The sequence below is a fragment of the Castor canadensis genome, chromosome 18 (genome assembly GCF_047511655.1).
Source record: "Castor canadensis chromosome 18, mCasCan1.hap1v2, whole genome shotgun sequence".
Taxonomy (NCBI): Eukaryota; Metazoa; Chordata; class Mammalia; order Rodentia; family Castoridae; genus Castor; species Castor canadensis.
This window is the reverse complement of record NC_133403.1, coordinates 16,561,675-16,633,763: the sequence shown is the minus strand read 5'-3', so window position 1 is coordinate 16,633,763 and position 72,089 is coordinate 16,561,675. Positions and strand designations below refer to the sequence as shown.

Genomic DNA, 72,089 nt, shown 5'->3' with positions numbered 1-72,089 from the left:
AGTGAGGAGCCAACAATAAGACTCAGTATCTTGTGGAGCCAAAGGAGCAAGACCTTTCCCAAGAGCCAGAAAAATGTAAGTCTGTCAGTGTGCATATCCTGCTAAAAAAGCAGCAGGTGTGGGACTCTAACCTGTTTGATTTCAGCATTGCTGGCTCTGAAAAGCCGAAGAGCTGGGATTCCTGAGCCCTTGCACCACCCCTGCACAGTGTACTTGAGACCTGGAGTCAGTGGGTATCATACTCAATTCTGTGTTTTCATGTTGCTTATACAGTCTAATCTTGATCTTGCACTTTCTTCAACCAGGTACCCAATTTCTCTCTCTCATTTCCCATGTTAGGAGAGGGAATTCATATTTGATGTAAGAGCCAACATTGTAATTTTAAGTAGTTATTTTACATAATTTTCTGTGTCAGTGGATTGAGGAAACTTGCCTTAAGATGAATTGTATCTTGAAGTTAGTCCATATATGATTTAGAAATCCATAGTATGGATTTTTTTAATCCTAATTTTTTCTTTATTCGATATATTCATTATACAGGGGGGATTCATAGTGACTATGCTGATTAGCCTTATATTGTACATTATTTACATTGCCCCCATCATCACTCCCTCTCATCCCACTCCACACCCCAATTGAAGCAATTGCAAGAGGTTTTGTTAGTTCTCTTTCATATAGGTATATGAAGTGTATCAACCATATATCATCAAATCAATCTCCTTCCTTCATCCAGCACCCTACCACTAGCACCTACCCCTCCACATCAGCCATACAAACTGTGCCTATTTTACGGTCCTGGTTTTCATACTTAATATTTGAGTTGATGTTCAAAAGGATGTCTATATGTATGCACACTGTAGGTGTGCTTTACTTTGGCCTGTTCAATCCATTCGAATACTCTCCCTTAGAACTTTACCCCCACTCTCATTTTTCAGCAGCTTCCAATACACATCTTTATTCCTCTACCTTCACATCTTATGCTTTACAATATTACTGATGTTCTATTATTTTCTTTTCCTTTCTCTCTTTCCTCAAATTAAACTGTTACAAAAATGTTCTACAACTGCATTTGTATATGATCATGTTTGTTTTGTATATATATTGATCTTTTGGACTTATCTCCTGTGTATGAGAGAAAACATGTGTCTTTTTTCTTTCTGATCCTGGCTAACTTCACCTAACATGATGAGATCCAATTGCATCCATTTACCTTCACATCCCATATCATCATTCCTTGTGGCTAAGTAATACTCCAGTGTTTATATATACAAAATATTGCATGATCCATTCATCAGTTGTAGGGCATCATGTTTGTTTCCAGAGCAGTGCTGCAATGAACATGAGTGTACAGGTGTTTTTGCTATATCCTGTTTTATGTTTTTTTTTGGTTATGTGCCCAAGAGCTGTATCACAGCATTGTATGACAGTTCTGTCTCTAGTTCTTTGAGGAATCTGCATAGTGTTTTCCGTAGTGGTTGTGCTAGTTTGCATTCCCACTGCAGTGTAAAAGCATTCCTCTTTCTCCATATCCTTGCCAGCATTTGTTGTTGTTAGTTCATGGCCATTCTAACTTGATTGAGAGGAAATGTAATTGTTATTTTGATTTTCACCTCTTTTATAACCAGGGAACTTGAACACTTCTTCATGTATTTGCTGGTCATTTGTACCTCTTCCTTTGAGAATTCCTTGTGTAAGTCATGTGCTCATTTCTTCACTGGGGTGTTGATTCTTTCAGGGCTGAGTTTTTGAGTTTTTGTAGATTCTGGATATTAATTCCTTTTTGTATGAGTATCTGGCATATTCTCCCATTCTGTAGGCTGTCACCTGAGTCTGGTGGCTGTTTTCTTCTTTTTTTTATTCATATGTGCATACAATGCTTGGGTTATTTCTCCCTCTGCCACCACCCCATCCCTTACCACCCAACCCCCCGCCTCTCCCCCAACCCCCTCAATACCTGAAAGAAATTATTTTGCATTTATCCGTAATTTTGTTGAATAGAGAGTATAAGCAATAATAGGAAGGAAAAAGGGTTTTTGCTAGTTGAGATAAGGATAGCTATACAGGGAGTTGACTCACATTAATTTCCTGTGCATGTGTGTTACCTTCTAGGTTAATTCTTCTTGATCTAACCTTTTCTGTAGTGCCTTGTTCCCTTTTCCTGTTGGCCTCAGTTGCTTTTAAGGTATCTGCTTTAGTTTCTCTGCATTGAGGGAAACAAATGCTGTCTAGTGTTTTAGGTGTCTTACCTATCTTCATATCTCCCTTGTGTGCTCTCGCTTTAATCTTGTGATCAAATTCCAATCAGCTTGTTGTGTTTGCCCTTGATCTAATGTCTGCATATGAGGGAGAACATATGATTTTTGGTCTTTTGGGCCAGGCTAAACTCACTCAGAATGATGTTCTCCAATTCCATACCTTTACCAGCGAATGATAATATTTTATTCTTCTTCATGGCTGCATAAAATTCCATTGTGTATGGATACCACATTTTCTTGATCCATTCGTTAGTAGTGGGGCATCTTGGCTGTTTCCATAACTTGCCTATTGTGAGTAGTGCTGCAATAAACATGGGTGTGCAGGTGCCTCTGGAGTAACCTGTTTCACAATCTTTTGGGTATATCCCCAAGAGTGGTATTGCTGGATCTTATGGTAGATCAATGTTTAGCTTTTTAAGTAGCCTCCAAACTTTTTTCCAGAGTGGTTGTACTAGTTTACATTTCCACCAGCAGTGTAAGAGGGTTCCTTTTTCTCCATATCCTTGACAACACCTGTTGTTGTTGGTGTTGCTAATGATGGCTATTCTAACAGGGGTGAGGTGGAATCTTACTGTGGTTTTAATTTGCATTTCCTTTATTGCTAGAGATGATGAGCATTTTTTCATGTGTTTTTTGGCCACTTGAATTTCTTCTTTTGAGAAAGTTCTGTTTAGTTCACATGCCCATTTCTTTATTGGTTCATTAGTTTTGAGAGAATTTAGTTTTATAAGTTCCCTATATATTCTAGTTATCAGTCCTTTGTCTGATGTGTAGCTGGCAAATATTTTCTCCCATTCTCTGGGTGTTCTCTTCAGTTCAGAATTTCTTTTGTTGAGCAGAAGCTTTTTAGATTTATAAAGTCCCTTTTATCTATGCTCTCTCTTAGTTGCTGTGCTGCTGGGGTTCCATGGAGAAAGTTCTTACCTATACCCACTAATTCCAGAGTAATTCCTACTCTTTCCTGTACCAAATTAAGAGTTTGTGGTCTGATATTAAGATCCTCGATCCATTTTGAGTTAATATTGGCAGATGGTGATAAACATGGATCTATTTTCAGTTTTTTGCAGACTGCTAACAAATTTTCCTAGCAGTTTTTGTTGAAGAGGCTGACTTTTCTCCATCGTATATTTTTAGAGCTTTTGTCAAAGCAAGTTGGTTATAGTTGTGTGGATTCATGTCTGGGTCCTCTATTCTGTTCCACTGGTCTTCATGTCTGTTTTTGTACCAGTACCATGCTGTTTTTATTGCTACTGCTTCATAGTACAGTTTGAAGTCAGGTATTGTGATACCTCCAGCATGTTCTTTTTACTGAGTATTGACTTGGCTATTCGTGGCCTCTTGTGTTTCCAAATAAATTTAACAGTAGATTTTTCAATCTCTTTAATGAATGTCATTGGAATTTTGATGGGAATTGCATTAAACATGTAGATTACTTTTGGGAGTATAGACATTTTTACTATGTTACACCTAGGTATTTGATTTTTTTGAAGCTATTGTAGAAGGAATTATTTCCATATATTCTTTTTCAGTTTGTTCATTATTAGTGTATAGAAATGCTAATGATTTTTCTATGTTGGTTTTATATCCTGCTACCTTGCTATAGCTATTGATGGTGTCTAGGAGCTTCTGAGTAGAGTTTGTTGGGTATTTAAAGTATAGGATCATGTTGTCTGAAAATAGGGATATTTTGACACATTCTTTACCTATTTGTATTCCTTTCATTCCTTCTTCTTGCCTAATTGCTCTGGCTAGGAAATCCAGTACTATGTTGAATAGGAGTGGAGATAGTGTGCATCTTTGTCTAGTTCCTGATTTTAGAGGGAATGGTTTCAGTTTTTCTCAATTAAGTATAATGCTGGCTGTAGGTTTGTCATATATAGCTTTTATAAAGTTGAGGTACTTTCCTTATATTCCTAGTTTTCTTAGAGCTTTTATCATGAAGTGGTGTTGGATTTCATCAAAGGCTTTTTCTGCATCTATTGAGATGATCAAGTGGTTTTTGTCTTTGCTTCCGTTAATGTGGGTTATTACGTTTATTGATTTTCATATGATGAACCACCCCTGCATTTCTGGGATGAAGCCTACTTGGTCGTGGTGAATGATCTTTTTGATGTGTTGTTGAATTTTGCTTGCCATTATTTTGTTGAGGATTTTTTAATCAATGTTCATTAAGGAGATTGGCCTATAGTTCTTTTTGGAAGTGTCTTTGCCTGGTTTTGGGATACGTGTAATACTGGCTTCATAAAATGTGTTAGGAAGTTTTCCTCCCCTTTCTATTTCATGGAACACTTTTCGGAGGGTCGGTTTTTAGTTCTTCTTTAAAGGTCTGATAGAATTCAGCAGAGAATCCATCAGGTCCTGGACTTTTCTGTTTTGGGAGACTCTTGATTGCTGCTTCAATTTCATTTTGTGTTATAGATCTATTCAGGTGATTAATATCCTCTTGGTTCAGTTTTGGATGATCATATGTATCTTGAAATCTGTCCATTTCTTTAAGATTTTCAAATGTATTTGAATATAGGTTCTCTATGTAGTTTCTGATGATTTTCTGGTCTTTTTCTTTGATGTTGTCTATTTTTGTCCTCAGCTCATTTGTCTCTTAATTAATCTTGTTCTTTGTTTCACATTGGTGTTTATACAGTGCTTCTATAGTTTCCTTTATTTCTTCTTTTGCTTTTTAAGATTCTCTATTTTTGTTGTCTTGGAGTTTCTTGAGTGTCTCCTGTACATTTTGGTTGACCATATCCAGTATCATCTCTGTAAAATTCTCATTGAGTGTCTGTAATATTTCTTCTTTCCGATTATTCTTGTGGGCTTCATTGTGTTCTTTGGCATAGTTTATCTTCATTTTTTTGGAGTCTGTATCTGAGTATCTGTTTTCTTCATTTCCCTCTGGTCTCTGTACCAATTTTTTGCTATGGGGAAACTGGTTTCCCTGTTTTATCTGTCTTCCCATCATTGCCATTGGTGTTGTTATTGTCCGTATACTGTGTGTAATTAAGTATTTTCTGGCTTGTAATAATAGCACTGGTGATATTTAGAATGGAAGGGTGAGAGGAGATGGAAAGCAAAGAAGTTAAAGGAAAAGGGAAAAAACAAATAAACAAGTAGGAAAAAACAAAACAAAGAAACAAACAAAAAAATTTTCAATGATATAAACAGGGAGAAACTGTGTACTAATCAACCATAAGCTGAAAAGGCATTAGAGAGACAGAGAGAGGATTGAAAATAAAAAATAAAATGAATAAAATAAAATGAAAATAAAAAATAAAAATAAATAAATGAAAAAAAATATATATAGAAAAAAATGTCCAAGTTCAAATGCAATAAAGTTTCAGTCTTAATAATTTTTGTGTTTGTCCCTCAGCCTCCAATCCTGGACATGGTGCCTCAGAAGTAATTCTGTGGTTGTCTTATTAAAGGGTACAAAGCCTGGAAAAACCAAAATAAAACAAGACTGCACAAAACAGAATAAAACCCCACAAAGTGTCACAAGTTCAAATGCAATATAGTTTCAGTAAGTTTTTCAGCATGCAGGTGTAGTTCGATTGTTGTCTCATCAAAGGTAGGGAGAGAGAAAAGAACAATAACAACAAAAAAGACTCTGGAGACAGTTCTGTGAATGGCTACCTGTGGCTGTGGCTTGCCTGCCCACTGCTGTCAGCTTGCTGTTGCTGGAGGCTTTATTTATGCAGATCTCAGGGGTGAGCTTATCACTCACCTGGCCCCACAGGCTTTGTTTACTCAGAGTTCTCCTGTGTGAGAGCCACTGCTACAAGCTTTCCCCTTTCCAAGCACACTGGGGGAGGTGATATTGCACCTGCTTTCTCAGGCCAGCGTGTTTATTTACAGCTCACATGGGAAGGGGCCTTCTCCCCTCTCCTGTGGAGTTTTCCTCCCACTGCTGCTTTTACAATATTTCCTGCTCCTGATTGCTGGGCATGTGCTGCTACTCCTGCCTTCTCCAGCCTGGCTTGTTTCTTTACAACTCACGTAGGAAGTGGGCCTTCTCCCCTCTCCTGTGGAGTTTTCCTCCCACCACCACTTTTACAAGCTTTCCCACTCCTGTTGTTGGGTGTGTGCCACTGCTCCTGCCTTCTCCAGCCTGGCTTGTTTATTTACAGTTCTGTGAGGGATTCCCTTCCCTCCCTCTGCAGCACTCAGGCAGTCCCACCTTCTTTGCTATGTGTCTTTTTTGTTGTTATTGGTTATTATTCAGTTTCTCTTTTTTTCCCCTGTGTGGGGGTCAGTCTGTCCAGGGGGCTATGCTGATCTGGCCCAGGGTTGTCTGTGGGAGTTCCACATGCCACTTAGCTCACCTTGTGTTGTGCATCTTCCCAGGCTGTCTGGGCACTACCGTCTGGTGGCAGTGCAGGATCCCTCCTGGTTTCTCCATTTAATGTGAAGTGGTGATGCTCTGTGCAGGCTGGAGTTTGGAGGAGTCAAAGTTTTACCTCTTCTCGATGGTTTTTCCTATAAGGTGTGTCTCCAGTGTCTCTCCGAGATTTTACTTTAGGAGGTATGCTTTCTGCTTCCTCCCTCTAGCCACTATCTTAGAATCAGTTGTTTTCTTTGATGTGCAGGAATTCTTCAGTTTGATGCAGTCCCATTTGTTCATTGTTTTTCTTAGATGCTGAGTCTATTGAGTTCTTTTGAGGAAGTTTTTCCCTACACCTATCTGTTCCAGTGTATGTTCTGCTGCTTCTTGCAGTTGTTTCAAAATTTCAGGCCTTATATTAAGGTCTTTGATCTGCTTTTAGTTCATTTTGGTATGGGTTGAAAGACAGGGATATAGTCTCAGTGTTCTCCATGTGAATATCCAGTTTTCCCAGCAGCATTTGTTGAAGAGCTGTCTTATCTCCATCATGTGTTTTGTGCTCCTTTGCTATAGATGGATGGGTTTATGTCTGGATCATCAATTGTGATCCATTGGTATTCCTATCAGTTTTTGTGCCCAATACCATGCTGTTTTTATTGTTATGGCTCATAGTATAGTATGAAGTCAGGTATTGTGATGCCTCCAACATTGGACTTTTTTCTCAGAATTGCTTTGGCTATTCAAGGTCTTTTGTGTTTACATATGCATTTCATGATTGAATTTCCTATTTTTCTGCAAAATATCATTAAAATTTTTATAGTGATTGTACTGAACATGTAGATTGCTTTTGGTAGTATGGCCTTTCCCACAATGTTGATTCTACCAATACACAAGTGTGGAAGGTCTTTCCATCTTTTGATGTCCTCTTCAATTTCTTTCTTCAGTGGTTTATTGTTTTTATGAAATAGGTCTTTGATTTCTTTTGTTAAATTTATTCCTAGGTACTGTATTGTTTTTGAAGCTATGGTAAATGAGGTTTTTTCTCTGATTTCTTTTTCAGTCTATGAATTTTTGGTGTATGGAAAAGCTGCTGTATGTTAATTTTGTATCCTGCTACTTTGCCAAAAGAGTTTATGATTTCTACTAGATTTTTTGGTACAGCTTTTGGGGTCTCTTAGAAGAGGATCACACCATCTGCAAATAGGGATAGTTTTTCTTCTTCCTTCCCTATGTGGATTCATTTTATTTCTTCCTTGTGTCTTATTGAACTGCCTAGGAATTTCAAAACTGTATTAAATAGGAGCGGAGAAAGCAGACTGCCCTGACTTGCTCCTCACTTAAAGAGGAACCATTTCAGTTGTTCTCCATTTAGTATGCTGTTGGCTCTACTTTTATCATATATAGCCTTTATTATGTTGAGGAGCCTTCCTTCACCTCCTAGATTCTTCAGAGCTTTTATCATGAAAGGATGGTAGATTATTAATTTTTGTTTTGTTTTGTTTTAGGGTTGGTGTTAGGGCTAGGTCTATGGATACAGTTATTAATGTTAGGGTTAGGGATAAGACTAGGGCTAGGACTAGGTTTAGGGTGAGGGTTAGGTTTAGAGCTAGGGCTATGTTTAGGGTTATGGTTAGGATTAGGATTACATTGAGGATTTGGGAAGGATTAGTGTAAGAGTTACAGTTATGGTTTCTGTTTGAGTTAGGGTTAGGGCTAGGGCTATGGCTAGGGTTAGGTATGGCATTAGGGCTATATTTAGGACTAAGGTAGGGTTAAAGTAAGTGTTGGGGTTAGGGATATGTTTAGGGTCGGGTAGGTTTAATGTAAGGGTTAGCGTTTTTGTTATGATTAGGTTATGACTCAGGCTAGCTCTAGGGCTGGGGGTATGTTTACAGTTAGAGTTAGGGTTAGGGTATTGGTTATATTTAGGGAATGGGAGGGTTAAGATAAGGGTTAGAGTTAGGGTTTGGGTTAAGGTTATGGTTAGGATTGGGGTTGGTCTAGGGCTAGGGCTAGATTTAGTTAGGATTAGGGTAGAGCTGAGGCTAGAGTTAGGAGTAGGGCTAGAGCTAGAAGTATGGCTAGAGTTACTGCTATGATTAGGGTTAGAGTTATGTTTAGGTTTAGATTAGGTTAGTGTTATCTTTAGGGTTAGGGTAATGATTACAGATAGGATTTTGGTTAAGGTTAGGTTAGGGTTAAGCTTAGGGTTAGGGATTTTCCTAGGGCTATGGCTTGGGCTAAGACTAGGGCTTCCATTAGGGTTAGAGTGAGGGCTTTGTCTAGAGCTAGGGTTAAGGCTAGGACTAGGGATTGGATAAGCTTTGCACTTTGGCTATCGCTATTTGTAGGATTAAGGTTATAGTTATGTCTAGAGTTAATATAGTGTTAGTGTGCAGTTTAGAGTCAGGGCCAGGGCTTGGGCTCAGACTAGGTTTAGTGTTAGGGTGGGGTTAGGGGTAGGGTTTGAGTTAGGGCTATTGCAGGGAAAGACAAATGAAACATGACCTCACTCACATTGCAGAGGATAAAATATGAATCACATAGAATGAGAGAGTGGAGCAGTGCTTACTAGAGCAGGGAAAGGGTGAGAGAGAGCAGGGAGTGAGGGGATGATTGTGTAATAAGAGTAAGCAGAAATCTGCTCTAGTTTTTTTTGAAGAATCATAGAGTACATAGAGTACATGCTTTCTACATAGCATGTAGAAAGATATTATATAATTCAAAATAACAAGAGCAGAATAATTTGTAGGTTTCCTACCAAAGACATCTGAAAATGTTTGAGTATATAGATGTGAAACTTACCTGGATTTTACTACCACACATCAGATATGTGCATCTAACTACTATGCTCTTTTCATAGTCATCATATGTGAATTAAAAAACTTGAAGACAACAGATCTACCTAAGTGTCTGCTATAGGTCTCACCATTCCAAGAAATGTAATAATAAACCTCATTCATATGAAAGCTCAACACAATAAATTCAATGCATTTTATCCAGGTTAAAAAAAATGCATCCATACTTTATCTCAAGAAATTGTCAACATAAAAATGGGTCCACAATTAGAGATAAGTGCACAATAATTTCTGCGTGGTAGTGAGGGGACAGAGGGGGAGAGGGAGGAGATGGTAGGAAGGGAGGAGGCAGAGGGAAGGGGGGAGAAATCACCCAAACATTGTATGCACATATGAATAAAAGAAAAAAATTTAAAAAAAGAATGGGACCAAGAGAGAAAGGAAAATTTGAGGGGATGAGCCAATTTCGGTTATAACACATACATACATGGCAATGTCACAATGAAATTCCCTGTATATCTTATCTTATTAAAAACAAAAAAAATTTTTAAAGCTGGAGAATTGGCAGGTAAGCCAGGTCCTGTTTTGGGGCTTGAAACAGTCAAAGGGGGAAAGATTTAGGGAAGGTGTGTTGGAGGGTGAATATAGTAGAAATATTATGTACTCATGTATGAAATTGGAAAAATAAGATCTGTTGAAACTATTCTAGGAATGGGGGTAAGACCATATAGGAGGATGAAGGAAGGGGTGAATTAAACTATGATGTATTAACTTGGGTAAATGTCACAATTTACACCATAACAAGAATAATGAAAGAGATAAAAAAGATGAACCAGGAAAAAAATAAATCAAATTTATATAATTACATGTAGAATTCTAAACTGAAGTATTAGGGAAGAATCTCAGTTTAACAAAAGTGACATTATTGTGCTCACTAAATAAATTGTACAGTGTGTCAATATTAATAAGGTATTTGAATGCTCATTAGACAGACACAACAAAGGAGAGAATTTCATTTATTATACTGGGGAAAAAAGATAAATTGAAATGAAAGTCAACATCATTTGCATAAGTTTCTAATATTTAAAATATGTAGAGGCAATGTAAAGTTGCTTCTTTCTTTCTTTTGGCAAAGGTGCCACATTCTTTCCATGCTCAAGTTCCCACTCTCCCCATACCAAAAATCAACTGCACAAGGAGTGAGCCCCTTTACCCTAACATCCTCCACATGTGTATGTGAAAGAGAGAGACAGACAGACAGACAGAAAGAGAGAATGTATTTTTATATGATGTTGTATAAACATATGTAGAAGAATGTGTAAGAATGTGTGACAGTGTTTGTGTGAGTGTGTATAAGATGTGCATGAGAAGGTGTGTATAAATGTGTTTATGAGTGTGAGTGGGTGGTATCTGTGTGTGTGTATGTGAGAAAGTATGTGCTTCTGCGTGATGTATGAATGTATTTAGAAGAATGTATGAGTGAGAATGCATGTATTTGTGTGTGCATGCATGCAAAATGGAGTGTTTGAATATGTGTGTGAGTGAGTGTATATGAGTGTGTTTGTGATAGCATTGTGTGTGTGTGAATATGTGAGAGAGAGAAGGAGAAAATGTGCTTGTGTGTGAGGTTGTATGAATATATGTAGGAGGGAGTGTGAGTGAAAATGTGTGAGAGCATGCATATGTGAGTGAATGTGTGTAAGTGTGATATGTGTCTATCTGTGTATATGTAAGAAGTGTGTGTGCCTGAATGGTTGTTTGTCTAATGGTGCATGTAAGAGTGTATGTGTGTAAGAGTGTGTGTTTGTGAGTATGTGTATGAAGGTGTGTGTTTGAGAGTTTGTGTAACACAACTCACATTGATCACAATTTTGAAATATACATTTCTATGGTTTTTCATAAATTTTTGGATTTATTCCAGAGTTTCTCAGCCGAGCCCTATTCATGTCTGGGTTCACACAATTCCTTGTTGTTGTTCTCTGTGGAATGTTTGACAGCATCAATGTTCTCCAAAAAACTAGATGACAATACTGATATACATTCATAATCATGATAAAGAAACTGCTCCTGCTCTTGGGGCTACATCTGTGCTCTCTCTGTGCCTATTGCTCCCTGTTCCTGAGCACCCCTAAAGTCAGGTTTGTGTCTGGGCTTACACTGAAATCCTCTCACTGTGTTCAGCACAGTAATACATGGCCTTGTCCTCTGTGGTCACAAAGCTCAGCTCCAAGGAGTACTGGTTCTTGGATGAGTCTCTGGAGATGGAGATGTGGCTCTTGAGGGATGGGCTGTAGTAAGTGTTACCATCATATTCTACTTGCCCCAACCATTCCACGCCCTTCCTTGGAGGCTGCTGGAACCAAGTCCAGTAGCAACCACTGTTAATGGAGTAACTTGAGACAGCACAGGTGAGGGCAGGGTCCGTGAAGCATTTATCAGGCTAGGTCCTGACACCGGCAGCTGCACCTGGGAGATGATATTTGGGGACAGAGTAAAATGGTAAGTCATGAGATCAAATGTAGCATCACTATGTCATTCTTCACAATACCTGAGACACTCACATCTGGGAGCTGCCAGCAGGAGAAAAAAAGATCCACATGTGCTCCGTGTTCTTATGGATAATGTCTGTGACTCCAAGAGAATATACCCACATTTAGAAGAGCCTGAATTTAAGTAAATGTGCAGCTTCATCTGATGATGTAATTGGGTATTTGCATGACACATGTATCCTGCATAAGAGGGATGGCCAAATCCCTGTCATCTGGCTCCTCTGGGAGGAGGCTGCTGGCTGATCTCTCAGGGAGGCTAGCCCTTTACTGTCAGTTTCATCATCCACAGGGTCTTGATTTGCCAGGAAATAAATGTGCTGAATATGCTGATCCTGGATAGATATGTGCACTCACCACACATATACTCAGTCACACAGAGACACACAGACACCACTGCAGACCATTCCGAATTCCTAGATTTGTAGAATTTATTCAACTTGAAAACAGTTTCACTTGTCAGCCTCTTGTCTGTCTTTCTAACACAAATTCTGAAATGTCAAACAAATAATAATTTTTTTCCTATTGTGTTAGTCATAAAATAATCTATACAACATTTTTCCACATCCCCCATCTTAATATAAAAATCCCACCAAGCAAAGCCCACAACATGTGACTCTCCCTTTACAAGCCCTCATTCCCTCGCAAGGGTGTACTGTCCTCTGTGATGAAATTGTCCCATACTTTCTCATTTTGTGTAATCTCTAATTTTTTTGCCAGTGACAGGAACCTGGGAACTTTCTGTGCTCTGCTCCCTCTCTCTGAGATTTTCTATCCTTCAGCACTGGCAGGAGAAGTCAGACCCACAAATGCACAGAAACCAAAGAGAAAACAGACAAATGAGATTGTATCATGTTACTGACTTTATTCACCATACAAGGAGGGATTACAAAGTGAGGACCACCCACAGATTGTGAGGAAATTATTGAAAAACATTCACCCCATTAGGACTTTCTGGCCAAATATATCAAGAACTCCCAACTATTTAAGAGCAAGGAAACCAAATTGAATAAATTAAAAATCTATTTAACAGCTTTAAATGGATATTTCACATTCACATGAGTAATCCACACATGAAGAATCTTCAAATTCTCTAATCATGATGGAATTTCAATTTAAAATCACAAAGATATTTCAAAATACATTACATCCATGTTTGTGAAGTTAGAATGAAACTCTCCTAGTTTGGATAGGGTGGGTAGGGTAAAGAAGAGTAATAGAGGGGTTAATCTCATTATAATACAAGATATTCACAGATGAAATACTCCTTTTAACAATTAATATGCAAGTGGAAATGTATGGGGGCTGAGTACTAGGAAAAGGCAAGGGTGAATGTTGAGGTAAAAGTAGGGCCAATATAATTGAGACAGTTTATATTGTTGCATGAAAAGAGAGCAGTGAACATGTGGCAATCATTTTAAGTTGAGAGAGGAGAGGAGAGAATGATGATGTGGATGAACCTAACCATGATACATTGTACCACAATATATGCTAATACAATGTTTACAAAAGAAAAAAATACTATTGCTATAGCTCCCATACATCCACTAGTGAGCACATGTCCAAGGGACAGAAATCAAACTTGTCAAAGTCATGTCTGCACACACATGTACAATAACGGCACAGTTATTTATAGGAGTCAAGTAAGGAAGTAAGGAAATTAACATAACTTCCTTGAAACAAGGAATGGATAATGATAATATGGTGCTTTTGCAAAACAGGATAATTTTCATCCTAAAATGAAGGAAATACTGTCACTTTTGACAATGTGGATGAACCAGATGGTATAATCTTACATGGAATAATCTGGGCCAAGAAAGATAAGACTGCATGGTCTTACTTATATGTGAATATAAAAAGGTGGAATTCATAAAAGTAGAGAGTGGAATGGTGATTTGGAGAGGCTATGTGGGTCATAAAAGGGAGATACTAGGATCACAGTACAGTGTTTCATTTTGACAGAGACACACATTTAAAAAACCTAAGTGCTGATACAATTTGGAAATGGTGTAGTGTATATTTGAAATTAGCTAACACAAAATATATTTGGCATTCTTTTCATAAACATAATAAGGTAGTTAATGTGAAGAACATGTTAATTAGCCTAAAATTATTAAACAATGTATGAAAATATAAACATATTTTTATCTTACCTCATAAATATATATATTGTTCAGCAAGTAAGCATTTTAAAAAATTAAATCATCAACTTACACAAAGCTGTGATAAGAAAATTCACTGCTGACCCTGATTTCCCCTACTGTGATTGTAATTCAAGATGAGACATAAATGCAATCTCCTCCCTTGGAGGCCAGAAATGGTATGTATGCATGAAATTTAAGCCCTCAGGGTGTGAATCACCTACACAGAGTGACCATGGAAAGATGGATACATGAAATGGATCTTAGGAAATGTGTGGGCATAGTATATTGATGACCTTATTTACATTGAACCACCTATAGTACTTAGAGATAAGAGAAAAGGGGGAGGAAGTGAGCACAGTGCTGATCCATGGTCCTCATAGTCTGAGGACAGATTTCATTTGAATTCACTTGTTCAAAGGTAAGTCATATGATGGAGGGAAGTTCTTTGGTATACCCAAGAAAGAGAGAGTAGGAAGCATGCAGGCCTCCAGGAATCTCATTCTTATTTTCCTTCTATAAATCTCAATTATCAGTGTGGAAGCTGAATGACCCATCTAATGACACAGTTCCCATAGCTTCTTTCAGAGCCTCACCCAGAACATGGCCCAGCAGTGATAACAATGATTTATATTTCCATGCTTGTCCTCCAATCTCCCTCATGGGCCACTTCTGAGTTGTATTCTCTGCTTACCTGGTGCCCTCCTTATCCATGCAGGAGCAATTAATAGAGATGGGGAAACCCTGAACATCAAGGACCATATGTGTAACTGGACCAGGATGCTCAACAACAAAGGGAGTCCAGGCACCTGAGGGGTAGAAGTTTGTAGGTCTGTTGATGCCCACCTGAGAAAGATGTTCTTCTGTCTGAAAAAAGTGGACAGGTAGAATTAATATTTGTTTGAGCTGCTCTGGTGTTGAGGGGTAATTTTCCTGATTATATGTAACACCTGTTACCCACAGAATTGTACTACACTTCCTGGCTGTCTCAGCAGAATTATTCATTTACATTTCTAGGAGATTGAAGTACAAATTGGTTTACATTGTCACCCAGGCATCTCCATGGATTTTTGAGGGACACATTTCCATCTACACTATTAATTGAGGACTGATGAGGCCCTTTGTGTTATTTTTTTACATCAAGGAGAAAAAAAGGTCATCTGGGATTAGGTGAAGAAATTTTTTTAGTGACAGTTCCCAAGGAATCCTTAAATAGAAAAAAATCACTTCCTCCTTTATTGCCACAGTGATAATGTGAGAGAACAGATGGCAGAACAGAAAATGAAACACCTCTGGTGGTATATGAGATGTTGGAGAGAATAGAAAACCACTTAGCCTAACAAGGATTCCTTGACTGTTCTTGACAGCCCCTCCTTCTGGACTGAAATCCAGAGCTGGGTGAGCCTTGATTGTCTTCTGCAGGACATGCATCCTCTCCTCTGCAGTGAGATTTGTGTCAGGGCTCCCTTGAAAGTTCCCTCATTGTATATCTCACACAGTAAAGTATGGCTTTTATATCCATGGTCACTGAGCTCAACTGCAGGGAGAACTGGTTCTCATACATGTCTCTGGAAATGGAGATGGAGCTCTTGAGGGATGTGCTGTAGTCAGTGCTTCCAGAAGTACATATGTGCCCATCCACTCTAGACTCTTTCCTAAGTGCTGGTAGATCGGCTTCCAACAGTTATCACTTGTCATATAGACAATACAGGTGAGGGACATGGTCTCTGAATGCTTCACCAGGTTTGGTGCTGAATTCTGCAGGTGCAATTGTGACAGGAGACCTGGACACAAAGAGAATCACAATCAGTCACACACCAGAAACCCCATGTCCAGGTCTGTTTCCTGGGAAACGTGAGACACTCACAATATGGATTTGCCACTGTGGAAAACATCAGGACTCCTGTTAGGAGGAAACATCAGCTTCTAAGTCAGGACTGGGCTTTCAACTTGAGCCCTTAAAATAAATTTATTTATATGGTATAAGAGCTTTCATATTCCATACAACAGTCCATTGCATTTGGGTGGGAGGAGGAATGGAAACATATGGTTCACAGAACTTGCTCTTGGAGATTTCATCAGCCTAGCTGTAAACACCCACAGATGCAGGCACCTCCTAGAGCCCAGTCTTAGTGCCTTCAGACCCCACTCACCAATTTTCCAATAATTGTGAGAGAGAGCGTGGAGGATATCGTGTTCTAAGTGCCTGTCTTCAGAGCTCTTGGTGCACCTGACAGCAAACATCTGCATTTGTCAGACACCTACTGGAAGCCAATCTCACTGCAGGCCACAGTTGAGTGCTCTGTTTCACAGTGATGCATAGATGATGGGACTTGCACTTGCCACAGCTGGCGTGGTCACCAACTACCTCAGCCTTCACTGCTGGAACTCCTTGCTATTTAAAGATCTCACTTGGCTAATGTCAGAATTTTTCTTTCCATTAGCACCTCTCATGGCCATCTCACATGCAGACACTGAAACAAGGTGTTCCTGATGTTCTGTCCACCTTTCAAGTTTCCTAATGTTCTTCCACTCTTTAATGTTTGTTATCCTGAATCTTCTCCCAGTGAAACAGAGGGTTTCAAGTCTGCTATCTTTCCCCACATCTAGTGCAGCTGTTTTTGAAAACTTCATTGAAGTTTCCTTCAAAATTAAAAACAGATCAATCATATGATCCAGCCATGCCATTTGTAAGTAAAAATACAAAAAACGTGTAGTCTGTATGAAAGAACACATAAAATCACTTGCTTATTCAAGTATTATTCATAATCCACCATGTACTAATAGTGGGTAGATAGACCAAAATTGTGTAATATGTAGACAATGAAACATTATTTAGTCAAAAAAGAATGGTACTTTTGTAATGATTATATAATTAAAGGACTAGATCATAGCTGAAATATGCCATGTTTACAAAGAGAAACACCACATTATCTCCCTGCTGCACAGGAGATAATATTGGATCTCATTGAAAGGGAGAAAGGGACAGTGGTCACTAGAGACTGGAAAAGTTGGAGGTTGGGGTGGAGTGAGGAGGAATGGTTACCAAATACAGTTAGAAGGAAACATTTCTAGTGATCTATAGTACAGTGGGGAAACATAGTTTAAAACATTATTTTGCATACTTCAAAATAACAGTAGATGAGTGTAAGCATTCCTCCAATTGAAAATAAATGATAGATGCTTAATTGATGGATGTTATTTTTCACATTTTACCTTTATACTTTCTGTGTATCAAATATTGTACTCTGTGTGTTCAAAGTTAATGTTTAAAATACCTAATGAAAATGTAGATACAAAAATGTGATGAGCATGCATGGGATTTGTGTTCAAAATCTACAACAAAAATAAAATAAATATCATTGGGGAATAGCATTTGCCTAGTAAAAGTGAAGGTTTGTGTTCCACATTTAGTGCTACAAAAAATTTAATAGTAAAATAAATTAATTTTAATTAATTAATTTGCAAACTTGTTTGTCTGTTAGAAATATTCCTATATTCTAAGGAATGTTTGTAATCTAAGCCCAGTTATTTTTAAAATCTAACCTAATACTACAGAATGTTATTTACTCAGGTAATATAAAATATATTCAAAATTCAAAATTTAACAGTCTAATTTATATGAGAATGTGATTGTATTATAATCACTAAAAGTCCATTAGTAATCAAATAAATCTGTCTGCAAATGAGTAATGACACATATGATCGCAAACAATTCAAAGCATCCATTGATGATCAGGAATGAGGTTAACAATTCTGCCAGCACAAATTCTTAAGTGATTTTCAGTGACAGAGGGGAAATCAAAAATGATCTTGCAAGGAAACATTCACCTTCATTGTCACTGTTTACCAGTAATAATTCATTACAAGATTTAAAAATTTTAATAAAGGTTTTGAAACTTGGATACATAAAGGAATGGTCAAAGTATTGTTATATATAGCAGGTGGATACACAGAGAATAAAGTTAAAAGAAAGATGATACCATTTATTATTATAACATCACTTAATATTAGTGAGACCCAATCTCAAAGCTGGGCATGGTGTTGTGTGCCAGTGGTCTCAGCTCCATTGGAGTTGTAGGTAGGAGGATCACAATGCAAAACCCAAACCCCAGCAGGGAGGAGTGAGGAGAAATAGTTTCCAAACACCACGAGGAAGAAATAGTTCTAGTATTCATGGTGGACCCACTATGATTACAATAGGTTTCATATTTCAAAATAGGGGAAGAACTGTAGGTAGGCTTCCAGAAAAAACAACTGATAAATATTTGAAGATATGGATATGCTACATTTCTAATTTTAGCATTACACATTGTGTGCATGCATAAAATAATGGACACTATCTGTTAAATATTTTGTGTCAATTTAAAAAATTAAATGATGAGGCTGCAGGGTTAGCTCCCTGGCACAGCACATGAAAGACATTAACAGCACTGTGACATAGTGCTTGCCTAACATAAATGAGACTTTCTGTAAAAAAACCATAATACTAAAAAATGTTTAAATAATGTAAATTAATGAATTTACTTAAATTGAATACTTGTGCAACTACATAGATATTCCCAAGTTTTAAGTAATGTGTTAATGTTATCACAATTATGTTTACAATATAATTACAATATAACCAAGTACTCCTAATTCAGGAAATGTAAAATATATTCAGTGTTCAAACTTGAAAAATCTAATATCATTAGGAAAAGAAGTTTCCTCAAATATTAATATAAAACTATTTTCAAATGAAAATGAAATCACTCATGACAAGTGATTCAGGCAAACATGGATCATCATGAAAGAAAGTAACATCTGCTAGCACAAATTCTGAAGATTTTCAATTAGGCAAAGGAAAAAATAGTCTAGAAAGAAAACCTTCAACCTGACATCAGTGGCTGACACCTGTAATACTAGCTATTCAGGAGTATTGCAGTTTGATGCCAATCTGGGCAAATAAATAGTTTAGAAGACCATATCTTGAAAAATCTCTTCACTGAAAAAAAGCTGGTGGACTGGCTCAAGATGTAGGCACTGAAATCAAGCCCCAGAAACACACACAAAAAAAGAATGCCCTCAATCCTTGTTTGTTTTATCTCTATTTACCAATAATGAAGTATTACAGGACCTACAGTTATTAAAAAGAATTTGGAAACCACGAAGATTAAACAAGTGGCAAAATGTTGGTATTTGTAGTAGGAGGACAAAGAGGAAATAAACATAAAAGTGAAATGTTACCACTTATAATGATGATATCACATTTTAACAAACAAGGCAGGAATGGAGGCATGCTCCAGTTTTGTAACCTCCACTGGAAAAATGAGGAGGAGGAGCACAGTGCAAGACTCACAGATAGCAATAAGATGAGACTGTATCTGAAAAAATATATCTAAAGAAAGAGAATCTCGATGTGTGGATGAACGGGCAGAACTGCAAAGGAAGAAAATGGCTCTGAGTTCAAAAAACACTACCACCAGAAAAGAAAAGAGAGAAGAGACAGATTAATGTTTTCTGAGACAGGAGAGATCCTCACGGTATTGTCTGGTAGATGACTGTGTAGGAGCCAGTGCATCAAAAGAAAAGTTCATCTATGAGTCTGTATCAGCCATTGGGACTGATGCTTTGCTAGCTGTGAGTTAAGTGCCCCATGCTGGTCCTGAGTACCCCTGCATGGAGGTTTGTGTCAGGAATTGCACTGAAGTCCTGTCAGTGTATTTCTTGCACAGTAACACACAGCTGTGTCCTCTGTAGTCACAGAGTTCAGCAGCACAAAGTACTTGTTCTTGGATATGTCTCTGGAGATGGATCTGTGGATCTTGAGGGACAGGCTGTACTAAGTGCTTCCATCATAACATATCTCCCCATCCACACTAGGCCTTTTCCTTGGGGCTGCCAGATCCACCCCAAGCAGAAAACACTTGTGATGGACAATCCAGAGAGCACAAGTATGGGACAGGGTCTATGTGAGATTCAGCAGGCCAGGTCGTGACTCCAGCAGCTGTATTTGTCAGAGGACACCTGGTGACAAGAGGAATCATCTGTTATTCATCTGTAATCTCAACTTCCCAATAGCCCCACATTTGATATTGCAGACACTCATATTGGGGACCCATCACCAGGCACAGGAGAAGACCCAAAAAGTCTCATCTTCTAGACTAGTCCTGCTTTCCCCAGAGACCTCAGCCCTATGTGAGGAGAGAACTCTGAGCTCCCACAGCCTAAGAGGGTGATATCATCTAGAGACTAAATAATAATTTGCATGTGGAGAGTCCTCTTCTTATACATGTAGCAAGACTGAAGTCAACTGGCCTCTGGTTCTGCTATGCCCAGTAAGGGATCTCAGTTCCAAAGTCAAGTCATGTTTAAATTTGTGATAGAAGGGTATCTGGTTTTAGAGTGATGATGGAAACTGGAACATTATGATATCATCTTTCTAGGACAGAGCTGCTGTCCTCAAAGCCCCTTCACCCATCTTCTCTCCAACCGAAATCCCCTGTCTACTCAGGCTCTGCCTCTCTTCCATCAAAACTCTTTTTTTTAACTCTATCTTCCCTCTACAGTTATTAGGCCATAGGTAGCATGGGAGATTGTTGGATTGTCACAATCACTCCTCTTACATGAGGTAAAGGACTCAGTAGTGCTCTGAGAAATCCTGTGACCAAAGGCACACATATGACAGGACCATCCACACTGGTTAAAATACTGTGTTTGACTCAGGCATGGTGACACACTCCTATAATTCCTGGTGCTCAGGAGCCAGTCAGAAAAATCACTATTTTATGCCTGCATGGGCTAAAGTATTGATAATGCATTTCAAAAATTAAATGATGATGTTTGGTCATCACCTCCCATGCTAGAGAAACCTAGTGGTATTGTGTCCACACATTGTCACTTGCTGTGACTGCAGGAGCCATTGGTGGACACCAGGATGCAAAGAAATCTGGACATGAAGTACAGGCCAATTTTCTGTAAAGTGAATGATTCTCCCACTTGAAAACAGTGACAGAATGTACTCTTTGGAGAGAATCCAAAATTGTGACTGGGACACCGACACAGACAGCATATGCTATGAGAACCAGGGAACTTGCTGAGATGCAGAAGACACACTTGGCTGAGGTAAAGCACCAGGGATTGCTGAAACTTCAGCACCCTGAACCTCTAGTATGTGGAAGGATTCACCATGTCATGATACACTGAAAGAACAGGTGGGATGCCACCCTCCTGCCAGCCCTATAGGCCTCTACAGTCCCACAAAACCACTGCCTTTCAGCCTACCAGGGCCCCAGCCACAGGCTAGCCAGGCCACTGCTTGCCAGTTCACCAGGCTGATGCCCCACAGGCCCATTTGTACATCACCCTGATGGATGGCTCTTGTGCTACCACATGCCAGCTCCAAACCTACATAGGAAACACAGACAAACAGGACAGGATACTAATGGAGTAACACCAGAACTACTAAGACTTAAATACCACTGTTCTTGAGCAAGGGATTTTTTTGTCTTCTTTTTCTTTTTTCATTTCTTTAAAGTGTTTTATTGCTCACTGTTTGATTATCTACGATCTCTCCCTGTTTGTGAATTTTACTGTTGTAAGTTAGCTAATACTGAATTACACATAGAACAGAAACAGAAACAGTAACAAGTAGAATGATGGGAAGATGAAAAAGGGATGGGAACCATTCTCTCCAAAAAATGAATTAGCACAGGATTCAGAGGGAACTGAAAAAAATGGATAGCCAGATCCAGACTCCAACAAAACAAAGATAAACTATAACAAGGAACCCAATGAGGCCCACAAGAACACCTAAAAGAAGAAATTCTGTAAGTAATCAATGAGAATTTCACAGAGATGTTATGAGACATGGTCAACCAAAATATAGAGGAGGCACTCAAGAAATTCCAAGACAACAAAAATAAAGAATATGAGAAAACACAAAAAACAAAGAAATGCAATCATAGGATCCCTAAAAAAAATCAAAGTGAAAAATAGAACACCATAAATAGAAAGATAAATGAATTAAGGATGAAAATTGTGCCAACTATACATCAGACAAAGGACTGATAACCAGAATATATAGGGAACTTAAAAAACTAAATTCTCCCAAAACTAATGAACCAATAAAGAAATGGGCAAGTGAACTAAACAGAACTTTCTCAAAAGAAGAAATTCAAATGGCCAAAAAACACATGAAAAAATGCTCACCATCTCTAGCAATAAAGGAAAGGCAAACTAAAACCATGCTAAGATTCCACCTCACCCCTGTTAGAACAGCCATCATCAGCAACACCACCACCAACAGGTGTTGGCGAGGATGTGGGGAAAAAGGAACCCTCTTACACTGTTGGTGGGAATTTAAACTAGTACAACCACTCTGGAAAAAAAATTTGGAGGCTACTTAAAAAGCTAGACATTGATCTACCATTTGATCCAGCAATACCACTCTTGGGGATATACCCAAAGGACTGTGACACAGGTTACTCCAGAGGCACCTGCACACCCATGTTTATTGCGGCACTATTCACAATAGCCAAGTTATGGAAACAGCCAAGATGCCCCACCACTGACAAATGGATTAAGAAAATGTGGTATCTATACACAATGGAATTTTAGGCAGCCATGAAGAAGAACGAAATGTTATCATTTGCTGGTAAATGGATGGAATTGGAGAACATCATTCTGAGTGAGGTTAGCCTGGCCCAAAAGACCAAAAATCGTATGTTCTCCCTCATATGTGGACATTAGATCAAGGGCAAACACAACAATGGGATTGGACTTGAACACATGATAAAAGTGAGAGCACACAAGGGAGGGGTAAGGATAGGTAAGACACCTAAAACACTAGCTAACATTTGTTGCCCTTAACGCAGAGAAACTAAAGCAGATACCTTAAAAGCAACTGAGGCCAATAGGAAAAGGGGACCAGGACCTAGAGAAAAGGTTAGATCAAAAAGAATTAACCTAGAAGGTAACACACATGCACAGGAAATCAATGTGAGTCAATGCCCTGTATAGCTATCCTTATCTCATCCAGCAAAAACCCTTGTTCCTTCCTATTATTGCTTATACTCTTTCTACAACAAAATTAGAAATAAGGGCAAAATAGTTCCTGCTGGGTATTGAGGGGGTGGGGAGGAGAGGGAGGGGGCAGAGTGGGTGGTAAGGGAGGGGATGGGGGCAGGGGGGAGAAATGACCGAAGCCTTGTATGCACATATGAATAATAAAATTTAAAAAAAAAAGGATGAAAATTGACAATAAAGAGGAAGTGTCACAGGATATGGAAAACGTCAGAAAAAATAATGAAACAGTAATACAAAATAAAATGGAAGACCACTCCAGAAGACTAGAATAAGCAGAAGACAGAATCTCAGAACTTGAAGATGAACTGGTAAATAAAGGAAAAACTGAGGAATTATTAGTCAGACAACTCCAGTTCTGTGAAAGGAATATGCAAGAAAACAGGGACCCCATCAAAAGACCAAACCTGAGGATCATGGGCATTGAAGAAGTAGAAGAGGTACAAGCAAAGAAATTAGTAATATATTCAACAGGATAATAACCGAAAATTTCCCAAATCTAAAGAAAATTTTGCCCATTCAGATACAGGAAGCCTCCAGGACATCAAGCAGACTTGGACAAAGTAGAACTACCCCACGAGATATTATCATTCAAACAACAAGCACAGAGAATGGAGAAAGAATATTGAAGGTTGTAAAAGAGAAAAAACAAATAATGAACAAAGGTAAAAACCATTAAAATGGCCCCTGAAAACAGGCAGGGATTGCAATACTTTTTTCAGACAAAGTAGACCTCAAACTTACATTGATCAAGTGAGATAAAGAAAGACACTCAATACCAATAAAAGGGAAAAAGCACCAAAATGAAACACCATTATCCATCCTGTATGCACCCAATGGCAACGCACCCAATTTCATCAAACATATTCTGAAGGACTTAAAAACATATATAGAATACAACACAGTTTTTGTTGGAGATTTTAATACTCTTCCATCACCAATAGATAGGTCATCCAAACAAAAAATGAATAAAGAAATTCTACACCTATTTCACACCATACCTCAAATTGATCTAGCTAATGTGTACAGCATATTTCAATGATTTTCTGCAGAATAGTCATTCTTCTCAGTAGCCCATGGAGCCTTCTCCAAAATTGACCATATTTTAGGTCACAAAGCAAGCTACAACAGACATAACAAAATAGAAATAATTCCACGCATATTATCTGATCACAGTGCATTAAAACTAGAAATCAACAACAGTAAAAACAGGCCACAAAGTATGAGAATTTATTAGAAAGAGCAAAGAAATTAATACACTATGACACCACTAGTATTACACAAACACACAAAAACCAAACACGCCTATATTCAAAGGTTGCTGAAAGTTACATCACAAGAGCTGAAATCCTGGCATTACCCTACTGTGTGGACACTTTCATGACTTAAAAAAGCATGAAACTTAGAAAAACACATGATGTGATACCATTTCCATCAATGTTCTTGGAAAGAAGACATACTAATACTACCACCTTTATGCCAATGAGGAGGGAAACCCTAATCCACCAGAATCTATGACTGAAGTAATCACTGGAATTGAAATCATTTCTAGCAGGCTAATGATGCACATGGACACGTGTATCATGATACCTGCACATACACTGGGCATATCCAATGAATGTTGAACATTTCCTCCTCGGACAATAGATTACGGCTGATCTTCGGAATAGCAACGTTGAGCCAAACCTGAAATTAGGAACTTCCAGGAAGCATTGCTGCCTTGCATTATTTGGAACAGAGTACCTAACAGACACTGATACAGGAAGTAGTTTACAAACCATCCACGCACCCCCCCACACACAAACACACCCACAGCAGGACTATGTCCCATGAATATTAAGGATTCTGGAGTAAGTGAATTTCTGGGCTTTCATCTAAGTAAAGTACCATTCAGCAGCACCCAAACTTCATGAATACCAGGAAATACTGGTGAATCAGGGTAACTTCTTCAAACATTTGTCACCACAGTGTAATGTACCCTGCAGGCCAGAGAAGAAGTGATATGAGATAAACAGTTGCCTTGTCCTCCCTGTAACCTCTTTCCTCCCTTTCCATTCAGCTGCAGCACACTGTGAGATGGGGTGTTCAGTGAAAGCCCCGGAAATCAAGGCCACCTGTGTACCACATGAGGTTCAGGGTGGCCTGTTCAGCTTGGTGAGACCCAGGACCAAAGGGCACAAAGGCCTGTGGACACTCCAAACTGTGGGGCATAGTAGCTTAGGCTAGCAGGTCAAGAATTGAATGCCATAAGCCTGATGTGCTAAGGTTACCCATGTGCTCCTGCTGTACTTGTGCTGTTTCCCTAGGCTCCACTTAACTGAGAAGTCTTCCACACAAGACAGGGGCACATTCCTACAGTTCTTCTGGCTTGGCTGGCTGGGAAGACAGCGACAGGCCAGACAAGAGCTGCCTGAGAAATCTTCAAGTTCCAGGGGCGGTGAACCCACTGTGACATCACAACCAAGTCTTTCGTGATTGGTCAGACTGCATAAGCACTCTTTCTAAGGCCCCACCCCTCCCATCTCCACCAACTCCTGTGGCAGTTCCTAGGCAAGATCTTCTGATCTGAGGATTGCTTTTCTCCTCCCGGTTCCCTCGTCAGGTTGTTCAAGGTTCAAGTGGGATGACATTTCTGTCCTGTTCCAAAGAACTCCCAATCTGGAACCCACATTTTGGAGAACAGGAATTGTTTCTGGCAGTGAGTACAAAGACATAACAAGGCCTTTGCAGTTCCATCAGTCAAGAAAACTCTCTTTACATGGGATGAGGCAACTTTCCTTCCAGCACTACAGCTCCCATCATGTGGGAGGATGTTCCCTTTTGTGATGCAAATTATAGCACACTGGGAACAAGGTGGTTGTGTTTCCAGGCTTCTGTGTTCCGAATTTCATCAAAACAGGCAATCACATAGACTGGCTGCCAAGAGCCTCAAAGTGACCACAAGAATTCACTTCATGTCAACAAAGACATTGATTCACTTTGATCTGAGAAATACACCGGTACAAACAGGATATACTCAATGATTGCTTGGTATTCCCTTCTCAGTGAAATTGTTACCATCTCTTCAGTGAATGGCACATTTCAGGAACACCTGAAATTAGGAAATATCATGAAGCACTCGGGAAGGGCATTCATTTCTGCAAAGATTTTCTCAGGGACAAAACAGTACAGCTTTCATTTGTGTAACTGAACACATTTAGTTAGACCAACACAAGGCTCTTGGTCAAAGTGACTTCTACAAAGTCACTACAAATTGGTGATGGCAAATTGAACTAGAAATATCACTCACACACAAACACACCCACCCCCCCCACACACAAAGTGATGATATCCTAATTGTTATCTAGTAAATGAATTTCTTAACTTCTATCTACTGAATAACCAAGTAGAACAAGATCAGAAGTCACTGAACACCAAGACATCCTGGAGCACTCCATCCATTCCCACAGCATTAATGAGAGATTTTGATTCAAGGAGTCATATGCATGCCTAAACAGTGCATAAGTCCATGAGTGTGAAATACTGTGCAGTATGAGAATCCTTAGAAAGAGCAAAGTAATTAATACACTATGGCACTATGAGTATTACACACACACACAAACATAAAACCTTCCTCTATTCAATGCATGTGGAAAGTTATCCCACAAGAGCTGAAATACCAGAGTTACCCTACTGTGCAGACTTTTTTTATGACTTCAAAGAGCATCAAACTTAGAAAAACACATGCACCAGTGTTTTTGGAAACAAGACATACTACCACCTTTTTGCCAATGAGGAAGGAAACCCTAATACACCAGAGTCTATGCCTAAAGTGATCACTGGAATTGAAATCATTTCTAGCAAGCCAATGATGCACATTGACACATGTATGATGATACCCACACATACACTAGGCATATTCAATGAATGCTTGGTATTCCCTTCTCAGTGAAATTGTTACCAACACCTCAGTGAACGGCACTTTTCAGGAACACCAGAAACTGGAGAATACCTTGAAGCACTTACTAAAGACATTCATTTCTGCACAGATTCACTGAGGAACAAAACTCTACACCTTTCCTTCATTGAACTGAACACATACAGTTGGGGCAACTACGTCTGTTTCTCAAAGTGACTTCAGGGATTCAACCTAATTTCTGCAAAACAGTGAATAGCAAATTGAATAAGAAATATCACACTCACACACAAACATAAACACACAGACACACACACAAAGTAATAATATCCTGATTGTATCTACTAAATGAACTTCTTAACTTCTATCTTCTATATAGCAACGTTGAAAAACACCAGAAGTCACTGAACACCAGGCCACCCTGGTGCATTCCATCAATTCCTACAGTGTTAAAGAGAGATTTTGATTCAAGGAGTCTTATGCATGCCTAAACAGTTGTTATACTCAATGAGTGTGAAATAGTGTGTAGTATGGGAATTTATTAGAAAGAGCAAAGAAATTAATGCACTATGATATTATGGGTATCACACACACACACACACACACACACACACACACACACACATACACAAATAGGAAACCTGCCTATGTTTCATGCATGTGAAAGTTAATGGCAATAGCTGAAATCTGGCGTTGCCCTACTGTGGGAAACTTTCAAAACTTAAAAAAGCATCAAACTTAGAAAAACCCATGAGGTGACATCTTTTCCACCAATGTTCTTGAAAAGAAAATATATGAGCTCCTTTATGCCAATGAAGAAGTAAACACTAATCCACCAGAGTCTGTGCCTGAAGCCATCACTGGAATTGAAATCATTTCTAGCAAGCCAGTGATGCACACTGACATATGTGTCAAGATACCCGGACATTCTTTGGGCATGTTCAATAAATGCTGAATATTTCCTCACCTGACAATTTGTCACATCTGATCTTCTAATGGCAATGTTAAGCTAAACCCGAAATAGTGACTTCCAGGAAGCACTGCTGACCAGCTTTATTTGGAACAGAGTATCTAACAGGAACAGATTCTGGAAATATTTTACAACCACACAAACGCCCAACAAACAAACACATCCTCCAGTAGCTAAGTTGAATGAATATTAAGTATTCTGGTGCAAGTGAGTTTCTGGGCTTTCATCTAAGTAAAGTAATTTTCAACAGCACCAATACTTAATGAACATCAGGAAACATGGGTGACTCAGGTAATTACTTAAAACATTCATTGCCATGGTTTAAGGAACCCTGCTGACCAGAGAACAAGTAATGTCAAAGCAAGAGATGACTCAGCTTAAAAGTAACCTCATTCCTCCCTTGCCAGTCCTCTAGTACCACACCGTGAGATCAGGTTTTAAGGGAGATCCCCTGAAATCAAGGCAGCCTGTGTACCCCAGTGAGATCCAGGGTGGCCTATTCATCTTGGTGAGATCTCGGTGAGATCCAGGCCCAAAGGGCACAAAGGCTGTGGACATTCCAAATCATGGTCATGCTAGCTTAGGATACCAGTGAAGAATGGAATGCCACAATGCATATGTGCTCAAGTCACCCATGTGCTTCTGCTCCAGCCCCACTTCCCTAGGCCCCACTTAACTGAGAATTCTTCCACACAAGACAGGGGCACCTTTCTCCAGCTTCTTCCTGCTTGGCTGGCTGGTCTGCCATAGCAACAGGCCAGGCAGGAGCTGCCTCAGCATTCTCAAATATCCAGGGCCGGTGATCCCATTGTGACATCACCACCAAGTCTTTCCTAATTGTTCAGAATATGTTATCATTCCTTCTAAGGCCCCTACCCAGGAGCCAGCCATTTTTGTGTCAGTCTCCTGGCAATTTCTTCTAATCTGAGGATCGCTCTTCTCCTCCAGTTTCCTCATTAGCTTGTTCTAGGTTCAGCTGGGATGACATTTCTGTCCTGTTCCATAGAACTGCCAATCTGGAACCCGCATTTTGGAGGACAGGAATTGTTCCTAGTGGTGACTTCAAAAACACCTCAAGATCATTTCAGCTCCATCAGCCAGGAAAACTCCCTTAACCTTGGATGAGGCAATGTCTCTCCCAGAACTACATTTCCCAGCATGTGGGATGATATTTCCTTATGTGGATGCAAAATACAGCACACTGGGAACCAGGGGATTGTTACTCCAGGCTTTTGTGTTGCTGACTTCATAAAAACACACAAACCCACACACTGGTTGGCAAGAGTCTCAAAGTGACCAGAAGAATTCAATTCATGTCACCAAAGAAATTAACTCACTTTGATCTGAGAAGTACACCAGCACAGACAGCATACACTCAATGATTGCTTGGTATTCCCATCTCAGTGAAATTGTTACCAACTCTTGTGTGATCGGCAGTTTTCAGGAACACCAGACACTGGGGAGTACCTCGAGGCACTCGGGAAGGACATTCATTTCTGCAAAGATTCTCTGCGGGACAAAACAGTACACCTTTCCTTCATGAAAGTGAACACATACAGTTGGGAAAACCCAAGGCCGTGCCTCAAAGTGACTTTGGGGTTTCAACATAATTTCTAGAAATCAGTGAATGGCAAATTGAACAAGAAACATCACACACACACACACATACACATATACACACACACACAAAGTGATGATATCTTGATTATTATCTAGAATTGAATTTCCTAACATCTATGTACTGAATGGCAATGTTTAAAAACACCAGAAGTCAATGAACACCAGGACACCCTTGTGCATTCCATCAATTCCCACAGTATTAAGGAGATGTTTTGACTCAAGGAGTCTTATGCATGCCTAAACTCAATGAGTGTGAAATACTTTGTACTATGGAAATTTATTAGAAAGAGCAAAGAAATTAATACACTATCACTCTATGGGTATCGTACACACACACAGACACACACACACTCACAAATAGGAAACCTGCCTATGTTTCATGCATTCTGAAAGTTAACCATAATAGCTGAAATCCAGACATTACCCTACTGTGCAGAAACTTTCAAAACTTAAAAAAGCATCAAACTTAGAAAAATACGTGTAGTGGCACTGTTTCCACCAATATTCTTGGAAAGACGAAATTGGACCACCTTTATGCCAATGAAGATGTAAACTCTAATCCACCAGAGTCTGGCCCTGAAGCCAACAGTGTAGTTGAAACCATTTCTAGCGAGCCAGTAATGCACATTGACACATGTATCAAGATACCCAGACATTCACTGGGCATGTTCAATGAATGCTGAATATTTCCTCACCAGACAATTTGTCACAGCTGATTTTGGAATTGCAATGTTGAGCCTATCCCAAAATTAGTGACTTCCAGGAAGAATTGCTGACTAGCATTACTTGGAACAGAGTATCTAACAGATACAGACACAGGAAATATTTTACAATCACACAAATGCCCACAAACACAAACACACCTGCAGACTAGCTAAGTTCCAGGAATATTAAGTATTCTGGTGCAAGTGAGTTTCTGGGCTTTAATCTGAGTAAAGTAATTTTCAGCAGCACCAATACTTTATAAACACCAGGAAACAAGGGTGCCTCAGAGTAATTTCTTCAAACATTCATTGCCATGGTTTAATGAACCCTGCTGGCCAGAGAACAAGTGATGTCAGATCAACGGGTGACTGGGCCTACATGTAACCTCATTCCTCCCTTGCCAGTCCTCTAGTACCACTCCGTGAGATCAGGTTTTAAGCATGAGCCCCTGCAATCAAGGCAGCCTGTGTACCAGAGTGAGATCCAGAGCGGCCTTTTCTGTTCATTGAGATCTAAGCCCAAAGGGCAAAAAGCCTGTGGACATTCCAAATTGTGGGGCATGCTAGCTTAGGATAGCAGTGAAAAATGGAATCCCCCAATTCTTACTTGCTCAGGTCACCCTTGTGCTTCTGTTGTCCCAGCCCCGTTTCCCTAGGCCCCACATAACTGAGAAGTCTTCCACAAAAGACAGGGGCACCTTCCTCCAGCTTCTTCCTTCTTGGCTGGCTGGGCTGCCATAGAACAGGCCAGGCAGGAGCTGCTTCAGGACTCTCCAATATCCAGTGGTGGTGAGCCCACTGTGACATCACCACCAAGTCTTTCCTGATTGTTCAGACTGGGTAAGAATTCCCTCTAAGTCCCAACACCTTCAGCAGCCAGCAGCATGTGTACCAGTCTCCTAACAAGACCTTGTGATCACAAGATTGATTGCCCTTCTCCTCCAGTTTCCCTCCTCAGCTTGTTCTAGGTTCAACTGGGGTGACATTTTTGTCCTGTTCCATACGTCTCCCAATCTATAACCCAAATTTTGAAGGACAGGAAATGTTTCTAATGGTGACTACAAAAACACCTCAAGGCCTTTGCAGTGCCATCATTCAGGAAAACTCAATTAACCTTTGATGAGGCAATTTCCCTCCCAGAATTACATCTTCCGTCATGTGGGATGATAATCCCTTATGTGGATGCAAAATATATCACACTGGGATCCAGAGGGTTATTATTTCAGGGTTTTTTGTTCCTCACTTCATCAAAACACACACTGGTTGGCAAGAGCCTCAAAATAATCAGAAGTATTCACTTCATGCCGCCAAAGAAATTAACTCACTTTGATCCGAGAAGTACACCGGCACACACAGAGTATACACAATGATTGCTTGGTATTCCCTTCTTAGTGAAATTGTTACAAACTCTCCAGTGAATGGCAGCTTTCAGGAACACCAGAAACTGTGGAATACCATGAAACACTCGGGGAGGACATTTATTTCTGCTAAGATTCTCTGTGGGACAAAACAGTACACCTTTCCTTCATGGAACTGAGCACATACAGTTGGGGCAACTTAAGGATGTTCCTCAAAGCGACTTAGGGGTTTCAACATAATTTCTACAAATCAGTGAAGGGCAAATTGAACAAGACATATCACACACAAACACACACACACACACACAAAGTGATGACATCCTGATTGTTATAGTAAATGAATTTTTAACTTCTATCTACTGAATAGCAACATTGAAAAAAACCAGAAGTCAGTGAGCACCAGGACACCCTGGTGCATTCCATCAATTCCCACAGTGTTAAAGAAAGATTTTGATTGAAGGAGTCTTGAAAGCCAAAAAGGGAATTGGTGAACAGATGAAAGTTAGGAAAGTAGCAAGCATGATTAATTCAGTAATCCATCGAGACCTGAAGCTGAGCAATGGTAAAAGAGTTTTGTCCTAGACTCAATCTGGAAAAGAAAACCAATAGTAATGTAGATATCAATAAATAACTCTGAATCATAACCCTAAATGGAAATGAAGTGAACCCTCTAATCAAAAGACATGTATTGGCTCAAAACCAAAGACATACAAAACTAATAGGAAAGATAGGAAGATACCTACAGCCTTAGAAATTGAAATTGGAAGCCAGGTGTGGTGGCTCATGACTGTGCACTCAAGAGGCAGAGTTCAGGAGGATGGTGGTCAAGGGCATCCCAGGACAAAAAGAAACAAGACCCTATCACAACAAATAAGACAAGGGTGGTGTTGCACACACATAATTCTAGCTAAACTGGATGTGTAGGTAGGAGAATTTTGGTTCAAGGCAGATTTTAGCTGTATCTAAACCTCAGCTCTGACCATTACAAATATCTGTGGAAATTTCCAAATGTCCTCTGAAGGCAATAGTCATGGCTAGTAAAGAATTATTACCTCTGGTCTGTTGGGATGGCTAAAGTGGTAGAAACCCTGCCTAGCAAGCATGAGGCCTGAATTCAAACACCATAACCGTAAAAGTATCTAACAAAATCAAAGTAACATAACTGTGTCCCAAAACTAAATTCAATAAATTAAAAGTAGAGTATATAGTTCAGTATTGGAGCACTTGACTAGCACACAAGAGGCACTGGGCTCAATCCTAGCATCACAAACAAAAACAAAAGTGAACAGAGAAATAAAAAAGGAAAAAGGTTTGAGTCAAAAATATTATGTTCTCTGGATGTAGAGGAAATAAAATATGAATCAATTGCATAAAAATACGTGAAAAAAATCCCAAATTCTGTACACTAAGTTATATGCTTCTAAATAACCATATGCCAAAAAAAGAACATATCAAGAAGGAAATTAGAATGAATTTCAAAGACAGTGAAAATGGACAGGATTTTGAAGTTAACGAAGTAATTAGGGAAATTATCACTGATTAAAAGCTGACATGCATTCTGAAAAACATTGAAGAAAATCTTTGTAATCTTGACTTTGGCCAAATTTAAGTACAATGCTAAACTCATGATATATAAAAGTAAAAAGATAATAAAATTAACTTCATCAAAGTTGAAAATTTCTTTTAAAGACACTGTGAAGAGGATGAAAGGACATTTTGTTTACATATTTGAAAATGTAAAGTAGAGCAACTACTTCAGAAAACAGTTTGGAATATTCCGAAAGTTAAATATATAGCCACTATGATAGACATCACACTTCCCTATATTTATTCAAGGAAAATGAATACATATGTCCACTTCAAGAGTTGTATGCAAATATTGATGGAAGCTTTATTTGCAATAGACAACTGTAGGAAATAATTCAATAGAGAAACAGGAATTTTTTTAATTATCTATACTATTGTTATGTATTGGATAAAAAACATCCTGAAAGGATCATGTGCTGAAGGCCTTGTTTCCAGCTGGGGGCACTATTTAGAGTTAATTGTACAATGAGGCTGTAATTTCATCCAGTGTTGAATTTGTAACCAAATGGACTATTAGGAAGTGAGGTCAACACAAAGAAAATAAGTCAGTGGGGAGCACTTTTGAAGGGACTCTTTCTCCCTGCATTCTGGCGGCCAAGAGGTGACCAGTTTTCCTCCATAATGCCATTTCACTGTAATGTTTCTCTTTTCCATGGGCTTAAATGCAATGGGGTCTGCCTACAATGGACTGAAACCATTGAAAAAATGAGCTAAATTAACCTTTCTCCTTTAACTTCTTTTTCTTAGATATTCTGTCACAGCAACAAAAAGCTTTCTAACATACCTACACAATAGCATAATAATCAGTAATGAAAGACATAAGCTATTGGTACACAAAGTATTGATAAAGAATCACAAAGAATGAGCTATTAATTCACACAACAGTATCAATGAATCTCAAAGTCATTTTGCAAAGTGAAAGAAGGCAGACAAGAGAAATGTATATTGTGTGGTTCTATTTATATCACCTTCTCAATAATTCAAAGCTAAAATGACAGAAATTGGATTAGGCTTGCATGGCAATCCACTGGAATAAAGGAGTAGGAGGAAGAAATGAAAGGAAACAGCAGAAATTTTCCAGGTGATGGAAGTGTTTATTAGCTGGACTGTGTTGAGGATACTACTGTTGTATATCTATGTCAAAATTAACAAATTAGGTGCTTATATGTATAAATTTATTGTATGTTAATTATTCCTAAATAAAGTTAATTAAAATATAATTACGAATATGAACAACAATTTTTTCCAAAACATCTATTTCTACTTTTAGAAGTAGAACACATTACTCTAGTGGAACACATGCTTTGGAGGTAGATGATATGTTATTCAAATCCTGCGTTCCTTAAGCCTCAGGAGAAAAGTCTTAAGTGAATTGGAGAGTGAAAACACTCAGGGTCACAAAGACTAACTTCCTTAATATATAGAAAAGTGACAACTTATGAGCCACAAGAGAGCAGTTTTTCGTGAAATGTTCCAGAATGAATGGGTAAAATTCTATATGAAGTTTTATTTGTTTCAAGTCTACTTGGAAACTGTAGAAGATTTTTAATTAAAAAAAGTGAAATGTGATTTATCAAAATGTTTCAAAGCATGTTTAATGTTAAAATTCTAAGAACATGTTACACTAATAGCATGCACCTTGAGGCAAATTGGAGATCAAGAATATATTGGAAAGCCAAGCCAGATTATTCAGCCACAAATCATAAGCAGGGAAGCCTGGAGAAACTTCTTAGAACTCACATAGAAATGGTTTGAACTTGGAAATTTTAGGGCCTTAACTGAACACCACAGTGGAAAATGCTTTCTTCTTAACCAAACCAGAACTGAAAACACCAAACAAACTATTTTAGTAAATGCTTATCATTTTACATGTATAAGTATACAAAGGAATTTTCTTACAACAGACCTCTTCCCCCTTCAATACCTTGTGCAGAAGCGTCATTTGTTACACTTACAGCTAATTTTTATATTAATAAAGAGTTGAGAAGTAGAAAGACATAGGTGGAAGCATTAAAAGTCAATCTTTATAATGATGATCTCAGGGCAGTATGAGATATTTGGAGGAGTTTGAAGAAAGGATGCCAATTCCTGAAATGCTCTGGAGTAGAAATCTCTGAACTGAAGCACAAGGAAATTTGCTAAGGTTAAGGTGCTAACCTGGGTTCCTTGTAAGATTCTGCATACCTGTAGTTTAAAAGTGAGGCTCTTGTAATATTCTTTTTGCATGCTTGGATTACACATCTTTAAATGCTACTTCTTGTCAGGCCTGAACCCCATGAACTGCAGATTCAATGATATTGTAGTTAAGTCTGAATTAATCTACTAAAAAATGTTCATGTTGGCTCTAACTCATTCAAAGTCCTCCTACACAAAGTCTCACTTGTCCAAAACTAGCATTTATCTTTTCACTTGGGCACATGATGGTTTTCTGTCTGTCCTGTGAACAGAAGAATTCTGGAAAGAGTAAAAGCTATGCTTCCTTCCATCTTATAAATTTCATTTCAGAAAGCACAACTTTGTTATCAGCTCTGAACATAAGACTTGGCATATTTCTCTGAAATGTTAGCTCATAAGAAATTGATGACCACATTACAGTTGATGTTTCCATGTTTAAAAGATAGGAGCAAACAGCATAGAAAAGGATAGGAGAGAAACTGTGATAGTACGTGGTTTTCAGGTTTTCCTATTAAAATTATCACATCAGGAAAGTGTACAATGAAAGAAACACTTTTATCCATGGAAATGCAAATACAGTCAACTGCGAACTTTCTTGCATGGATATAAGATGTGCAATATTTCATACTGAGGCATAGTGGAAAAACTCAAAGAACTTTTTTATTCATTTACTATTTTTCTTTCTTTCACATTTTTCATGTTTTCATCTCTCTCTCTCTCCTTCTCTCCCTCTCTGTCTGTCTATCTCTCTCTAAATCCATTAGAGTTCCATCTCCAGGAAGAGAAAAGACACTAGGAATCAATTACTTATACAAAATGAAGAATATTCTTTCTGAAAGACCCATTATATAGAGGGAAAATATTTATATGCATTAGACTGAATTCAAATTTTTTACCTCATTCTGTTAGCATGCATCAATTTCAGTCCTTCAATATTTGGGAGAAATGAAGTCAGGCATTTCTGTGGTTCATAAAACATCAATCCCTATCCAAAGAATAAAATGTAAGTATTTGTTAATATGATAATCAATATACTATGGAATGTTTGCTTATATCTCTAAAATCTCATTATTTTCTTAGTAATATATAGTAAAGGAATAAGCTTGACCCACATTTCTCCACTTAATGAATTGCAAGTTATGTTAAAAATAGTAAGAATTTGATCCTGGATCCACATAACAACAATATTTCTTCTCATCTTTTTTTTTCATTTTTCTTAAATGCATGGAACTGATTTCAGTAGTAGCAAATTTATTTTGAGCCTTGGAAGCTGAATGCATTCAATTGACTATGGCACAGATACCAAAAATATGCTTCTCCAGTTTACTTACATCAAAAGTCATATTTGTTATTCTCTTACTTCGACATTCAGAAATTTTTAAAAATTCTTTTATACTATTTTTGAAATAGCACACATTAATAAAATGAGAAGTTTTATTGTGGGAATTCTATACATGTATACAGTGTACATGGAACAAGTTCACCCTCTGCATTATATTTCCATTTGCCCCTCTCTCCTTTCCCCATTTTTCAAACAGTGCTTTGTGGGTTTCATAATACTGTCTAATGTATATACACATAGCATACTTCAATTCTCTTAACCCCTCGGCATCCTTTCCTCTCCCCCACATCTGCATGTTGATTTTTCCAGAGTAACCCACTTTCATATTCATGATCCATGGCTATTAATATTATATCATCATCATATTACAACTAGGTTCCACAAATGGGTGAGAAACTGCAAAATATTGGCTCTTTGAGTTTGGCTTGTCTTAATCAACATGATGATCACCAATTCCATCTCTCGTCCCACAAATCCACAATTTTTCTTTATGACTAATTAAAAAAATATGGAACACTTCATGAATTTGCATGTCATCCTGGTGCAGGAGTCATGCTATTTCTACATCATTCTAATTTTAGCATCTGTGCAGCTGAAGTGAGTGCATTTTCTAAAATTTTGCCTGTTTCCGGACTTTCTTTTGTAACATTGTGCTAAATTTAATACATCATTTTTGAATGAATGAGGTGATAGATCACAATTTCTGGGAATGCTAGACGTTATATTACCCTGATTGCTGCTTGATACTGCCCACAGAGATGTCCATAATTATGTGCTACTTCATTCATTGACTTTATTCACCAAAGGAAACAGTGCTCCACTTTACTCTTGTTAGAGGATGTTCACCAAGCAGTTTTCTATAACTTTTGTGATCTATCACCTCATTCATTGAAAAATTATGTATTAAATTTAGTGCTGAGAAAGTTGAACCTTATATGATCCTGAGTGTCCACACATTCCAGAGTACACTAGACATGTGGCCCATTAGATCACCTGTCATTGCTATGATGAATGTTGCAAGAGCTGAGTAGATGATGGAGACAGGAAACTGAAATCTTTGCTCTCTATTTTGTTGTGTACATGACTATGAAAGAATTCTTGTATCAGTTCATGGCTTCTCTCAAAGACTTCAAGGCAAAACTATGAAGAAAGCAGACTCTAGAGCCTATGATCCAATTCCAATCTCAATTCTAACATGAACTTTGAGATCAATGGAAATGGAAATGATTTATCTATGCCTTGGTTCCCTTGAGTGTAAGAAGCTAATAATATTAATTAATTAATATTAATGGGTTTGTATGGTTTAAACAATTTGAAATATTTAAACCTCTTCTACCAGTTTAGCTCTGACACATGAAGAAGTCATCACACTAATCCTTAAAAGAAAAACCTGAAAAGTATAATGAGTAAACTTCATTTTTGGTGGGATTCAGGATTGATCTCAGGCCTTCACAGGTGCAAAGCATATGTTCTATCACTTGAGCACATGCTTTGCTCTGGTTATTTTGGAGTTGAAGTCCGGGAAAATATTTGTCTGGACTGGCCTTGAACTCTGATCCTCTTGATTCCAGGCTCTCAAGGAGCTATGTTGTTGCTAAGATTAAGACATGAACGAATTTCATGTGCTTGATTTCAGAAAAATTTCTTCAACACCTATGACAACTGACATTTCTCCACCCCAAATATTGGGCAAACAGAGGAGTGTGGAGCCACAAATCAGAAGCCCATAAATAGATCCGAAGCAGCTTGTGCACTAACTGGTTGAAATACTCAAACTTTTAATTTTTAAATGATATATTTTTATATTTATTTATTTATTTACATATGATGAAATATAACTGGAATATAATTGTGGACTAGCATGGGAATGAGAAACTTCTGGGCTACAGTCTAGTGCGGCCCAGAGTTCCTTTCATTTCACCTCCCAGAACCATGATCATAGTATCCAAAATCACCTCATATTTCTGACAGGAATACAGGAGAGGAAAGCATTTGAAATAAATGCCCAGTGCTTGTCACAGCTAATGGAAAGAATGACTTGATTAGAGCCCTAACTGACCTTTTTTTAGGGCATTTCCTCAGTGACAGGCTCTAGAGTCCTAACTTACCATCCATGTCAAAACTATGTAAAGGTCACAGATAAGAGACAAGAGCCACTCCAAGGATGCTAGTTTTATCCTAGGATTAGAGAACACTTCCTCTCACCTCTATTATGTCACACAAGTAGGGGTCCTATGTAGTAACAATGGATGACAGCAGAAAGAGCTCCAAGAAAGCACAAACTGTAAAAGGACCTCAACATTGTAAAGTCTATACATGACAAACCTACAGCCAACATCAAAATTAATGGTGAAAAACTGAAACCATTACCTCTAAAATCAGGAATGAGACAAGGTTGCCCGCTATACCTACTCATATTCAACATAGTACTGAAATTCCTAGCCAGAGCAATTAGGTGAGAAAAAGAAATAAATGGAATACAAATAGGTAAAGAAACTGTCAAAATATCCCTATTTGTAGACAATATGATCCTATAGCTTAAAGACTCAAAAAAACTCCACCCAAAAATTTCTAGACACCATCAACAGCTTCAGTAAGGTGACAGGATACAAAATCAACTTACAAAAGTCATTAGCTTCTTTTCTATAATTCAATAACAAACTAACTGAGAAAGAATATATGGAAACAATTTCATTCACAATAACCTCAAAAAAACTCAAATACCTATGAGTAAATTTAACAAAGGATGTGAATGACCTCTCAAGGATATTAAAACCCCCTGAAGAAAGAGATGGAGGAAGACTACAGAACATGGAGGGATCTCCCATGCTCTTGAAATGGTAGAATCAGTATAATAAAAATGGCTATACTATCAAAAGCAATCTACATGATAGATGAATTTGCCATCAAAATCCTAATGATATTCATCACAGAGATTGAAAAATCTACCCTAATGTTCATTTGGAAACATAAGAGACCACAAATAGCCAAGGCAACACTCAGCAAAAAGAGCAATGCTGGAGGTATCAAATATCCAACTTTAAAATATATTACAAAGCAATAGCAATAAAAACAGCATGGTGCTGGCACAAAAACAGACATGAAGACCAGTGGAGCAGAATAGAGGACTTATATATGAATCCACACAGCTATGCCCACTTTATTTTTGACAAAGTTGCCAAAAATATATGATGGAGAAAAGACAGTCTCCAACAATTGTTGCTTGGAAAAGTGGTTATCCATCTGCAAAAAATGAAACAAGAACCATTTTTATCACTCTGTACTAGTATCAACAGAAAATGGATCAAGGACCTTAATATCAGACCAGAAACTCTGAAGTTAGTACAGGAAAGAGCAGGGAGTACTCTGGAAGTAATAGGTATAGGAAAGGACTTGTTCAATAGAACCCCAGCAGCTCAACAACTAAGAGAAAGGATGGACAAATGGGACTTCATAAAATTGAAAATCTTCTTCACAACAACAGACATGGCTTCTAAACTGAAGACACCACCAACAGAATGGGAGAATATATTTGTCAGCTATACATCAGACAAAAGGCTGATAACCAGAATATACAGGGAACTGTCAAAACTAAAGTCTCCTAAAATCAATGAACCAATAAAGAAATGGGCAACTGAACTAAACAGAACTTTCTCAAAAGAAAGTTCTAGCCATAAAGGAAATGCAAATCAAACCACACTAAGATTCCCCTCACCCCTGTTAAAATACATATCATCAAAGTGAAGGGCAAGGATGTGGGGAAAAAGGAACTTTCACACACTGCTGGAGGGAATGTAAGCTAGTGCAACCTCTCTGGAAAACATATGGAGGCTTCTTAAAAATCTAAACATAGATCTGACACATGATCCAGCAATCCCCTGTGGCTATACCCAAAGGAATGCAACACAGGTTACTCCAGAGGCACCTGCACACCCATGTATATAGCAGCACTATTCACAATAGCCAACTTATGGAAACAGCCAAGATGTCCCAATACTGATGAATGGATTCAGAAAATGTGGTATTTATACAAAATGGAATGTTACTCAGCCATGAAGAAGAATGAAATCTTATCATTCACAAATAAATGGATGGAACTGGAGAATATCATTCTGAGTGAGGTTAGCCAGGCTTAGAAGACCAAAAGTCCTATATTCTCCTTCAATGTGGACTTTAGATCTAGGGGAAATACAGTAATGTTGTAGGGCTTGGGTAACATGCTAGGGGGTGAGCACCTAATGGAGGTATGGGGATAGGTATGAAACCCAAAACATGGAAGTGTTTGATGTCCCCACTGCAGAGGAACAGCTAGTATAATTTTTACCTTTTTATTTTATCATTTTTGTATTTGTTTACATGTTTATACATTGTTTGTGCCACTCCCCCTATTTCCATGCAGAACTTGTTCCACCCTCTTCATCTCTATTTCTTTGTGTGATAGATACCAAATACTGATGCTTTCCTGTGCTACAGGCTAAAAATGTCAAGCATGTTTTAGGTGTTTCCTACATGCTAAGTAATAGTTATTTTTGAACATTAATTCTTTTAATTATGACAACCACTGTAAGAGATTGGTGTAATTGTTTATTTTAAGAAACAAGAAAACTAACTTACAGAAAGTTAAAATAAATTCCTTAGGCTTATACTTAGAAGTTGTCATATTTTATTTAAATTAGAAATGCAATTATTAAAAATTACTTTTACATATAGCAAAAATTAGAATATGAACCTGTGATGTTGGTGAGATCTATTTTAATCACAGCCATGCCATCAATTATTGTGACCTAACTGAATTAATTTACTGATGTACACAAAAAATCCATGGCAAAAACAAAGATATTTTATGTTTACTTAAAATATTTCAGGAAAATGAGATGATTTTAATTTTGTCATCAAATAAATATGAATAATATGAATATTTGTTCTAACTAATTCATCAACGAAAAATTATGATTGCTTTAAATACAATAAAACAAGCCATGTTTTGGTGCCTTAAAATTTGTATATATTCTTGAAATTAAATAAACATGCACTTCAGTTAAAAAAAATTCAGTACTGAGAAGATGACCTTCAAAGTAGCTCACTGAGATTCTTAGAAACCATATTGCCTATTGAAGACAGTCCACCAGGCATGCACTTACACAGGAGATTTTCACCAGTGTAATTTTCACCTGTATTTTCCTCATGCCTTTGGTGTCATTTGTACCCAGAAATCATGCTTTCCTGATATCACACTGGAGTTGATTGTTGCCTTAATACTCTGCATGACTTTGGAAATGTTCTACTAAAAGAGATTGGGAATATAAAATAATTATATTTTGTATGTCAGCAAGACCTAGTTCCTATATATTGTCATTAAATTCCTCATGGAGAGTAAATAATTTTTGCATCATCTTTATTTGTTTCTTGTCATTAGCAAATAATAGAAAACATTTGACACTTTGTGCTATTGTCTAGACATTACCTAAGCAGACCTACCAGTTGGATAGGTGAATTTCCTGGTTCCCATGGTGCCTCAAGTGGTGGTATTAGAGAACTTTCTACTACTATGTCATAAGAATTTCCAGGATGGCTTCTTCACTCACATACTGGGCACATGTGTAGAGGTGACTGGAATTGGGAAGGTTAGTTGAGCATCTTTCTTTCTGTTCGTGACTTCTCAACATGGGAAGCTTGGATTTCCTCATATGTATAATAGACTCCAGATACTCAGACATCTTACATCATAATTATTACCAACTAAGGGACTATTGTAAAATACAGTATTTAGAAAACCTCAGTTTCTCAAGTTCTTGGCCTGGAAACATCCTTAAAGATCACTTTTAGTATATTCTATTTGTCAAAGACTTCAGAGAACCTCCTCATATTTAAGGGAATATGGATCTCTCAGAAGTATGATTATCAGAGAATTTGCAGCTAAATTTAATAGATCATCTTTAACCTATGCTCTGGCCCTACCATTTCAAATAAGTTCCAATAGTCTGTATCCACTGATGTGATTCGCAGGTCCACTCATGTCCCCAAATCATCTTACCATATTAGAACTAAACTTACTACTTTGCCACTTGCTAGTGAATGGCTCTGTCAGGTACTAAAAACTTGGAGGTCATATTTGACCTCTTTCACACACTCTTTGTGCAATGTGTCAACTATTTCTAATTATTTAACCTCATACATAACAATACATTCTATTTTTAATCTATGGCATGCACTCTAGAGCTGAGGTTTCATGAGAACAATTTATCATTTGTATATAAAAATAATTGTAAAAAATTACAGTAATTCTCTGAGAACAGCCTATTTTTTCTTTACAAATCCAAAGTCAGGAAGGATCTACATAGCCCTCTCTCCACTTTAAGTACAAGATGCATAATTTTAATTATGGTTTTACAAACCATAAGTATAAAGACTGTAGGGTTCCATAAAAGAATAAAATGCCATTTATACCTTGGACAAAAATATTATACCTTGTAATACAGTTTTATTTTAGACTAGGCTTCTATCTATCAAGAGGATAGATTAAATTGCACATCAATTTTAAACTTTCTTCGTTCTCTCAAATACAATTCTCACCAGTCCAATGTTTTATCTCTTTTCTAGGCTTTTGTCTACCATAGATAAGCTGCCTTCTAACTCCTCAAAGCAGGAATTTCTGAACTGTTACTAGACTGTGATAAGATATCACGTCACAAATTGGAACTGCCTACATTTGAAAGAATTTACTTGTGTACTTGATTGTACACAAGCACATGCATGTGTAAATATTTCTACACATTTCTCCTATAATGAAATCTGATTTCTCATTTGTTTATATTTATGGAATGCTACAATTTCATCACAAAAATAAAAATTCCTTTTAAGCTATTATATCAGAAATTCATATGATATTGGCATTATATTTACTATTTTACCATTTTACCAAATGGAAAATCTTCATCTCAATCTTAAACTTTCACAAGGTCACAAAGCAAAGGGTGATATTGCATGATCTTTAGATTGGGACTCTTGTCACCATATAACACAGAGTTCCATAGTCTCATGGAAGCACTGTTTGTGTCTCTGTCATAGCATATCTCATAATTTGCCATGTAATTAAGTTATTTTATACATGCTTACCTTTCTCACTGTATTTTACAGTTTGAATTCCAGGATTTGTGGCTTAATAGGTTTTTAACTTTACAAAAGCTATAAACCTCACAATTTCTCTTTTTTCAGGTCTGTAAAATTTTGGGGCTGAACTAGAAGGACCCTATGGTCCTTTAGATTCAAATATTTTGTGATTTCTATGACAAAGACTTCTTTGGAATAATATGGATATTTATCTGGTGTAATCTACAGTGCACAGCTAAGTGCATTTTACTGAGCTGGTAGTCTTAGAAATGTTTACTGAGTGAAGTGGGCTGGTTTTAAAATCTCATAATAATTAGAATTTAAAGATAGAAATCTATTTATAAGTAATTTGAGTCATTTACTTATCCACTAATTATTGACTAACCTCAGTGTATTAAGGACATTATTGTAAAAGGAAAATCATAGTCCCTGTCTTTCAAGACTTGCTTTCAAAACAGTAATTCTAATTATTTAACCTCATAAATAACAACATTTGCTATTTTTAATCTATACCATGCATTTTAGAGTGGAGATTTCATGAGAATAATCTATCAATTGGATATAAAAATAATTGTGAAAAATTGCAATACTTCTCTGAGAATAGCCTGTTTCTTCTTTACAAATCCAAAGTGAGGAAGGATCTACATACTCCTCTCCTCCACTTTAAGTGCAAGATATCTAATTTTATATTACATACAGCAATTTACACAAACTTTATAGAAAAATGATGGAAAGTCGATGTCACCATCATTATTTTAACTTAAAATATGAGAAAATGAAGGTCCAGAAAGGACAACTGATTTGCCTAAGGTTTCAGAGAAAGTAAGCAGCAGAGTGTGAACTGGAACTCTCACTCTCTGATGTAAGTACAGTTTAGTGTGATGATCCTTAATACCTTAATGATCATAGACTATACAGCTGGCAAAAATGAGACCAGTGGGCTGAGGACTGAGCCTTGGAAATAACCATAAGTATGGCAATAGAGAAGACAATATGGTACAGTTGGGGAAGTAGGAACATAGCAGTCTAACCAGAACAGGAAGAATGGGATGGTAAGAACTCCAATTAACAGAGAGTCAAAGAAAATGAGGACAAAAATCAGGCATTAAAAGGTGGACAAAGATTGTTAGTTAGTTCTCTATACTTTGACAGAGGCAGATCTCTCAGAATTTCACCATATTAACTGGATTAGTTTGAGCATACACAACTTTTAAGAGGAAAAGGAACTCTAGGGACAAGAACAGTTCATAATACTATATTCTAATAACCATTTTTCAAATAATTAGAAAAAGATGAACCAGTACTACATTCTCTCTACACTTGTTTTATGCTCAGCAATATTATATAAAACATATCACAGAATAATACTTTTCCTTTGGAGGCACTTGAAAATAGAAGAGATTCTTCATTGAGTAGAATGATGGAGAATGTGCTGTGTACTGGAAGAAGGTAAAGATGATTCTTTTTTAGTGTTGAATACTGGTATTCTTTGATTTGATGCTGATAATAAAATTCAGCTGAAAGTAATGCATAATAGGTAAAGAACATGAGAAACACTTGATATGGTCCCTTATTATCCATCTAAATCTATATATTTGGAACCATAAAGTCCCCCTAAGAATGAAATATATGTGTTAAATCACTGTTTTGAAGTATCTCATCACTAAATACCATCATACCCTTTTATATTGCCCATTCCTTGCTTCCACTGAAACTAAGATTTAATAGTAGGATATATAATAAGAAAACTATCATCAGTATAAATTATTTCTAGATGTCTAGCTCACTTTCTCCCATACCTGAACGTTTGTAAATTGCCATTAGCTTAAACCCACTTCAAGAATCACAGTAAAGAAATGCTACATGTTAGCTCTAAAAATGAATAAACAGTTCATCAGAACTTAAAAGAAATTTACAGTAATCTTAAAAAGAATCAAGAGGGGGGTCTAAATAAGAAAGAATCATCAGACCTAAAAGGAATTTAAACATACTATTTACTCTCTTTTTTCAACTCATTTTGGTTTGATCTTTTTCATTCTTGCTCTAGGTTTGAAACAACTCAGAGTTGATGTGCTCCAGGGAAATGTTTACCTTTCTGTGTGTTGACTTGGAGAAGAAACAAAGCTAGAAATTAGAAGAAGTAAAATTGTTGCTTCCAATCATATCTGTACATATGGGTATATGTACAAGAAATATTTTTAAATGATTAAAAACTTCTTTTCCACACTCGAGTTATAGGCTTACTACAAGAATAACCTTAGGTCAATCTTGGTCCACATGTAGAAACTATTCCAGGAATGGGGGGGAAGAGGATAAAGAGTGATGGAGGGGATGAATTCAACTATGATATATTGTAAGAACTTTTGTAAATGTGCCAATGTACCTCTCATACAATAAAAAATAATAAAAATATAATTAGAACAAAAACAAATTTAGAACAAAACCAGGATGATCAACAGTGAATGTTGTTACATTTCAATTTATGCATACAGGGTTTTTTGACAATAAGGCTAGGAAAAAAAGGACCTAAGTTTTTGTCACTGAGGACCTAACTCTTTGTCACTGTCAACTTAGTTTTATATGTTTTTATTGTGCTGGGGATACATTGTGGCATTTACAAAAGTTCTTACATTGTTTCAAATATAGCATATTTAAATTCACCCCTCTATCAAAGTAGATATCATTGTACTGCACAAGAACATTATAAAAACATTCGAGTGTTCTAAACATAATAAAAAATATGAGAAAAGAGATGAGGGTGAATAACACTGCTAACAACTATTTAGACCCAATGACATTGGAAAATATGTCTTATATAAAGGAGGAGAATTGTAATTCCAATGAGCTGATGTTAGAACAGCCAAGATTGCATAACTATCATTTTGTCTGATCCAAGAACATGCAATGAATTGTGAACTCAGACTGTCTTTTACCTTTTAATACCATGGTACCTCACATTACCAGAAAATTATTCATTCTTATGAGATTATCGTTATAAAATGTGTGGTTTATTTGTGTTTAGTTGAGAAATAATAACTTTTAAAATTTTTTACTCTTCTTCTCTGGTTCTTTTCTTTGCTTTCCAGAAAGTAACTTTTTGCCAAGGAGTAAAATAAGAAATATGATAGCTGTCTGACTTACTATACTTTGCCTTATTTTTTCATATTGCATGCATGAAGCAAAGTCAAAGTGACATTTAAAGCATGCTGATGTATACTTTTTCTGCCATACATTGTGCATTATCTAGACTTTACATTGTACACTATTTAGGTCATTTCCTTGATATGAACATTTTCCTGAATTTCAAGAATAAAAAGAAATTTTACTTTACTATGGGACTCAATATTTCACATTTAATAATGCCTAGTGAGGGCAAAGTTGTTATTTCTCCACTAACAGATAATACATAATGAAATCCAACAAAGATAAAAATTAGAATTCAAGTGTCATTTCATTAATGAAATTCTGAGGCTGGGCAGGAAGTAGGCTAAAATTACTACTACAGTTTATCATTGGCCAAGACCACTAATTCTTACATCTGATATAGACTGGTACAAAAATGACATTAAAATAATTTTACAGTTTTCTTTCATTTAAAATGTGCTCATTAAGGGGAGAAATTCACAACAATTATTCTTTATTCCTATTCAGCTGTTTTATTATAATCATGTACTTTGTCTTACTTTGAACCTGGAGCCTTAAAAACATTTTGTCTTAATATTATATTGCTCTGTAACAATTACAAAAGTGAAAAAGTTTACCTCCATTACTGAATACTCATAAAAACTTATTATTAAAGTCCTATGAGTCTGGCTATCTTCATTAAGTGCAATAATATAATGGAGTTTTATCTTTATCATCTAGCTAAATGAAAAACAGAAGTTTTCCCTATTGTACATATTTTAATGAACTGGTACAGAAAACAAAGGAGTATCTTTTCTAAGGCCTGGAAAACATGTAGTGATAAGAGTTATTTTATTAAAGAATTATCCTTGTTCTCTAAATACCAAATCCACACAAATGAGTAAACTACAGTGTCACTGAAATCTAATAGGCTGCTTGCATTGTGTACTCTGAAAGGATAAAGTAGATATCTGCAGGATTAGCACAGGAAAGGCCACTTCCACAAACTCATTACACTGACAATTATTAACTAAAGAACCATGAGCAAGTTTATCACTGCCCATTAACATTTGCCCTATTTAAAAGGCAAGGGGTTTTGAAACCATTTTCCCTATGTTTATTGTTTTTTCCATGACATTCCTCTCTTCCACGATGTATTTCAATGCATGCTGCTGACAACTAAGATGCTTTTACTGTATTTAATATGTAGCAAAAAATGCACTTGAAATATAATCATTTTAAACTTTTTATTTTATTATTTTTTTATCCTGCAGCAGTAATGAAATTAGATCAAGAGTAAACCTCAAACTGGGTATATTTTTGTTTTTTATTTTTATAGTTTTATTATTCATATGTGCATACAAGGCTTGGGTCATTTCTCCCCGCTGCTTCCACCCCCTCCCTTACCCCCCACTCTGTCCCCTCCCTCTCCCCCCCACCTTTTTAACTCTTTAAAGAAAGTTGATTGTTTTAAGGTCTTGTATGGTTGATCACTCAAGTAATACTAGTGCCTCAAGGAATTTTATTAGGAAAGAGGTGGCATTCTTCATATAAAACACACTCCTCACCACCTAATGTATATGTTTTACTTGCTTGTTGTGTTGTGTTTCTCCAGATGAATTTTCTGTCTTTACAACTCTGTACATTTTTAGTCACTTGCACACAATTTTTGCCTACATATATATTTCATAAGATAGCTGCAAATTACTTTTAAATTACCTTGAATAGGGAAATTTGTTTTTTTAAGCTCTTTGTTTTAGTGTCTATTCTTTGACCCTATTAGTATTAATGTTCATTTTAGTGCATTGCTGTTTTGAAATAGTTCTATATTGAGTATTTTTATTTTAGTGTCTCTTTCAAAGTAAACCCTGATGTTCCATCTGTAACAGAGACACAAAAGATGGGCTTTATTTAATTCTGCAGGTAAAAGAAAATCTTATGCTGTAAAGCAAGGATAGGGATATCTGGTATATTCATCTCAGAAGAGTCTTGACAACAAAATAAGTTTATGTTTTTTAAAAAACATGAACCCCACATGTATATTAATTATACTATCAATGTATAAAGAATATTATATGCATCCTCTTAAATCTGCTAGTTTTATGTTGATCATGGTCACTCACCTTTATTTTCCAAAGACATTAAATTTTCCGTGTACATAAAAGAAAAATACATGGACTAATCAATTTTGAATTCTTCACTTTGTCCCTATATGAATCCTAAATAACCAAGCATCTAACAGAAATAGTAACTGAACAGTCATTGAAATTTCCCATAAGGTAAATATGTAGTTCTGTTTTACCTGTTAACATATAACATTTATATATAAATGTTTTAAATTTTAAATATTATCAGTTTTTCCTTGAATAATACTTTTAAAACCTTTCTTTGCTTTCTGTCTGACAAGGGATTAATAGCTAGAATATACAAAGAGCTAAAAAATCTGAACTCAAATAGAACCAAGTACCAACCAGCAACCCAATTAATAAACGGGAAATTAACAGACAATTCTGATAAAAATGTATTGATAAACAGCAAATATGTGAAGAAATGTTCAATATCCCTGGCCTAAAAGAAAATGCAAATCAAACAACATAGAGATTCCATCTTACTTTAATCAGAATAGCTAGCATCAACAATTATAACAAGAAATGCTAGGGAGGTTGTTGAAAAAAATTAACCCTTATACACTGTTGGTGGGAATATAAACTGAATGCAACCGCTACAGAAAGCAGTATGGAGGTTTCTTAAACTAAAAATAGAGCTACCATATGACCCATGGATACCACTCTTGAGAAGAGATGTTAAGTCAGAATGTAATGGAAAGTTTTGCCGGCCCACATAATAGCAAAGTCTTGGAATCAGCCTATATGCCCTTCAGTCAATGAAAAGATAAAGTAAATTTGATATATTTACACAATGGAGAATTATTCAGCAATAATGAAGAATGAAATATGGCATTTGTAGGAAAATGGGTAGAACTGGATGTAAGCGTGTTAAGCAAAGCAAACCATGTTCAGAAGGACAAACATCGCATATTCTCTCATATGCTGAATCTAAACCTAAAATATATAGAGAGATATACATGCATACATACATAACTTGATTATAATAGAGGGAATATCTGGGGGGGATGAGGAGGAAAGGAGAAAAAGACAGCACAAGATGAGACAGGGAAAAATGTGAAAATACATCTTGGATATGAATGAAGGTGGTGCAAGGCAACCCACTGAAAGATGTTGAAAAGTGAGGAGGGGAGGGGAGATGGAGAAAAGAGAATAGAGGGAATTAATCTGACCAATGCCCAACAATTGCATGCATGAAACACTACAGGGCAACCCCTTTGTACTAGTAATACACACTAACAAAAAACAGAATATATTGGCCTTAACTTGACCTGTTTAACAAATAACATTTAAATGTAATATCTAGATTTGAGCAGTTAAAATAATATCTAGTTATTTCCCAGAATCATAGTCTTAAAATTAAATATTTACCTGTTTTTATAATTGTTTATCAGCATATATTAATTGTACCAATGGATTTCATTATGATATTTTCAGACATATATTTTTAATTAGAATTCATTTCTTCAGCAATTTCTCATTATTCCTTTAAAGGAAACATGTATTTCATTTTTCTTTGCTAAACACATCTGTCCTTTGCTTTTGACAAAAGACACTTGTTTGTTTAAGATACCTATACAGAATTTTGTTATTACAGTTCCACATATATATGTATTTTACCCTAAATTCCACAAGAATTTTAATACAGGAAATAGGTTACACAAGTTTTGCAGTACTGAAAAAGCAAAAGGGGATGGTACCAAACTAAGAGAAGATAATTCAAGGTATCAGTTACCACCCCCAAAGCAGTGGAAGTAAAGAAAATGTTTAAGTCTCAGAAGCTAGGAGTTCAGAAGTAAGTATGTGCAAAACGGCTGCTCAGATTTTTGATGGGAAGTGGCTAGGTAGCTATTAGTACCTTAAGAATTAGGAGGAAAGTTCTCAAGACTCTGAAGAAGGGTTGGAAGCTCCACTTAGCCTTTACTGGTACTTCTTAGCCGGCACAAGGAGAACCACTACATAAAGAAGCTCAAAACAGGATGTCCTCCTTCCTCTTTTCCGTTTCTTCGTCCCTTAATGCTAGCCAGTCATAAAGGCTTGTAACCTCAACTGCTCATTAGATTCACTCAAACTTTGAAAGCCTGAGCTGGGTCCACACCTGCATACATTGAAAGCTATATTTATGAAGGGAGAAACTAAAGCTCTGGTAGTCTTCAAGGCTCTCCAGGTGATTCCAATGGTGGCCAAGGCTCACAACCACTGACCTATCACTATTCAAGTATTTAGAAAAGGCCAAATTCAAGTAATTGCTCTTCCCTTCAAGTGTAGATCTGTTTATGATCTGTGATCGAACAAATAGCAGTTTATAGCTCAGTTATGTTTTGACTCTGGGAGTTCATGGATGATGTCATGAGATACAGCTCTGAAAGCCTCTTACCTAGAAATTGTTCTGTTCCTAAGAAGTCAACTGCAGCTCCCTGTAGAACATATCAGGCTATCATATGGGACCTTTACAAATATTTGATTATCTTCAAAGAGGAACTTACAGAAATTGAGAATGATCATCAATAATAGTATTTAAATATTCTTTATTTCATAAGATTCATACCTCCTATTTTCTCATGTCCAATGCGAGTGGGTAGGGAGACCTGATTGGGGGTGATGGGGAATGAGAAGACACACTTCTGATGGGAAATGTGAGCTCCAATCTATTTCAGCAGGTTTATTTAATGTGTAAGTACAAGGAAGTGAAAGCAGGCAAATCTTCATTCATCAAGGTGTGTCAGCAGTAAAGAATATCTTCAGGTCATCAGAGCAAGGGAGGTCAGGAGGTCTCACAAGGAGGTCACGGTTGTTTATCTTCTTGCAATAAGGAACAAGTATGAGGATTCGGTTAGCTATTTTCTAGGGCCGAAGGTCAGTATAGAGCTCTGAAACTTTTGCAAGAGAGATATGCCAACTCTTGATTTTCTGATCTGGAGCCAAGGACTGTGTCAGCTAGGCACCACTGCCTGACATTTAGTCACCAACAATATTTGAGTGCCTTTGAAATTTTCAATTGATAAAAGATGCAAAATTACAGACTGAGCATGGTGGTGTTCCCTATAATGCATGTGGGAAGATTAAGGTATAAGACTGGCCCTAGGCAAAGTCACAAAACCCTTGCTGAAAAATAACCTAAAAGGAAGTTAACTGAATAATAAGCAAAAGGAGAGGATGTGGACTCAAGTGGAAGGAAGGAAAGGAGAGAGGGAGGAAGCAAGAAAGAAGGGAACTACAAGGCAAAGAAGTAACTCTTATGGATGTCTTTTTTTTTTGGAGTTAGTTGACATTTATATTCTTAAGCTTCGGACATTTCTAAATAACCCACACATATAGAATATTTTCAGGTAAAATTCTTACTCTTTCTCAAGTTCCTGAGCCCGACTCTCCCCAGAGGCAGACCAGGTCCTTAGTTCTTGCATATCCTTCCAGAAATGCATAGACATACACAGGCAATGCACAAACATAAACACATACCTGGTAACCACTGACACATTTCAATATTTATACACCTGTGACCTGTTTTCTATGGGGCAAATTCTTAATAATGAAATTGTTAGGTCAAAGTGTGTGTGATGGCATGTAGAATTTTGTTACATTTGGTCACATTGCTCTTTAGGAAGATAAAGATACTCCTTATATTCTAGTCAGCATTTCACATATATACCTGTTTCCTCATACTCTACCAACAATATGTTATCAAATTTTTGATGTTTGCCAACATAATGAGTATAAAGTAGTCAACCAATATAGTCCACCCCCATTTTGCAACTACTTTTATTTTCACCTATTGCAAAGCCTAAAACAAAGTTCTGTGTTTCCATCACATTGCTTTCCCCAGTGTGAAACTTTACATAATTAAAATATAGGGTCAAAACTGGAAAAGTGACATGGCACAAGCCAAAAGTCTCACTACAGATCCAACAGTGGCTTCACCAGAATTACTTGTTTTCAGAAGGGGACATATGTAATATCTTTGAATCTTTGCTATTTTATCACATGCTAGATACGTACAACTACTTCCATGTTCAGGATTTGGCACTGTGCTACCTTGCTGGAAACTTGCTTAAGTCATTCCTTTGTAGTCATTTCCTTCCCTTCCCCTCACTATAACAGTGGACTATGGCAGGGGAGGTTTGCTTTAACTTGTATAGATTTAATTTGTATTTTTTGTTATAAGTGAATTTAAGTGTCTTTAAGAATTATTCTTCTTTCCATTTCTGTGAACAGTCAGTTCTTTATACATAATTTTCCCCTAAATTGTTTTTCTCCTTGTCTTTGAATTCTTTTTTTCCTTAGGAAAATTTGCTTCTTGTGATGTGAATTTAAAATCAACCACCCTCCATTTGACAATGTCTTTCCATAATTCAAGATAGTGGCTTAGCGATGTTGGCATGTGTGTCAAATTGTGGATGCACATTTTTCCTTACAGTTGAGTTTGGATTATTGATGTTTGTAGATGTCACAATAACTCTTGCAATAGTGTTGTACAAGTTGTCACCTCATTTGACTCAATTCAAGTTTCTGCACAAGATGAATTGAATACTGGAGTAGCAGAACTTGCCTCAGAATGCTGTCCAGGCATCTTACCTACTCAGCATCCTATACAACACCATTCTGAATGTGAGAGTGTTGGAAAAGCCTCTGAGCCAATTATAAAGTGAATGGTGAATTCTTTATTGAATAATGTTTAATTCATGGTGTATCGAGTCAAGTTTTAAAATTACCTTCCAAAGGTCATTGAAACAATGGATCAAGGACAAAGCAAGTTATTTAAAAAAATACAAAGCAGGCTTATATAGATATTTATAATAAATCTTTTATACATAAAAACACAGATTTAGGATATGAGATGCCAAACCTTAATTACTTGAGTTAGGGGGAGGAAATAGGAAGTTGTTCAGTGGGTGCAAGGTGCAGAGTTTCAGTGTTGTATCATAAAAACTTCTACAGATCTTTTTCACAACACTGAGAATGTATTTAATACCTCTAAACATACACTAAAAATGGTTAATACGTGAACATACACTTAAAATGGTTAAGATTATACTGGCTTTAATGGCTCATGTCTGCAATCCTACCACTCAAGACACCAAGGTAGGAAGAATACAAATTGCAATAAAAGGTTTACAATGCTACATTTAATTTTATATGTATTTTTACTCACCATAAGTTGTTAAAAGGTCCAAATTTACTTATAACTAGACTATAATCTAAAAAGCTCCAGGTGTGTTTAGGTGTGTATTCTAGGTGTGCTTCCATTTTCTTGCCATTTCAGTATTGCAATTCAGTGCAAAGAAGGTTGGTTTCTTTCAACTGTGCAGTTTTTCCTACTGTGAATCATAGGAGAATGAAGTCATTTCCTCTTTCCTTATGGGCATTTTGTTACTGGTACTGTGTAGACAGTGTGGCCTTACCCATTTCCTGGGCTGTCCCAGATGATGCTTGTGTCTCTGACTGGTTTTCATGATCCAGAGGGTGCTAACATGAATGGCAAACAATATTGTTATCCCATATTTAAATGAAGTATTCATCAGTATCTCGAAAATATTTTGAGGATTTTAATTATTTTTCAAAAAAATATTAAAAAGATGTATCACTTCTTAAAAGATATTTTGGAAGTGCTTAAACCTCTTCTTAATCTTGTGATAGGAACTCTGAGTGATGACCATGTATGTAATCATTGTTAGATTTTCCTCCTGGTCTCTCTCTGTATTGAAACAGTTTGGCCCTACTTGCAGACTGTAGATGAGTGGATATGCATGGGCACCTGTGGAAGAGAACCAAGGTGTTGTTCATCATGCAGAGGTGAAGTTATGCAGGGAGTGCAGGAGGGTGCTGGCATCACATATTTCATCTCCTATCAAAAATAAATGTTTCATGTGATACTGAGGAATACTGTTCAAGCAACAGAACTGCGTTGCCAGTACAGCTTAGGCATATTTTGTTCCATCTTTATAGATGATATCAGGTACTAGCAAATTAAATACATATTTGTCCAAGTTTTATGTCAGTTCATAGTTTTTCATAGTAAGTTTTATTTTTGAATTAAAGTATATAGTGCTTCCCATACATAATTTAGATGACACCAAGTGATTTCAACTATTACCATTTTGAATTGTCAATAAGATATGAAACTAGTACAAGGTATGTCTCTAATACATTTGTTTGTTATAATAAGCTAATTTTTATTCATGTTAGCACAATATGTAATAAAACAATTAAAGAAAACCTTCATTCATTTATGATAATTTCTCTTTAGTTAATTGATTCTGAACAGAATCATACAAAACTGCAGTGGACCTCTAACTAGTTTTTCTTTTTTGACACAATTTTCAGTTATGCAGCTTGTTGAGATGTGTGCTTTCTATTAACAGTATTGAAATGCACAGGAAAGGGAAGTTCTAAGTCCTTACAGCCTGAAAGAATAAGACATGCTTACTGGATGGACTGGGTTTCCTTCAACTAGATCTTATTTCTGTTGCAGCGTCATGTTTCATCAATCTCATGTAAGAATTTTTGTGAAAATGGAATTCTCACTATTCTTCTAACATGATACGTGGTAATAATGTTATTGTTAAAATCCACCCAGTAATTAAACTGTGAGTAGCTCAGTGGTGGAGAATGTGTTTTAGCATGCATAAGGCCCTGTGTCCAATCTCCAGGACCAAAAAGCAATAAAAAGAATCCACATGGGGGAATAAAGTTAGAGAACCTTCACAGAAGGATCGTCTAAGGAAAAAATTAATCATATTTTATTTCATTCCAATTCAGGAAATAATTTCCACTTATATTTTGCCTATCCTACTCAAATTATTTATTCATGATGCTTTTCTTTGATAATTGGGTCAGATAAAATTTCCTCTGTTTTACCTAAAAATTTCTTTACCTTATTAATTATTAATATCATGTTTTGTAATGTCTCTAGCCTAAGCTAGAAACATGCATTCTGTTTTTTCCAGGGAAGATAAAGTTTTAAATTCTTTCGAATCTCCATGGGAACAAAACTGTTCCAGGAAATTGCAGATGTTACTGGTGTGCAACTTACACTGTATGGTATAACAGAAAATGAAGAAAAAGGAGTGACAGTGCTAGTGCAACTACTGGCTGTGACCCAGACCACTCCAGTAGGCAGCACACCATAGTGTCTTCCACAAGACTGTCCTGAAGCTGGTGACTATGGCCAAAAAGTGGTTGCAGCTTCCTAAGAATCTGAGGTCTGAGAGAGCACCACATACCAGACATCAGCCAGAGGTAAACTTTTCCTTCTTACATGTCTCCCTCAACCTTTGGATTTACAGCAATTATTTATTTTTTTTATACTGAGATATTTAATTAGTTTGTAACTTGAAGATGATCAAAACAATTTATTTTAATGGAAATTACCACTATGATTGAATGAGTAATCATGCTGCTCTTTATTGATAAAACAATTGTCTTCATCGGAAGCCCTTAGCAGTGTGTTTGGCAAGGCAGTGGTAAGTTCCACATGCTTTTTGGTCATTCAGTTCCTTAGAACTAGTCCTTAAAAAATACTGTGGCATTTCTTAATTAATGAACTTTCTCCCTCTTGAGAATAGTGGACCCTGGTAGTTAATATTAATAATCATGTCTATTTTAAATAATATATTCTCCCTTTTGGAATACTTCCATTTAAAGCATAATGAGCTTTCCAAGGCCAGTTTGGGCAGTGTTTCTTCCAATGAAATTTGATCCTAGAAGTCTTATCATAGCATTATTCAGTATGGTAGTAATGTAACTTTCCAATGCTCTGCTTTAGGTATTACTCTGGTATCTTATAACGTGTATTTATCTATAAACTTTGAAGTTAACAGAGGATATACAGAGCATAGATACTCCTTCATAAATCAAATATCAGGCTATTAAGATGAAATCGCTTACTATTTGTTGACTTATAAGCTCATAATTCATATTTCACAGAATTCATATTTGTGTTTTTATAGGCAGACAGAAAATGCTTACACACACTCTTCTTTGGCATGGAGAAGACTCCACTCCTCAGGTACTTACTGAGTCAATGACAGGCAGAAAGAACCTAATGAACATGCAGTCCATTGCTGAAAGGCATTTTGAGCTGGATGATGTGCATCATCACACACTACTAGCCATTAACTGTGCAAGGTGATACACACCTGCAAGATTTTCAGTGGTTAAAAGGCAACATCTGTACAATGTGTAGTTAAGCTGTTTATTTCTGCCAAGTAGGGCTTTCCAGCATTAAATACAGAAAACTATACATTCTAAAAATAAAATACAAGGAAATGCTATGTTTGCATATTTCAGATGTATAATTTTGCCTCTTCCTGGTTTGCAAAAGTTTACAGGCATGGTGTGTTCCTACAGACTCCTTGAAGGGTTGTTGCTCAGTCAGTGTATGCTTCTAAATGTCAGTGTAGGCACAAGACAAAACACTGACTCAGAGTGTGCCTCTAGGCTTAGGTTGCTTTTAGCCTCTTAGCTGCAGTGGAATAAACTGTTAATGCCCCACACTGCCATATTGTTTGATGGTCAGCATTAACTGTGTGAACTGTAATAGAAGGACCAACTAAAGTGTCTGTCCCTAAAGGCAGCAGCAACTCTGAAATGATGTTTTATGAAGAAAGGTTTCCTCCTTCTGTAATAATGAAGAATTTTCAGACTAAAGGTAAAAACGGGACACTAGTAGAGTACCTTCCTAGCAAGCTTGAGGCCCTGAGTTCCAACCACAGAGTTTGTTTCATTGTTGTGAATTTGCCAAAAAACAAAAGGGAAACTCTGGGATTTTGGTTTAAAGAATTCTAATTATAGCAGTTCATATAATGAAAGAAGATTCACACTTTTATCTTAAAGTTTGCATTTGAAGCTGAGTGACTTTCATGGGAAGTTTTCAAGTTGTGACATATGCATAGACAGATAATCAGAATCTGTGGCTTGACAAACATTTGAATTAACTCTGAGATATTGCCTCTGTCCTCATATTGACAAGCTGTGGAAATCACATGCAAACTTCTAAAAACTTTTACAGATAAAAAGGAATAATTTAGTTTTAGAAGTCATCAGTAGTCAATTTAAGAACAGCTTGAGGTCAGGATGCTGGGGCTCAAACCTAGAGCTTTCTGCAGAGTCAATTTAAAATTCTGTATTTCAAGAAAATTTTAATTAGAATAGTTAATGAATGTGTAGTAAATAACTGTGTTTTAAGAAGACTGATTAACCATAAATGTTTTCTTTAAATGTGTTGTGAAATTGAATTCTTTGAGAATGAATCCCAAATGAATTTTTTTTTCTAAAAATACCCAACTAAGAGAAAGGATGGACAAATGGAACTTCATAAAGTTAAGTTCTGCACAACAAAAGAAATGGTCTCTAAACTAGAGAGACCATCCACAGAGTGAGAGAAAATATTTCCTATCTATACATCAGAGAAAGGATAGATAACTAGAAAATACAGGGGAATTAAGAAACTATACTCTCCCAAATTCAATGAAACAATTAAGAAATGGGCAACTGAACTAAATAGAACTTTTTCAAAAGAAGAAATTTAAATGGTGAAAAAAACACATGAAAAAAATCTCACCATCTCTAGCCACAAAGGAAATGCAAATCAAAACCTCACTGATTCCACTTCACCACGTTAGAATAGCCATCATCAAAAACATCTCCAACAACATGTGTTGAAGAGAATGTGGGGAAAATGAAACCCTGGTACACTGCTGGTGGGAATGCAAGCTGTTGCAACCACTGTGGAAAAAATTTAGAGGCTTCTTAAAAATCTAAACATAGATCTGCCATATGATCCAGCAATCCCACTCCTGGGGATATACCCAAAGCAGTGAGACACGTGTTACTCCAAAGGAATGTGCACACCCATGTTTATTGCACTGCTATTTACAATAGCCAAGTTATGATAAAAACCAAGATGCCCCACTACTGACGAACGGATCAAGAAAATGTGGATTTATACACAATGTAATTTTACGCGGTCATGAAGATGAATGAAATCTTATCACTTGCAAGTAAATGGATGGAAATGGAGAACATCATTCTGAGCGAGGTTAGCTAGGATCAGAAGACCAATAATCATATGTTTTCCCTCATATGTGGACTTTAGATCAAGGGCATATACAGCAAAGGGATTGGACTTTGTTCACATGACAAGGTGGAACACACAAGGGAGGTATGGGGATACACAAGAAACCCAAAAAACATGATAACATTTGATGTCCTTATTGCAAAGGAACTAATGCAGAAACTTTAAAGTAACAGGCCAATAGGAGAAGGGGATCAGGAACTAGAGAAGAAGAATCAACATAGAATGTAACACATATTGAAAGACATACAAAGACATACCACAGGAGGTCAAGGAGACATTTCTCCTCTGTAGAAAATGCCTGCTTGCATCTGAAAAGCATCTCACCCTCAGACAATGCAAAAATAGGCTATAAAGCCCACTCCCCACCCTGGCCCAGGGGATCACCAGTTTCCGGGTCCCCCTGCATTCCTCAATATGCGGTCTTTCTCTTCCCTTTTCTCCAACTAAATTCTCTACAAATAAAATGTTTCCAACCTCTGCAGTTGGAGTCTGTCTGTGTTTTCATTCTCAGAGCTGGCTCAAGACCCTAAGCACCTGAAATTCCTGTGTGTGTCATCTGTGCATCATATTTGGCAATGCACAAAGGGACCAGCCATCACCTGAGGTTAGTATAAGTTGTGCCAAACTGGGAAAGACTGCCTAGGAATGTGACCATGAGCATCAGGCACTCTCGTGGAGTCTATTTTCCAGGAGAGACCCCACACCAAGGCCTAGCTATGGTGGAACTCTCAGGTCGACCTGTTCTCTCTCTCTCTGTCTTGTAAAGGAGGGTTTTTCCCTTGAGGAAAAGCTCTGAGCCCAATACAGCTGTATGGCAGGCAATTTGAGGAAACTCAGACGCCAGGTGGGAGATTATGCCACACTACCAATGCTATGTGGGTGGAACCCGAATTCAGTGCACCAAGGCTTTATCTTTTTTCCTGTCCTTAAACGCTAACTCTCTCTTTCATGATCTGATCTGGGAGGTCTGAAAACAGCCATTGGAAAGGAAAGTTTGCCTTCAAGACACAAAAGGTGTTCTGGGCGGGGCACTACCCGGTGTTACCCAAAGGCTGAAGATGCAACTTCCTGACCTTCCCTGAGGCTCCAAAGGCAGCTAAGACTCAGACCCCTCCAGCCATGTCCATGGCAAAAAGACAATCAGATCTCTTATACTTCCGTCATGGTTTACATGGACCAAGAGTGGAGTTCGCCTCTTGCTTCCAGTGCTCCAGTACTGCCCTTGGGCAGGATCAACCTCGACAGCCGTGATGACCAGTAATCCTTCATGCGTTGAGCCTGGAAACTCTCTTTTTCCCCAACCCCCAGCCTCTCCTTCCCCTTTCCCAGGCAGTTCAGGATGAGTACCCCCTGCCCCCTTTGCTCTAAATAGCAGTAAGCTTCTGTCTTCAGTGAGTTTGGGAAAAATCCCTACAGGCACCAGAAAGTGATAGTACCCAATTTAGGCTTACCTGTCTTTGTCAAGCATCAGGTTAACCAGTTAAACAGGTTCCACAGTCTGCCCTCAGGGAAAGGAAAAAAATACAGTTAAAAGACAAAAACCTCAGTTCTCCACTTTTGCCGCTTACTGGAGAAAAAGCGTTCAGATGCTCTCACTCTCTCTCTTTTCATAAAAAGCATATATGCCTCACAGAATATATAGTGGGACAAAAGTCTACTTTATCAGGAGTCCTCATCCACACCTCTACAGGGGTCCTCCTTCTAGACATGCAAGCCCTCTTGGCTATTTTGATAGAGTTACTTTTTAAATTACAAGTGGTCAGCTGGTGGAGGAGAACTAGGCCCACCTGGGTTGCAGGGCAAACAGGCAAGTCAAAATAAATGAGAGATTGTTCAAAGATAATCTCAGGGGAGTGGGTACAACTGGGATATCTGTAAATCCTCCTTGGCTTTACCCACAAGTTCTAGTGGAAGGACAAGGGAGAGAGGGACATCCTCTCCCACTAGAGTTTCTCCTCATTTGGGGACACCTAGATAAAAGAAGAAACCTCTGTTAAGATGACCAATTTTTCCTTGTTTCCCTTTTTTAGATGGGGAATCAAGCCTCAAGGATCCAGGAAGGATCCCCACCTTGCCTTCTTATTAAAACATGGGAAAGATCTTGATCTAGAAAGTCTTCAGCAAAAGTGACTCAATATTTACTGTACCCAGGCTTGGCCACAGTCTCCTCTGGGAGATGAGGAAAGATGGCAAGAAGGAGGGAACATTAATTATAATACCATTCTTCAATTAGATATGTTCTGTAAAAAGGAGGGAAAGTGGACCAAAGTTCCATACATTCAACTGTTCTTTTTACTAAGAGACCACCCAGATTGGCTAAACAAATGCAGCCTAGATACCCAGATCATGGTAACCCTTTGCAAAAACCCCCCAAACTCCCTTGAACCAAAAAACCCATCAACTCCACCTCTTCCCCCTTACCCAGCTACCTCACACACCATACATCATCCCACAGGACTGTACCCACTACAGTTAATTCCTGGAGGGGATAGAGATCACGTTCATTTTAGAGTGAGTGAACTTAAGGAAATGAAAAAGGATTAAGAAAATTACACAGAAAACCAAGATCAGTACATCCAGGCATTTAGAGTGATTAGCCAAAACTTTGAACTGAGCTGGAAAGATGCAATGCTATTGCTATCTCAGACCCACACTTCCCTGGAGAAACTGTGGGTTCTATTTCAGGCAGTCACAGCTAGAGATGATTATCACTTAGATAAAAGTGGTCCTACAGGCCTGTTTCGGACTGGGCCCTTACAGGAGGAGGAGGAGAGAGAAGAAAGACAAAGACATTTGCTACCTAAAACAGAACTTCAATTCACAATTCCAACAGGAGATCAGGCAGTGCCTAGATATAACCCTAAATGGGACACTGAAAATGATAAGGATGAATGAAGTCATAACCATTTCATTCACTGCATTCTTGAGGGTCTAAGGAGAGCCAAGGTAAAACCTCTTAATTACTCCCAAGTCACAGCTATACAGCAAGGACCCTTAGAAACCCCCGTAGCTTTCCTACAGAGACTTAAGGATGCTTTACAAAAGCATACCAACATTATACCAGAGTTACAGGAAGAGGAAGTCATCCTAAAAGATAAATTTCTAATATAGTCAGCAACAGATATCTGTAAAAACTTCAGAAATTGGTGGCTGAAGGGAGCAGAGATCTAGACAAATTGGTCCATGTAGCCACATCTGTATACTATAACAGGAACTTAGAAAAAGAAGGAAGGACCTGGAAAAGAAAAAGAGAAAGGATAAATGGCAGGAGGTTCTGATCACAGTGCTCAGAGAGGCTCCCTTGGGCAAAGTCCAAACCCAAGGACATGCTTTCAATGTGGACAGGCAGGCCATTTTTAGGAGGGAATGCCCCCAGAGAAAGCTACCTCCAGGACCCTGCCCCATTTGTTGGGAAAGACATTGCAAGGCACACTGTCTCCAGTTCTCAGGGGAACCAAGGCCAGAGCCTCCCACCCAATGAGGGGTCCTGGGAATTCCCACACAGGCTCCTGTGACCACCATAAAAGCAGGGGAGCCCCGGGTTTTACTCATGATTGAAAAGCACAAGGTCAGCCTCCTCATCAATACTGGATCCAGCATCTCAGCTATTCTTTTCTTTCTTAGATCCAGGTCCTCCAAGAAAATTACTGTTCAAGGCATATCAGGCCAGCCTCTAGAGCATTATTTCACTCAGCCTTTAGCCTGCTCCTGGAGAGATTTCCATTTCTGTCACTCCCTTTTAATTGTCCCAGAAATGCCTATTCCTCTGCTAGGGCAAGATCTTCTATCTAAATTGTGGGTACAGCTCCTTTTACCCCCAGGAGAGTACTTTTGCTTGCCCCTAATAGAGGAACAAGTAGACCCCACAGTGTGGACAGATGGACACACAGTGGGATGGGCATAAATAGCTGCCCCAGTCCTAATTCATCTTAAGTCCTCTCCTGGTTTCCCCATCAAAAACAATATCCTTTAAAGCCAGAGTTAAGGAGAGATAATTCCCTTAATCAAAGACTTAAAAGAACAGGGACTGCTAACAGAATACTACAGCCCATATAATACTCCTTGGTGTCAGGAAGGGACCTAACAAATGGAAGTTAGTCCAGGATCTCCACCTGATCAATGAAGCAGTAGTGCCTCTCCACACTGTAGTTCCAAATCCCTATATGCTTGTAGCCCAAATACCTCCAGGTACTGCTTACTATTCTGTCCTGGATTTAAAAGATGCTTTCTTTTGCATTCCCTTACACCCTAAAAGTCAACCTATCTTCGCCTTTGAGGACCCCACAAGAAAGTCTGGATAGGTCACTTGGACTGTCCTCCCCCAGGGATTAAGAGACAGCCCCCACCTCTTTGGGTTAGCTCTAACCCAAGACTTGGCAGAATGGCAATATCCACAAGCTACTCTGCTACAATATGTATATGACCTCCTGCATTTTTGGACCAAATGAATCTGTCATTTCATGAGCCACTGAGTTCTTACTAAACTTCTTAGAAGATAGAGGTTATAAAATCTCTAAAGAAAAGTCCCAATTTTGTTACACTAGTGTTACATATTTAGGTCTTGTCCTGAAGAAAGAAATGAGGTCTCTAGGAGAAGATAGAATCCGTCCAATCCTGACATTTCCTCTACCTAGAACTCTAAAGCAATTGAGGGCCTTTGTGGGGGTCACAGGATACTGTAGAATTTGGAACTTGGGATATGCAGACCTAGCCAGGGCTTTATATCAAATCCTTAAGGAAGCACAGAAGGATACCCAACCCTTTGTTGAGTGGGATGACAAGTCAGAAAATGCGTTCCACAGGTTAAAAAAGGCCCTTATGACAGCTCCCACCCTGGGTCTCCCAGTACAAGACAAGTTTCATTTATATGTTTATGAAAAGGGAGGACTGGCTTTGAGCATGGTGACTCAGCTCTGGGTCATCACTCCCCAGCCAGTAGGCTAACTCAGAAAAGAGATCAGGTAGCCAAGGAATAGCCAGGATGACTTAGAGCAATGGTCACAGTAAGCTTTCTAGTGCCTGGAGCTCAGAAACTTATCCTAAACTTCCCCCTAATGGTTTATACCCCACACAACCTAGGGGGAATTTAAAATCAAAGGGACAATTTTGGCTATCTGACAGACATCTACTTAAATACCAGTCCCAGCTTCTGGGAGGGACAGAAATAACTTTGAGGACCTGTCAGAGCCTAAATCCTGCATCCCTTTTACCAGAGGAACAGGGAAATCCTGAACACTCATGTGAGGAGGTACTTATGGAAAATTATGCTGCCCAACCTGACTTAACTGTTTGAAAGGTAAAAAACCCAGATCTAGAATTATACACTGATGGCAGTTCCTTTGTCAAAAATGGTGTCAGACATGCAGGATTTGCAGTTGTGACAGAATTTGGCATCCTGAAATCAGGTCCTCTTCCTCCTAATACAAGTGCTCAACTGGGAGTTTTAGTGGCCCTAACAAAAGCCCTAAGACTGTCAAAAGAACAGAGAGTCACCATCTATACAGATTCTAAGTATGCCTTCCTGATCCTGCATGCTCGTGCAGCCATCTGGAAAGAACAGAGGAATGCTAACGAATAGGAACAGCTTCCCATAGAAATAAGAGAGGTTACTTTAATAGTTTTAGGGATAACAGAATTAGTTACAGCCCTTGCTGGAATCAGCTATGGGGTAATTGCCAATCATGTAACTGCAAAAAACCTAACCAAAGTGGTACAGGACACCTCAGACCAGGTAGGTCTTGCCATTAATGACATGCATAGGTCTTTGTCATCCCTTGCCTTTATGGTCATGGGCCACCACCTGGCCCTAGATTTTCTTTTGGCTAAACAAGGAGGGTATGTGCTATCGCAAATACTTCCTGTTGCACATATATAAACACTTCAGGCATTGTAGAGGAACGTGCAAATTACATTCTCCAGCAGGCTAAGTGGCTCCAGGAGCAATCTCTTGAAACTCAGGTTTCTACCCAGGCATGGGATCAAATAAAGTCCTGGCTTCCCTCCAGGACTTGGCTCCTACCCTTTCTGGGCCTATAGTTGCCATTATTCTCTTGCTTGTGTTTGGGCATTGATTTTAAACTTACTTGTCAAGTTTGTTTCTTCTTGTCTAGAATCCAGTAAACTACAAATGCATGTGGTGGAGATGAAAACTACCTACTATCACGGTCCCCTTAACCACTCTTGTGTTCAGCCCTGATGTTGCAGGCCACTTCATTGCCCCCTGTCAGCAGGAAGCGGTTACTGAACAGACTTTTTCGCCTCTATTCCTAACAGCAGTTATGGAGGTCACTGAGAGGGGGGATTTGAAGGACATTCTTGCAGGAGGTCAAGGAGACATTTCTCCTCCTTAGGAAATGCCTGTTTGCATCTGAAAGGCATCTCCGTGCTCAGCCAATGCAAAAATAGGCTATAAAGCCCACTCCACACCCTGGCCCAAGGGATCACTGGCTTCCAGGTTCCCCTGCATTCCCCCATATGCAGTCTTTCTCTTCTCTTTTCTTCAACTAACTTCTGTACAAATAAAATCTTTCCAACCTTGGCTGTTAGAGTCTGTGCTTTCATTCTCAGAACAGGCTCAAGAACCCTGAGCACCTGAAATTCCTGCACATGTCATCCTTACATCAATAAGTACATGGAGAAATGATAGGAATCTCCCTGTGTAGCTATCCTTATCTCAACTAAAAAAAACTCTTTGTCTTTCTTATTATTGTTTATACTCTCTCTTCACCAAATTTATAGATAAGGGCAGAACAGTCTCTGCCTAGAAGTGAGAGGGTAGGAGGGGAGAGGGAGGAAGGGGGAAAGGCAGGGGATGAAGGGTAGGGGGGAGAAATGACCCAAACATTGTATACACATATGAATAAACTAAAAACAACCAAAAATATATAAATAAATGATGAAATATTTGTAAAACTCAAACATCCAGTTCTGATAAAAATCTCAGTAGACAAGAAATAGAAAGGAATCACATGTAATTGAAACTACTTATACCAATAAAAGGTACCTACGACAAATCCATAGCTAATGTCTTATTTCATTATAGGAAGCTTAGTATTTTCCTTCATGCGTAGAAAGAAGTCAAAGGTATCTGATCTCACCACTTCCACACATTATACTAAATGATCTAGCTAAGAAAAATGCAATAAAATGAAAAACTTAAAACTAGATTCAAAATAGACAAATAAAACTAAGTTTATATGTTCTAGATATGATTATGTATGAAGGTGTTTGGAATTGGCAGAAAGGTACTACAACTAATAGCTGAGTTCTGCAGTTGTTTAGCAGGACAGAATCCAACACAGTAGGGAGAAAAGTGATATTTCTGTGTACCTAAAATGAGTAACTGAAATTTGCAACTAGTGAAATATACTACTTTCAATGTCGTACAATACCTGAAATATTTTATAATTAATTTTACTGAAAATGTTCAAGATATGTACCCTGGAAAGCACTGCTGAGAGATCAGAATAAGGGTATATGATTGGAGAGGTATACTACATTAGTGCATCAATATTAACCTGTCAGTTAGCCCCAGTTTTTTCTACAGATTCAGTGCTAAGTGGAAACCCAGTGCACACTGCACCCAATAGCTATACACAAGTCAATTTAAAAATAACTTCTAAAACATGTTAAAAATATGAATTTATATTATTTTCTGAACTGACATACCAATTTTACAAGGCAAATGAAAATACAAAATACCAGGAATACCTGGGACAACTTTGGGGAAAAATGAAATAATATTAAAGGACTTTGCCTGTTGAATTTAAAGAATTATTATAAAGTTTTGGGCTGGGTATGGTGGCACAAAACTATAATCCCAGCTACTTAGGATGCAGAGATAGGAGGATCTTGAATTGAGCCCAACCCAGACCTCTTCCCCCAAAATGTTAGTAAAATCTCATCTCCAAAACAAACACAAAACAAGTCAGGCATGGTGGTGCATGTCTGTTATCCTACCTACTCAGGAGGTAGAAGTAGGAGGATCTTAGTCCAAGGTCGGCCTGGGCAGAAACCAGAGACCAAATTTAAAAACAAACTAAAGCAAAAGTGCACTGTGGCTCAAGTGGCACAGCACCTTCCTAACAAGTATGAGGCTCTGAGTTCAAACCCCAGTATTGCCAAACAACAAAAAATATTATTATAAAGCTTCCAAAATACCAACAGCCTGGTATTAGTATGTAATTAGAGAAACAATGGAATTGAATAGAGTCCACAAATATATCCTCACATATTTCATTATCTAATGTTAACCAAGAGCAAAGGAAATTCAATAGTGAGAGAGTAGACTTTCCCACAGATGGTGCCAGAACAACTGGGTTAATAAATGTACACAGGAGCCTCTAACAATATCAAACACTCCATTATAAGAAGTAATAAAATAGACCACTGTAAAATCTAAATGTAAAATGTAAGATACAAAACTTCTATTTTCTAATAGGTATTCATTGTGAGCTTGTTTTGGGATAAGATTCCTTACATATAACATCATAGCTAAAGTACACAAGAAAAACTGATGAATTGTACTTCATCAAAATAAAGCACTGTTTTCCTTTAAAAATGCAGTAGAGAGAAAAAAAATAAAAGCTAAAGATCCATAGAATGTATTTTCAGGTTATCTCTCTGATGAAAACTTTGTATCCAGTATATAAAAAGGCCCTAACTATTTGAGAATAAGAAAGCAAACAATTTAATAAAAAACAAAAGCCAGTGGACTTGAATCAACACTTCACCATAGAAATACAAATAGTAAATAAGCACATGCAAAAACAGCTCAACATGAGTAATAATTTGAGAACTTGAAATTGATGCCACAAGATACCTTGATATCCCATAAGACTCTCTAAAAGGGAAAAGATGATCTATACTATACAGTGTTGAGTCTGTGGAGCAAGTCTTATACTCATTCACTGTTGGCAGGAATGTGTAATGTTATAACAAAATTGGAAAGCAGTTTTCATTTTCTTGACACTTAAATGTACATTGTACCACTCAATTATTTATCTAAGTGGAATGAAAGAATACAGGTTCACAAAAATACTTGAACACAAATGGTGATAGTGTAAATGGTATTATAGTAGTCCAAACTACACAAGTATCCACCAGGAAATGAATGAATCAACCAGTGTGAAGTAATGGAGCCAGACAGTAAGAATGCATATTTTATGATTTCACATAAAATGCAAACTCATCCAATGTAATTAAAAGTAGATCAAAAGCAGCTTGGGGTCAGAATGACAAGAATGAATGATGGGGACAAGACAGGAAAAGAAGGGAAATTTTAAGGGTGAAAGATAGGTTCATTAGTATACATCACGTGCATAGTTATAATTTAAGGTAAAATCAAATGCTTAAATATGGGAAGTTTATTGTATTATATGTATACTACAAAAACCTGCTTTAAATGCTGTACATATAAAGTATATCAGCATATTCCATTAAAATTGTAAGTATATGAGATAATTTCCAAATTAGCTTGATTGAATTGTTCTACAAAGTAGTACCATATAGCCATATATTTTTATTACTTGTAAATTAAAACTAAAATTAAAAAAATAAGTTCTGGGCCTATGTCTTAGAAAATTATAAGGATTCAAGTATAAATGTTGAAATAATAATACAGAAAATAATGTTGCATGATAAGCTTAATCTTCTCATTAGTAAATGTAAAGACGTAAATCACTCACTATTTTAAAGAAACAAAGATATTAAACAGATGAGATACAAGCAACATTTTTGCTCTCATAGAATACTGAGAGTCCTAGTAATAGTTTTGTGGGATGTAAGTTTTAAATTTGCATCTCTTTTTAAGTCCCCAAGCCTAACTGGAGGATGTATTCTCCAGAAAGCATTATTTGGTTAGGCTCTTGGTAAGCACAGCCTGTCTTGGTTCTTGATAAGGGCTTGTGGAATAACAATACAGATATTCTCAATACTAATGGGGGCAACCATTTCACTTAGGACAGCATGTCAATCAGAAAGATGGATCCTATGTTCACCCTGAAAATGGCTCCTTGGTCAGATTCAGTGGCATATGTTACCAGACTCAGAACAATGAAAGTTCAACAGTGCTGAGAATTGTTACATGTTAGGCTCCCTTAAAAAACTGAGTTTAATTTCTCTTAATTTATAAAAATCAAATAGGAAGAAAAAATATATTTTAAAAGGCATATGAAAAATACTGGAAATTTCAAATTATATGTATCTCTTTCATGAAAGTTCTTTTCTCTGTCACTTTTATGTGTTGATTTTCCTCTCTTGCCACTACCATTGTACTTTAGATCATCTGTCTTTCTTATAAGTACATCTCCAAATACCAATATTTTGAATGGACTCACAAAAAAGAGACAAAAATTTAAGTTGATGGCTATGCGGGGTTGATAATGAACTAGTATATTTATGAATCAAACTATTACATGATGCTTCAGAAATATGTAAAAACATTATGATCATAAAAATTTAAAAAATTAAAATTCAGATAAATATTTATTTATATTTTCATGTATAACTACAGTCCTAACCTAGTGCCTACTGATAAGAGGAATAGCTAAACGTTTCTACATAGGAAAGTCATTTAAAAGAATGATAGAAATCAACATGCATCTCTTTCCTTATGTCACAGCTGTTATTTCCTTTTCTCATTTTAAGTTTTGGTGGCTAAGAAGACTAAAAGCCATGGTGAGGGATAGAAAATTTGTGCCTAGGCACAGAGAGCAAAGGTCATGTAAAACAGTAAGAGAGCTTAAAATTCTTACACTGATCAAACTTCATGAAGTCAGCAAACTTTATTGAGTAAATCTTTTCTTTTGAGGTTTCATCATCTTTATTTATTAAATAAAACAGACACACATATATATAAAAAGGGAGTGGACGAGGAGATATAGAAATTGCATTGTGCTGACACATAAACTTGAAATTCTACTCAGAGTTAAGGAAAATACTAAGAGTCAACTAAGGTTTAAAGGATAAAACTACAAGGAGTCTGAGGCATAGATAAGTTGAGTTGCATTTTTAGCCTCAAAGATGCAGGGAAACAATTTTCAGCAAAAATGGGTATCCACAGCTCTCAGGTATGCTCTGTAAGGCATGGGTAGTACAGTTTGGAGAAACTAGATCTCTCCATGCCTGGTGTGGTGTAACGATCAGTTTCTGTTGCCAAGTAGTTGCTGCAGTTCACAGTTGGGGCCTAGCAGTGGAATCCAGTAGAGAACTTAGGTGACACTGGCACAGCAGAGGCTGGTCACTTAACTTCACATCCACAGCCTGGTACTTCTTTCTTGGATTTGCCTTTTTCTCAATTTCCAAGTCAAAACCACCAGGCTGAGTAGGTGGTTTCATACGAGGTTTCTTGAGTAACATGGGCACACCTTCGAGAATTCTAGGATCAAGTTCCCATGCTTTGAATTTGTATTGCTGCATTTTCCCAACCTCCTTAGCCTCGTGTTCCACTGCACTTTTGCCAGTTAGGTTTTGCTAGCTGTTCAGTTTGCAGCACAGGAATCTGTGGGTCTCTGGACATCTTGGTCACAGATTTAGAGGGTAACAGACTAATGTCTTCCTACTTGCTTCTCAAATGGTATCGGTCAAGCTTTCCTTTATGGTAGGCTTCAACCTGCTGTGCCAGAGGCACATATGTAGAAGCTGCTTCATCAAATGTTTTCTTCTTTCCTTGGGACAGGTTGAAAGGCTTCATAATGGTACATCCTTTAGTCACTCGGGCAGGAAATGGAGGATATTTTCGCAGTTCAAATATAAAGTTCACTTCCTTATACTCTTCCTGGTTCTTAGGATGTTGTTTGATTCGCTTATCTGTGCGGAAGTAGAAGTCAACAGGTTTGGTTACCTGGCTAACTGATTTCTTTACAAGCTGCCCTGCTCCCTCAAGAGCAAGTTTCTTAGATTCTTCATTCATTTTCCACCTCTCCACCACCTTCTGCTGCATTTTTGTTCTCTTCTCCAACTCTTGCTTCTCAGTAATTTTCAAAATCTTCTGCCTTACCGGTGGCACACAAGGCCTATTATGTCTACCCTTGGTTTTCTCTGGGGAAAATTCATTCTTGTTGGAAATATACTGAACACTGTATTGTTCCTCTTCCAGTGGCTTCTTTACTTTCATTTTTTTGGAAGGCGGAATTTCACTGATCATTTCAGGAGTGGCACATCTCTTTGCTTTCATTTGAGCATGATGTTTTTCTTTCTGTTCCAAATCCTTCTGAGTAGTGAGTCTAATTGATCTTCCTTGAGGCTGGGCTGGAGTATTTATTGATATGGTTCCCTCAGCTTCCAGGAAAGAACAAGCATTTGATGGAATAGAATGTTCTATTAGACTTTCTTTTTCTTTTTCTTCCTCTTTGTAGTAAGTATTACTAGCTGATCTCAGAGGTGTGATACTATCTTCCTGAAGTTTAGCATTATTCAAGGAGGTTTTGCTTTGAAAAATCTCTTCTAGCACATTCTTCCCAGGGAAGTTATTCTCTAAATTGGCCTTCTTATCAAACCATGAATCTATATTTTCAGTATCTACCTCAGCATCCAAAGATGTAAAATTGATGAACTGCGTCGGGGCATCAAAGGAATAAGTGTTTGAAACTTGTGACATTTTGCCACCCAAAGAAGTTTTGCTTTGGAAAAACTCTCTTAGCCCATTCTTCCTAGGAAAGTTATTCTCTAAATTGGCCTTCTTGTCAAACCATGAATCTATATTTTCAGTATCTACCTCAGCATCCAAATATGTAAAATTGATGAAGTGTGTTGGGGTATCAAAGGAATAAGTGGTTAAAACTTGTGACATTATCCCACTCTTAAAACAGATGAGCAGGTTTCTACTATTTTTGGGTCACTTTTCTCAACAGGTCACCTGTGTCTTAAAATCAGTCTATCCAGT

At 37.5% G+C, this 72,089-nt stretch overlaps 1 non-coding gene and 1 pseudogene across 1 annotated transcript; both read right to left on the bottom strand.

Annotated features, from left to right (window-relative positions):
* Positions 1 to 37,274: 37,274 nt before the first annotated feature.
* On the bottom strand, positions 37,275 to 37,379 carry LOC141419083 (U6 spliceosomal RNA). The gene has a single exon (XR_012443751.1). It is a non-coding gene; the product is annotated as a U6 spliceosomal RNA (small nuclear RNA).
* Positions 37,380 to 70,378: 32,999 nt separating this feature from the next.
* LOC109703322 (targeting protein for Xklp2 pseudogene) lies at positions 70,379 to 71,804 on the bottom strand (annotated as a pseudogene).
* Positions 71,805 to 72,089: the final 285 nt, after the last annotated feature.